Raw genomic sequence first — 60,948 nt, 5'->3', positions numbered from 1 at the left:
TTCTGTGGAAAGTAATAAATTGTTTGTAAATATAAAAAAGTCAATTTTGTTCAATCAAAAAATCATTTCAAGACTAACACAAATTCTTTTGATATTCAGAAAATATTAAATTACAATTCCAACATTTAGATTTATTTAACATCATAAAAGTTTCTAAATTTAAAAGCACGTCAAATTTTATTCTTTTATTTAAAAAGATTATTTGCATTCTCCTTTATAAAATGAAAATTTAAAGAAAAATGTTTTATTTGTAGTAATTTTTAATAATAATTAATTTAACTGCCTTTAAAATACTTTTTTAAAATGTTGGCCTCTTTAGATTTTCTCTTTTGCTTAAAGAATAGCTAAACGCTTTTGATCCCACACATGATCTTAGTAACTCAGTTTATTAAGCTACTAGTGTAATTTGGGTAGAATTGGCAAAAATATTATTGTGAGAACTTTTTCGTAACTTCAGTATGTATTAAGTTTTTCTGTATTGCTATATTTTGTTAATCTTTCGACCAAGAGCATAAAGGACTCTAAATATAAATACTCAATTACATTAAAAATGTACTAATAAGCACCTACATTTTTTATCAAAATTTTTCCAATGACTGTTAGTTAAAATTGCTTTATTTTAACGATGATCATAGAGATTGAAACCTTAACAAAATATAAATTTTACTAAATAACAAATTAAATTTTATTTCACCAAATAGCATTTTATTTTGATTTAAAATGAACAACATAAAAACTAAAAATATTGATGGAATGCAATAAATTAATTAAAAAAATACAGTTTTCAATAAACAGGGTGTTACAAAATTCGGTACAAATATTTTAAGAGCGTATTATTGGAGTTAAAATAAGACTTATTTTCTTGAAGAAAAACGATTATTTGAAACACTGACTGTACTGACGTCAAATCTTTTGGAAAGTCCTAATTGTTTTGGGTTCTCTTAATATTTTCCGTCCCAAAAATGGTGTAAACGCAATTTTAGGAAAGGATTTAGGAAGGCTGATTGATGGCTCATATCTTATGTTTCCAATAAAAAATATAAAAATGTAAAAAAATCTTAAATTATTGTTTTTTGCATTTTTGGATAAAATTCACTTGATTTGACAAAAAATAAAACAGTCACAGCCCACTTAATTTTTTTTCTAATTAAATAGATTAATCGGGTTTAATAATACTCCCTTTCGTTTATCAGCGATTTTCTCGAAAACGCTTAATTATATCGAAAAAATGCAAAAGATAAAAAAAATATATTTTTTAGGGCCAAATAGATAGTGTTGCTAGATTTTTAAATTTTTCATAGGAAACATAAGATATGGGCTATCCTTAAATTAGATTTACACCATTTTTGGGAAGAAAAATAAAAAGAGCAACCAAAAATCGAAGACGTCTAAATTTTCAGAAATGAATTGATAAATAATTGTAGTTACGATTCCAAATAATCGATTTCCTTCACGCAATTTGTGTGGGCTGTTCTGAGGGAATATATTTTAGAACACCATGTTTATAGGAAAAAAAAGTCTTATTTTAACTCCAACGATATGCTCTTAAAATATTTGCACCAAATTTTGTAACAGCCTGTATAAGAATTCCAAAAAACTCGGGAGTGCTTTTCAAAATGAAAAAACTGTATACACCAGAACAGCTACTGACTCTTTATAAGGCTCAAATACGCCCTTCTCTCGAGTATTGCTCGCATGTCTGGAGCTCTGCACCCAAGCATAGTTTAAACCTGCTGGATTCTATACAGAAGAAAGCTATTCGTCTTATCGACAAACCAGAACTGACAAAGAGTCTGGATAGTCTGGAGCACAGGAGAAAGGTGGCTGTTCATTCTACCGTTATTATCACGGTAAGTACTCCTCTGAGCTAGCAGGCCTGATTTCGGCAAGAAGGACGCGTCTAGCAGTTGCGGCTCATCAACATCGAGTCCACCTGCCTACCCCAAGGACGTCGCTATATCGGGACTCATTCATCTGAAGAACATCTTCTTTGTGGAACGGGCTTCCACCTCACATATTTCTCGACGCATTAAAAAAAAATTCGATTAGATCTGCATATTGAAAATAATGTTTAATACAAGGTATTCCATTTTTTTTATTTGATTACTATAGAATACTCATCTTCTGTTAAAACTACAAATATTATTTCTTTAATTATTTTTTTCATTTTTCTGCAATAATATAATATATAATTTCCTGCGAGTCAATACAATATAAATTAAACAACAATAAGATAAATAAAAGTATTATTTTTTTTCGTACAATTTATTTAAGTAAACGTTAAGAACAGTGTTGTTTGGTAGTTTATAATAGAATATTCTTTTATGGTCTTTAACACTACTAGTATCTTAAACACTATGCCAAAATTCATTTAGGGTTTCTATATGCAGGGCAGGTCTTTATAGTCTTCAGTGAATTTTCAATATCTTTTGAGTAGGATTTTGTTCATCTTTCGGGTTTTTCAGCTCTAAAATTAAGTTTAAATAATTATTTTCTAAAAATATTTACTCACTAAAAAAGATATAGACTTTCCTAGATGGTAGCCTTGTAGCCTTCAAGTGTGAAAGTGAAATGGAAAAACTATAAAAAAAAAAGCAGAAGAGGAAGAAGTAGAACAAAACGAAAAAGATAAATAAATAAAATAAGAAGGATTAATCTGGATACATCTTAACAAAACTCACTTTTTTACATAGTAATTAAATCCTAACTTCTACTATAAATACTGCCTGATTCCTATCTATATTATTATTTAACCTTTTTCGAATTTCAATGATTTGATTTTTTTTCTTGAATATTTTTTAAATATAATTTGCTTTTTTATATGTTTAAGATAATATTTTTAGATCCCTTAAAATATTAGTTGGGCAGTGAAGATATATTTTTTTAAATTTCAATTCTTTTAAAAAGAGATAAGTAATATAGAAGTTTTATTTTTTTTATATTTTAAATATAGTCGTAGTCATATTTTTCGATGCTTCAGAAATTCAAACAGTAAATGTTAAATACCTTCTCTTACACCTTGTATTTTTTTGACATTAAAATAATAAAACCTATCGGTCTACAATACCCATCTATACTGAAATATTTTTTTTAATTAACACAAAATAACAGACATGAGGCGCTTAACCCACAAACGACAAAACCGTAGTAGAATTTTTATTTATTATTTTTAAATAATGTCTGCATACACTCATTCGTATTAAAAACATGTTCATGAAAATAATGACCCGACATTTGACCCAATACAGTAATACATCAACTCCTAGCCCAGTAATTGGCAATTAAGGTCGCATTTTTTTATTCAAATTTTTGACAGCGAGATATGACTAATTAAACCCATTAAATTGCCATCAATTAATCAAATAAACTATTTTTTTGTGATGTCAAATGTCGATTTATTGATTATATTTGGTGTTTATTATTAGCGATATTATTTACAAGCTATCATGCAATAAAAAATTGCTCTTAAATAAGCTTTTTAAAGTTTGGCTTTAGCACTTTACCGTACAATAAAGTTTTAAATAAAATTAAGAACATGGCTAACTAAAAATGGTATAATAATATATAACTAGTTTAGTGGAAATAAGACACATAAATAACAAATAATAATGGTCATTACATAATATAAAATATATTATATTTCAGTAGGTGAAGGTTAAATTATTATATTTTCATATCTATATTATATAAAGTGAAAACGTGCAAGTTGGAACAAATTTATTTAAAATTCAGGGGTGTGTTCGAAAAAAAAAACGCTCGGAGACGTCGATTTTTATTTTTTGTCGCCATTTTTTTAATAATGAATTCATGAATACAGGGTGAACCAAAAATGAGCTACGACTATCAATTTAATTAAAAATATTTAAAAAAAACACCTATTTTTTATTTTATTTTTTAATTCTTTATAAAATTTAAAGTAAATTTTATATACCATGTTCTATACCTAACCTCAATATTTATTAAGAAAAATGCGATTAAATTTTGTATAAATAACCATGAATTTTTGGACCAGTTAATACAAAAAAAACAAAACAAAAAATTAAAATAAATGTTCAAATTGTTGACCATTTACTTCCTTACAGTAACCAAGTCGATATTCAAAATCTTGTAATGCTTTACTTATTGTTTGTGGTCGGATTTGTTATATTACGGCTTTAATTCTATTTTTTAATTCTTCTAAACTTTCAGGCTTATCAAATTAAACTCTAGATTTTAGATAACCCCCTAGATAAAAATCCAAAGGAGTTAAATCTGGCGACCTTGCTGGCCATTCAATAAAACCCCCCGTTCCAATCCATCTATTTGGGGAAATGTTGGTAACCAAAATACACCAAAATAAAACTGCTAAGGCCAATTCAGCCAACTAAATATCACAAAATAAACTGAGGCAAATTTAAGAAGGAAATAATTGAGAATCTAACAATAAATAGAGAACTAAACAACGAAGACGAAATTAAAAAGGCAGACAAAAATTTCACTAAAATAATTACAAAAGCAGAAATATATCCTAGGATACAAAAATAGGAAGGAGAACTCCAAAATATTATCAAACAAAGAAGAAAATACCAGAGAAATAAAGCCCTAGAAGACCTAACTCTACTTAACAACCTAAACGAAGAAATTAAACTAAGATTTATATAACGATATAATATTTAACTTCTTCATAAGTGATATACCAACAAACCAGAATTTACAGATTGCCATATTTTCAGATGACATAGCGATCTTTTCAAGCTTTAAAAACCAAGATATAACAACACTAAGAATACAGCAATATGTAGAAAAAATAAACCAATATTGCCGGAAGTGAAAATTAAAACTCAATATAAAGAAAATGCAACTAGTTATCCCGTTATGGCAATCAAGACTGGAGCAAAAAATATAAGTAAGGGTAGCAAAAGCATACATCAGACTCCTACTAGGATATATCTTTCCAGTATGAGCATATAAGAATAAAATTTATAGGATTAATAGAAAACATTAAGAATAGTACCAAAAATCACAGGAAGTACACATTAAAACACAAACAAGGTCACTAAAAGAAATACTGGTAGAAAGGACTACAACATTTTATAGAGATAAAATTAGAAGTAGGTCTTTCACGGAAGAAATTCGAGAACTAAAGAGAGATGACATCAACTTCAGGAAAATAAATAGAAATATTAATCAAACCTTATGGAATTAAAACCAGAAAAGTTAATAGTCGAAGTGATGAATTAAGTACCCCCAAATACCATTAACTTCCTAAAAAGTAACACAAGAAAAATCAAAAACAGGTAAAAGGGCCTAAATATTTTTACAAAAGAAAACAAAATAACTACGACCAAACAAAAGCAATTACAATCTTTCGGATATAAGATGGGGCCGGATAGAAATTCAAGATTAGTTATAGGTTATTAAATGCTAATTATTATTAAATGTAATTAAAGAAATCTAAAGGCTGTTTGCATAAAAAGTGCATTCATTTATAGGTAGTTTTATTTTCCAAAATTTTGCAACCTTTTTATGATTTGCTTGCTAACCGCCAAGTAAATCGACAATCTATATAACAGTTTAAGCGTGATAACTCGCTTATAGAGAAGCATTTTGTTGTCTAAGGGCTTTATTTTTTTATTTAAAACTATATGATAAAGTATACTATATCTTCATATCTTAACTACTTTATTAAAAAATGGAATAGTTAAAACTTTTCTTAAATATGCTAAATATAAGGATGTTTTTAGAAATTCACATATAGACAGGGATGTAAATAATAAGTTTTAATTATCACATCTATTCCAATTTAGTTGGCACAATTAGTAAAAAGTGAATTTAGTAACCTTTCACAGTACCAAAAAGTAACTCGTATTAATATGTTATAAACATTACCTAAGTATTACCTCTAAGACAGATCTTAAATGTTAACAGTTCGAATAATAATTGATATGGTGGCAAAAACATCTTGATAATAAAAAAAACTATTTACGCATGAACAAGGGTTTTATTCATTAGGACTTAAATTAAATTACAGATGCATGTTTGGAGCATTAACATTAGTGTAATCTGTAAAAATGAGTAGAGGTAAAGTTATTGATGGAAAGTTTGATTAATCAAAATTAAGCTATTCAACAATTATTATTATTGTTAAAAGTATAAGTTTAAAAGCATAATTTTATATGCTCATTATTTATGAATAAAATATAATAATTTTACATTTTAAGATTATATATAATAATTTGTCTATTTTTGGTGATTACAGCTATTATTAAGGATTTTCTCTACTGTGCTAACTGAAATGGGTAGATGAAATAAAGACATCTGTCACTATCTTCTAGTTTATCAAAATTTAAACACGACAGTTTTTTATTTAAAACTTAAAGAAAATAGGAACTATTATTTATTACATTCATATTAGTTTACATGACGTATATGAAACCTCACTTGGGGTATGAATCCTGTTCCATATAAATATTTAAAAAAATAATATGCTCTAGATACAAAACAAAATTAATTGCCAAAAACAGCTAATCAGAGACCATACAAATAGCAGCGCCCTGTGTTTTCGCCTAAAATTGGATGCGCAGTATTCTATGCGCATTCTACATTTATTATATTTAAATGGATGCGACCTAAAAAGATAGACCGTAAAATCTCGACAGAACAACATTTAGAAAAGTGCTGTTGTTGCTAGCCAGGAAGAAACCAGTGTAACATAAGTAAAACCTAAATTTTTGAACTTTTGTGCGATCGTGTTAGGAACTACTGTATGGTATCGATTAGCAGTTCGACGTGTAAATCGCTAACATGAAAATAAAAAGTGCCTGAGTAATTTATATTGGAAAATTTGCAGCCCTTTTAGGCTCTCCTTGTTAGTCGCCTCAAAGTAGATTCACAATCTATTCAACAGTTTGGCCTTAATAACTTGCTTATAGAGAAGCATTTTGATGTTTAACAGTTTCCATTTTTATTAAAAAACAGATATAGGGAGCAAGTAGTAAAAAATAACGTTTCATATTTATAATTTTATTTTTATATTAAGGATTCTCTTACCCGTCCCCAAAAGCTTCTCTTTGGTACTTTTTCAGTACTAGGTGGCTAAAAATGTAAATAGAATTTTAGAAAATATTGACTGCAATGGTCGACTGACTTACTGATTGCGTATTGACTTCTTTAGTGCTTGGCTTGGAGCTCGTACTTTCTGGCGCCTAGAAAAACAATTGTGTAAATTCAAATTTTATCCTTACATGCAAATATTCATTATCATCTAAGCGATATATCTATTATAAATTAACTAATAGGTAGAAGTTTTATTAAAAATAATGTCGAACTTAAAAAGTTTGGATTTTTTTATTTGTTTTTAAGACTTGGGTGAAGTGTATTTCTTATTTTTCTAGTCTGTTTTTGTCGCATTTACGAAGCTATTACGATTTTTTTTAACTTTCCGTACCGTAGGGTACGGGTAGGGTATCAATTAACCATAGAAAAAAAGACAGATCTTAAATGTTAACACTTCGAATAATAATTGATATGGTGGCAAAAACATCTTGATAATAAAAAAAACTATTTACGCATGAACAAGGGTTTTATTCATTAGGACTTAAATTAAATTACAGATGCATGTTTGGAGCATTAACATTAGTGTAATCTGTAAAAATGAGTAGAGGTAAAGTTATTGATGGAAAGTTTGATTAATCAAAATTAAGCTATTCAACAATTATTATTATTGTTAAAAGTATAAGTTTAAAAGCATAATTTTATATGCTCATTATTTATGAATTAAATATAATAATTTTACATTTTAAGATTATATATAATAATTTGTCTATTTTTGGTGATTACAGCTATTATTAAGGATTTTCTCTACTGTGCTAACTGAAATGGGTAGATGAAATAAAGACATCTGTCACTATCTTCTAGTTTATCAAAATTTAAACACGACAGTTTTTTATTTAAAACTTAAAGAAAATAGGAACTATTATTTATTACATTCATATTAGTTTACATGACGTATATGAAACCTCACTTGGGGTATGAATCCTGTTCCATATAAATATTTAAAAAAATAATATGCTCTAGATACAAAACAAAATTAATTGCCAAAAACAGCTAATCAGAGACCATACAAATAGCAGCGCCCTGTGTTTTCGCCTAAAATTGGATGCGCAGTATTCTATGCGCATTCTACATTTATTATATTTAAATGGATGCGACCTAAAAAGATAGACCGTAAAATCTCGACAGAACAACATTTAGAAAACCAGTGCTGTTGTTGCTAGCCAGGAAGAAACCAGTGTAACATAAGTAAAACCAAAATTTTTGAACTTTTGTGCAATCATGTTAGGAACTACTATATGGTATCGATTGTCAGTTCAACGTGTAAATCGCTAATATGAAAATAAAAAGTGCCTGAGTAATGTATATTGGAAAATTTGCAACCCTTTTATGCTCTCCTTGTTAGTCGCCTCAAAGTAGATTCATAATCTATTCAACAGTTTGACCTTAATAACTTACTTATAGAGAAGCATTTTGATGTTTAACCGTTTCCATTTTTATTAAAAAATAGATATAGGGAGCAAGTAGTAAAAAATAACGTTTCATATTTATAATATTATTTTCTTATTAAGGATTCTCTTACCCGTCCCCAAAAGCTTCTCTTTGGTACTTTTTCAGTACTAGGTGGCTAAAAATGTAAATAGAATTTTAGAAAATATTGACTAAAATAGTCGACTGACTTACTGATTGCGTATTAACTTCTTTAGTGCTTGGCTTGGAGCTCGTACTTTCTGGCGCCTAGAAAAACAATTGTGTAAATTCAAATTTTATCCTTACATGCAAATATTCATTATCATCTAAGCGATATATCTATTATAAATTAACTAATAGGTAGAAGTTTTATTAAAAATAATGTCGAACTTAAAAAGTTTGGATTTTTTTATTTGTTTTTAAGACTTGGGTGAAGTGTATTTCTTATTTTTCTAGTCTGTTTTTGTCGCATTTACGAAGCTATTACGATTTTTTTTTAACTTTCCGTACCGTAGGGTACGGGTAGGGTATCAATTAACCATAGAAAAAAAAGACTTTTTGGAAATAACTACAAATTTTGTGATTATTTGGAGCTATCCAAGGCACTATTTCAATTAGTTTTGAAGTATGTGCGAGTAGCAGATCATATTACCAATCATACTTACTACAGGCGTCAAGTCCAAAAGAAAAACCTAGCCTGGCTTTAAGGTAAATAATGAATTTAATATAAAGCACCATTATTTTATCAACCTAAAAATCCAACACATTTATATGTATACACAACTTGAAATTTCTGGTTTTAATAAAAAAACATTTACTGTCTCTCCGAATGTCGCAGTCTGACAGTGAAAATGGGGTTCTGATGAATTTAAAATTGATTGGAAATCGTATCTCTATCTGGAATAATTATTTGGTCATTGGTTGTGATATGCCGCTAAAATTTTTTGCTCTATAATTTTCTCAATTTCATACTTTGAAACCAGAAATATATATTCGGCTTTAGCTGTTACACACATACTTTTACTGTCTAATACAATATATAGAATAGCGATTTACTTTCTTGCTGAATTTTAGTATTATTAGTATTAATTTTTTTTGTAAAGAGTCAAATTTACAATCGGGTTTTTTAATGGTAGTCGGCCCAATGGCAAGACTGTTGTTGGTGTTATTAATACAAAAATGATCTAACGATGATGTCTGAGACTTTTGCATTATTCACTAATTTCTTTGCAAAATATCTATATCTTTCAATAAATCTTGTAATTTTTTTGGAATTAATCACGGGGCTACCGCTTCATGTGCGCATACACGGTATGGTTCGCTGGTATATTTCGGTGATATATTTCGCTCTTAGGTTGTTATTATTAGGAATAGCTACATCAATAAGGGTTGTATTCCTAGATATTGTAGCGAATATTGTTAGGTCAGGCCTATTCTTACTTACTCGTTGGTCTGTAAGGTCAGTGCGATTCCAACAATGACAACAAATTATTGTTATCATTATTATTACTATTATTATTGCATTATATGTGCAATATAACTATTATCTTTTATTATTGATAGCGTAGAATAGAAGCGTGCTCTTGTCCTAAATCCATCAACTTTTCGATCACTTACAACCCTTAATTTTTTAACACCCGAAATATTTAGACTTATATTTTTTACGATCTCGATTATTGCCTAGCTATTAATGTTATAGAAACTTTCTTATTAGAATACGGTCTCCCCTATGACTCCCTTGGGTCTCTAGCTTATGAGACATCTTGTTAACTTACCCTATCGGCTTCATCTTTTTGAACCCCTTTACTTTTTTGAGAAGGATTATCTTCAGATTCTTCTTCGGTCGATCCTCTTTTCTTATATACACTAAACTGATCAGCTAGCTTCAAATTCCACCATTGACATGTTGTAGTTCCAAAAAAAAGGTATATAATGCCAGTTCCCGCAACACATCCACCACCCAAAAGAAAAATTATGGACCATCCGAGCACACCCCGATTAAACATAAAGACATAATTCATAAATCTGGGAACTATTAGTCCTAAAAAACGATAATGTGAATAACTAATGTAAATAACTAGCATTTTCCAGAAAGTAACATGCATTTTCTTATTCTGTTATATTATTAAATGCTAAAAATATAAGTATATACTAGCCAAGTTTACTCAGATACAAAATTATTTCTTCTTTAGATTAATTTAAGAAATTCTCCATTTATTTATTTTATAGCATTTCAATATGTAGTGCTATAGACCTTTTGTTTAATATTACAAAGTAAAAAAAGTGTATATGCAATCTCGTAGAAAATAAAATGACGCACTCTATGCTAAATTTTTAGTAATATTCTAGGAAAAAAGCACTTATCAAAAAATGAAGTTGATTGTTTGAGAAACGTACTATTGTTGTGGTCGAAATAGTTAATCATTATAGTAAAATACTTGTCTCCTACTTTTTAAGCTGTTCTTCTAAATTTAAACGACTGGCCATTTTAAAATTTTTTTTTTCAAATTTCGAATTCTGTTACCTAAAAAATATTGCATCACGAATATATATTCGAAAATAAGAAACGAAAAACTATGTCACTTTCGGAAAAAAACTAAAAGTGCTAATAAAAATAATTATTAAGTACTTGCTTGTGGTAACACCAAAAAAGTGCATAATTCCATACATAAATCCTGCGAAATTCGGAGCAATATCCAGATAATTTCGATAGCAGCTGACCACTGAAGCACCGGTACAGGCATAGCCAATAGTTATCAAGGCAATAATATATATAACATTACAATATGCCACTCCAATTATAATAATAATAACTCCACTCAGTATGTGTGATACAACAGTAAATATTTGACCTATAATTTTTTCGCTTGTGATGTTTCTGGATCTTAGGAATCTATCTAAGCCGGCCGATATAATATTTCCAAATACGCAACCTATAATATGATCTAGATAAAAATCGTTTATAAGCTGATTTGTAAAACTTACTAGCATATGGAAGAAGGTTAACCAAGTCCAAAGTTTCTTTATTAATTCCAACAAATTCGTATAAGAATTGATAAAATACACGCGAAAAAAAGTACATGTTAGCAACCATCATTCCAAAGTATAAAATGTTAAGAGACCAAAATGCCGCTGAAGTTAAAATATGTTTAAATGGTGGATAACATTTAGTGCGCGTCACTTTTTGCCTTTGGGAAAGTTTAATTAAGTGTAATTCTTCATTGCTTATCCATCTATGAGTTTCTGGGTCATCCCCTCCTAAAATAAAAAATACCCATAGCCATTATTTTATTTATTTAAACAACTTCTTGTCTTTTAAAAACAAAAAAACAAAATAGGAAGGTTTCAAAAGATTTACCTACGAGAAAACATAATATAGCAAGAATAAGCGTTAATCCTGAATTGTAATAATAAAGTCCTCGATATCCGATATGTGGTCCTAGATAATGTGACATTTTTTTCATCATGGTAGAGCCAATAGCATTACCCAGATGAGTCGCTTCGAAAATCGCACGTTCATTTGTGGGAGCCCATCTGCGGTATAATTTTAATTTAATAAAAAAGTCTTAAAAAGTTATATTTTGTACAAGTAAACTAGAATCGGTAGATAAACTACTGATATATGTTATAATCAGGCTAGTACTCTGCCAGTAAGAGGAGTAGGGAGTCGAATTAATAGCCATTAATATGAAGGTATGAGGGTATGAAGGTTGAATGTGGCGGGGCGGAATAGTCTGCCACCCAAGATGGCCGATTGATTTTGATTGTCTAATTTTTGACGTACATCAAATATGACAATAGTGACGTTAATCACATTTTAACTGTCGTATTTGATAATTGTCTTTTTTAAGTTCTCTTTGGGTAAAAAACAAGCCAAGCATCATGATTTTCTTCCAATTTAAAGTTTTTAAGTAATTTTAAAGATTTTTGTAGTATTGAACAAACAACATACACAACACAAACGTGTCAACATCGTGCAACTACATAGAGCAGGAGACAGGTAAATTTCAATTATGAAATACCTAAGTGTTTTCTAATAATGTTTAGGTGCATCTTGGATGTATTATCATTTTCCAGGATATAATTATAGATTTAATTCTATTTTGGACATATCTATGTCACTGTTCTCAATTTAACTTTTTTTTTACAATTCAGTTATAATCTTGTACCTTCACTGGGAAAATATCAAGTATTTCCTTTTCCTTGTCTTCATCTAGATTAACCTATTTATGGCCAGTGATGCGTATACGCAACAAAGCATTATTTTTACAAAAAAATAATCGTTTTTTTGTTTTTTTTGTCTAAAATATGGGCTGGTACCATTGACGCAAGATTGAACAAAAGTGACAGAATTAAATTTAAACCATTTTTTTCATCTGCTTTTATGTACGAATTTTTTAACAAACTGGATTTTTTCTTATATATGGCCACACATTTTTAAAAATCATATACTCCTATTTAATGTTTTTATTTTCAAAGTTTCGTATTTTCTTAACACTAACTACATTCCAAACTACACCATAAAATTGAAAACCCGAACCTAGTTGAACCAGGGTTTTCCTAATTAGGTCATAAATTATGCTGTTGCGTTCTCGCAGCACCGGCCGAATAACTGAAATTGCCTGTCACAAGTGTGTCTAGACAAGTCTAGCAATTAGTACCCATTATCATGTAGAACCTCTTACTTCTGCTAAAAGATATAATAGAAAATCGAAGAAAGAAGTGTCAATCCCACAACCAACTGTAATTTCAAGATATAATAAATACATGGGAGGAGTAGATTTGCATGATAATGGCGTGGCAAATTATAGAATCGGTGTGATGGGTAAGAAATGGTAGTGGCCACTATTTAAAAATATAATAGACAGTACTCTTGTCAATTCCTGGAAACTCTACAACACACAATAAAATGTCACAACTGAATTTTAAATCATTTATCGCCGTACGCTTATTAAAAACAAAGAACTCTGTCGCTAGACCACTTCCATTAGAACTACCCAGTGAAATAAGGGTTGATCACTCTGGACATGTAATCAGTAGGACTGACTCCCGAAGCAGATGTCATGTATGTAGAAGTCAAACAATTTATATTTGTGAGCGTTGCACTATTTATTTACACGCTAACTGTTTTCGGCAATATCACTTAACACTATAGGCAGATTTATTTCTTTTTTGATTTCACATATGTGTTTCTGTAATGTGTTTTCATAATTAAAATATATAATTTAAAAATTTTAAGTTTTATTTTTATCCTTGGTCGTAAATCGGTTAAGATATTCATGCAAATATCTTTTATGCACTAGTTTGTATAATAGGAATTGCCCAGACAGTCACAGAAACCATCGACTTTTTTAATTTCCATTGAATCCATCATTACAAAAATCTTGTCTGTCACGTAAGTCCGACTAAAAATGTCACCAATTATTGACTTTGCTCCAAACACTTTTCTGGTTCTTGAGTAGAAATGATATTCACATGGAGTAGAAACATATCTTATTTTCTTCGTATTCTTCGTATCTTATTTTTTAAAATATCTTAATTACCTGAGACATTTTGATAGTAAATGCTATGCTTTTTATAGTCGTATTTTATTTACTGACCCATAATTGCAGCGGCAGGAGTTTGTTCTTCGAATGCAAATGCTTTTGGAAGACAATAAGAATACAGTCATTATTATGAAAGACGAGGCGCATTTTCATTTGGATGGGGATGTTAATAGGCAGAATTTACGGTACTGGGCCGCTGAGAATCTCCGTATCGTGCACGAAAAGCCTCTACATTCAGAGCGTGTAACGGTTTGGTGCGCAACTACTCCATTCGGCATCGTTGGTCCTTATTTTTTCGAGAACGAGAATGGTTTAACTGTTACAGTGAATGCCGAATGTTACTCCCACATGCTGAACACTTTCTTACGTCCCGAACTGCGCAGGCTACAACTTGATTTGAAAAATATATTTTTCCAAGCGGACGGTGCCACCATACACATTGTTCGTGTTTTCATGCAAGTGCTTCGAAGCATCTTCCCAGAAAGTTTAATTTTCCGTTTTGGCAATATCTCGTGGCCTCCGAGGTTACCTGACATGAGCACTTGTGACTTTTTTCTGTGGTGGTATCTCAAATCACGTGTATATTCTCACAGACCCCGCACATTGGCAGAGCTGAAAGAGGCAATCAGGGAAGAAGTAGCTAAAATTGATGACTCGTGTCATGGCCGATTTTTGGCAAAGGTTGGAAAACTGCATTTAGGAGGATGGACACCACTTATCTGACGTAATTTTTCACAAGTGATATTTATCTTCAAATGGCATGTCATTACAAACAATTTTGTGTATTAAAATAAAATATTCCGGGCAAAATACCTGTGTACTGTTCATTTCAAAAACGTCAGATTCCCGTCGGTCACCCTGTATTAATGTAGGCTTAGTTGTCACTGAGATATCAGATATTGCAAAATATTGCTAATCTTTAGCATTTGAATGGTCTTGGGCAACATGAGAGGAGATAGTTAATAAAGAGTGATCAATGATATTAATTAATAAATCAACTAGTGGTAATCTATCAATAATCAATTTAGTAGTACTTACTTACTTCATTAGTATTTACTAGTATAATTCATCGTGCAAGTTAATATTTTATCGAAAGGCTTGGTTCTGGATATCGGAGAATTGATTATATTATTACAAACTTGATTTTATTATATCAACAAGTTCTTAAGCTACTCCAATAATTATAACTAAAGTTTCATAATTAAGATTTTTTTTGTAATTTTTTCCATAGCTATTTTGTTTTTTAATTGATCTTTGATTCTTCAATAAAGGCTAAAGGATTATCAAAAACTTCACTTATATTGACAGGATGTTAAATAATTCATCTTTCAGTTTCTCAGTAGGCAGTATTCCGTTAGTGGTTTTTTATCTGTGTTAATTTCTTTCAATATAATAATATAATATTCGTCTTCGTAGCTGCATGCTCTGCATATTATTTCTAGCCTAATACTATCAACAAATATCTTACTGCTAAATTTACCAAGAGACTAGAAAAAATTTACAGTTGTAGTGACATCTATATAATTGTCTATTATTTAATACAGTCTAGATGATGAAGTGTCGATTTTATTATTGATATATTAGGTGTAGGAAATATATGTTAACATATTTTTTAGTCGAAAATATTTTTAATAAAACAAATATAAAGCACACAAAGAGTATATAATGTGATAAGTATAATCAGTAGTTACTCTTAGTGCAGGCAATCTTAGTAATTATTGCCTTTTACCTATTGCCTACATAAGAATGCAAGTATTCAGTAAGATCGAGATATCTAGACAGAAGAATAATCGGTTTTTGAGTATCATTAACGTGATTTTTGTTAATAAGCTATAATAAGGACTATACTATTGCTGAATTAACAAAGTTTCAGTACTCTTGCTAAATGAAATTGTTATGATTTTCTTAGAGTAAGTGCCTATCAATAGAGTTCATAATAAAAATGATTAATATTGACGTAAGGAAAATTGATTTACCTCATTCCTTATTACATATTAATACTGCTATTATAAATAACTACAAGGTAATAAAATTTCAGGAGTCGCTTGAAAGCAATAGACTTTTCTACTTTCGTTTTTTTAAAATATAAATAGCGCACTATCTAATTCATAAAGAGACTGAAAAATATAAAAATCCACTAAGACTATAATTTACTAGACTAATCATTAGAAGAGTGCTAACTGTGCATCCAAAGGTTTTCTCAGGTTGAGCTGCTATATGTTATCCATCAATGTTTTTATCATTTTTACTTTCTTCTAGGTCCAGAATATTGCAAAATTAAATATCGTTATTAATATCCAGTATTAACTCGGTCTATTTGCTGGTTTTCATGTGTTTTTTTGAAAAGTTGTATTAGTTATACCTAACTTCTTTCTTCTCTCGTACATAACTCTTCATTGTATTTCACACAAATATATGTTTAGAAATATGATAAGACATTTGTCAGAAGTATGTTTTTAAATCTTGTTAAGAATAACTATAATTAGAAGACACTGCAATCCAATTTTTAAAACCTTTTGATTGAATGTTTTGAATACCAATTGACCCTCCAGTGTGATTCCTTTATTCCTTGCTCAGTATAACTATTAATCCAGAATTCAATTAGTAAGATGGTTTGTTTCCAATGATGTACAAAAAGCTCATTGCAAAATAGGAGTTTCGAAGTTGCTTGCTTCGAAGTGCAACTCACCCCTATTCCATTTACATTGTAGCCCCTATGTGAAAATACTAAAATGGCTATACTAAAATGATAAGTATACTGAGATTTAAGACGAAATAAAAGTATGTGTTTTATCAGTGATCGCATCAGTTGCAATACGAAGTCTTAATGATTTTTACTTGGTACATAATGATATAGTTTTCGACAACTTAGTAGTGCCAAAATACAAAAACTTAATATTTATTTTCTGGATAATGTCTCACGTTATAGGTACCAAATATCAGCGTTAAAAATCGTAACCACCCCCTAGTATATATAATTGAAAATATTATTTTACCTTGCTGTCCATTGACCTATAGCGGGATAACTTGCTCCTAAATGCACCCCTAAAAAAAATTCATTTACAAGCAGTAATTCCCACTGCAGTGCAACAAATGTTCCTCTTAAAGCATTTAGTATCGATAATACTATGCTGCAGTATATCAATAAGTAAAGCGGGTAACCGACGCTGCTAACAAAAATACCACTAGGTATAGATCCTACCATTTGGCCAAATAACTGTACGTTATCAATGATTGCTTTGTGGGATCCTTTCCATTTATATCTAGGTCCTATAAATAGATAATGGAAAGTATACATCGGTGATATTTTACAAAAACGACAACAAATACGTACCACAATCTGGATTCGTAATATTAAACCAAATACCAAAAGACTTTAAGTCAGTTTTAAATTGCCTCTCCTCCTCTGATAACTTGCAAAATGGCCAATATCTTATGGTAATTTTTTCTTCGGTAAACATAGTCCAGCTTGCTTGGAAACCGAGTGTCATAGACATAAATGAAAATCTAGCTAGGGCCAATAAAGCTATTACCCAGAAACGAACAGGAACTCTTTTACAAGAAAAACGCATTATTATTTAGAAGAAAATTAAGTTATAAAATTAGTAAAAACAATTTTCCGTGCATTCAATTACTTAGAATATTTATTAAAATGTCAATATTGGCATTTGGCACTTACTGCACCGCGTTCATGGATTTAACTCGGGCATATTTTTCTTCAATGTTTATGTAAAAGCGAATGAATTTAATTGATTTAAGTTAGCGAAAATATTGTATAAATGATTTTATAATCTTTCCAAGAGGGAGTCCTTAAAAGTTGAGGCAATATTTTTCCCTCAAATATTAAGAAAATCCTGAAAATACCATTACTTTAAAAATATGTCTGATGTAAATATTTACAAATTTGTGACAGTCACATCTATTTTTTCGAAAATATTTAAGCTGGTTTCCTATGTTTCAGCTACTGACACAGCCTAATTTTCTTAATAATTAATCCAAAAAAAGTACTTTATTTAGAAATTTATATATGAAGCCTTTGGCAAATACATACTAGCAATATACATTGACTTCAGCTCGGTTTTATCCATGTCCTCCAATTAGCAGGAATTTAATAAGAATATCAGATGCCTCAAATAATTTTTAGGTGACAGACTAAATGACAGGATATATTAGATAGAACGTAAAGAGAGAACGCCAAAAAATTATATTGTCGCTACTTCTGTATCTGTCTTTTTGAAACGAATTCAGTATTATCCCTAAAGATACTACTGATATGTTGTCATAGTTATCTAATAATAAATATGTTGTGGTAAATAAGGATGGAAAAGTCGCTTTAATTTTTGCAAATTCTTTAAAAATAATTTAAACATTTTTAATAAAAGTGTTTGTACATTTTTAAGGGACACATATTAATAAAATATTGTTTATTTTGAGTAACTAACAATATGCTTTGTAAGATTCTTTACTTTTCAATAACTAGCCAAGTGCTAAATAAAGATTATTTATTTATTTATTACTTATATTTTATGATAATAAACGAACACACACCAACACTTTTGGAGAAAGTTCTCGTAGCACAGAGGCAGATTATGTATTTTATGCATGATGGTGCACCAGCTCATTTTCCGCTAGCAGTAAGAATTAATTTGAACCTTTTCACCTATCAAAGTTTTTGAGAGACGTTGGATAGGACGTGGTTATCTAGAAGTTTGGCGTGCAAGATCTTATTCCACTTCCGTGAAAACTTTTTACTCAGTGCCAATTAATACTTAAGAGCAACTTCGGAAACGCATTATTAACTTGTTCCAATCAATTTCGGACAATACCAGGGATATTCCACAAGGTACGCAGATCGTGGAGAAGAAGAACAGATGTTTGCATTTAAATGAATGGTGCTCACTCCAAACATTTACTATGAATGAATTATTTTTACAGGAATTTTGGTAACTGAAATGAAAAAAATACCTTTTTGTTTGGGAAAAAGCATCAAATTTAAAAAAAATAAATCCGTGGTGCAACAAATTGGCTTAGGGTCAAAATTTTTTTCTGAAATCTCAATTTTTAAGCCTACAATTAAAAAAAAAACGTTTTTTAAATTTACCGATTCAGTGCCTCTAACTCTTTTATGCATTTTCCGTCCTATACTTTTTTTACTATTTCTAAGAGTACTATCACCTCAAATTTTTTTACACCAGTTCAGTGATACTCGATTTTACCTACGTATTTATGCAAATAATTCGTGGCTAAAATACAATGTGTAAAGCTAATGAGACTACAGAAAAAATATATATAGTTAAAAAAACATCGATAACTAACATACATCTACTATTTCTGAATTGAATTAGTTACGCACGAGCTGTCACACTTTAAGCTCGCTCTCGCGATCGCCGGAAAGGGCCCAGACCGAAACCAGGAAACGTTAAAAATGCGACCGGCAAAACCGAAAAGTGCAATTTGTCAACCCCAGAAATCTGATCAGGATGCCGCCCTCCCGCAGGCACACATTTACTGCTTTATTGTGAAGCTAATAGCTTAACAAATAAGGCTGTGTAACTCTGTAAGACAGGGTTACACCCTCGAGTAGTCGTAAATGTAAATTATTAGCCCTCTAGAGGGAATGCAACTGGAATCTTGATTAATTTTTTAGTCCTGCAGATGAAATTCGAGCATCTGCATCGGGTTTATACTTAGGGTGCAGCTTTAGTATTTTAAATTGTTAATTTGCTCTATTATTACTTAAAGCTCGGTTTTTTAAAAGTTATGATAATTTATAACGAAAGTACTATTTGAAAGCTAGCTATATTTCTAAATTTTTCTTAATGCTAATTTGGTAACTCTTTCACTACTATTTAAGTAGTACCCTTTTTTAATTAATTTAATATTGCAGCGTCTCTATCTTTCTCTTATTATACTTTATGTCTCCTCTTATGGTATCTGTAATTTTTTTTTAATTCTACATATGAAATTCGAGCATTTGCATGGGGTTTATAATTAGGATGCAGCTCGGGTATTTAAAATTGTTAAATTAGCCCTATTATGATCTAAAATTTTAAAGTTTAGAATAGCCGCTGATAATTCCTAACGAAAGATAAATATTATTTGAAATTCGCAATATTTCTGTCGCATAGAAGAGTTGACTAATCCGGATTGCATTTCTCCAAATTAGAGCTCGTTTTATACTTTGAAAACCTTTAAGCCTGTCATATTTTTCTTCACGCTTAAAAGAGCATTAAAGCCGTGCAAAATTAAAAAATGTACATAGCCTATGCAATCTGTTACTTTAATCCAAATCCTTTTTTGTTCTGTGATTTATTAAACTGGATTACGCTTGGTAAAGTTCCTTTTATATAAGGAAAATATGTATATGGTATAGAAGATTTTTTTTAATATTGAATGAAACCACACTTTTAAATGATGTTTCTTTTTTTAGAGTTTTCTTTTTCAGAACTTTTAGTTTCAAATGAGATGCATCTATCAGCGACTCTTTACAAGACATCCAAAAGCGATTTTATCAAATGGTAAAATATATTATCATATTTTAGGATTTGACAGACGACTTAATTCTTCTATACAATGTTAACTTTTAAACTCAAATTCAAAACGTTTATTTCCCAATATCAACAAGTACAAAATAAATGTATGTATGATGTAAGTGAAATTAGCAAATACTAATGCATTTCGATTATAAAAACCGTTTCTTAAAAGTACCGCTGCTTTTTTTAGTAATGCATCTTAAAAAAAAAATAAATACAAATTTTAATGCATCAATTTTTTTGTCTTTTAAGTAGTACTGCCTTGCTCTTTATACAGGGTGCCTCCGATTAAGTCGGCACTATTGGTATCTTTGTTAATATTTTAGATACAGGGTCGGTTAAATTAGCAAACTAGTAGGATTTTTTGTGTTGATAAAAATGGTGAAAACAGAAAAAAAATTGAACATCGCGTTTTCGAGAAAATATGAAAAATGTACTTTTGTTAAATGGAATCCCCTGTATATATTTACATAAGTCAAGGGATAATAATTTTCTTAATAAAAAAGTTTATTTACACTAATAGCCTAAACCTTAAAATAACAAAGTTGTAGCGATATTAATAATTTTGTCAAATTTAGGCAAGTTGGCCTTGAACTTTTTGGGAGCAAAACAAATAAATCAATAAAATGACAGTAGCCGTAGAGATTTTATTAAATAAAGAAATACTGACAGTTACATGTTAGCAAAGTTTGTGATTTCTGTAAAATCTAAATTAGTAAAATGCCTTTTACTTTTATTGTATGTCGAAAAAATAGTGACAGAGTGCTAGAAGAGTACCGCCAGAGATTCCAGACTCGTAACTTGCCAAACCGTAGATACTTTTTAATTCTCTACAGAAAATTTAGAAGTAACAATAACGTGTTTAAAAGAACTAGAAGGAACCAATTTATAGTAAGCGAGGATGTTGAAATTTCTATTTTGGCATATTTTGTGAAGCTCATATGGAAAACTCAACTAGAGATTTAGCAAGAGCTTACGGTGTGAGCTTAGTAGCAATTTGGCGGGTCTTAAAGAAATACAAATTTGTGCCATGTAAGTATCGACCAGTACAAACATTGTTGCCTGGCGATAATGAAAGAAGACTTGCTTTTTGCAACTGGTTACGTAATGCATATGAAGCTAATGATAACATTTTAAACCGTATAATTTGGAGCGACGAAGCTAATTTTTCAAACAAAGGTATGTTTAATCGTAAAAATGTACACTATTGGTCCCAAGAAAATCTTTTCCTTACTGATCCCAGAAATCCTCAAAATCAATTTAGTATAAACGTTTGGTGCCGCTTAATAAGAAGCCAAGTAATAGGACCTGTGTTTTATGATGGCACTTTGACTGGAAGGAGATATGTTGATCTCATATTATCTGGAGCGCTGGAAGATTATTTGGATAATGTTAACTTGGAGAGACGGCAACAAATCTATTTTCAACAGGATGGACCACCTCCTCATCAACTAAATGATGTAAGAATATTACTTAATAGACTGTTTGACGATAAATGGATTGCGACACGTGGCCCGATTCGTTGGCCACCTAGGTCACCAGACCTAACCCCTCTAGATTTTTATTTTTGGGGTTACATAAAAAATGAAGTGTATAAAAAAAATACAGAACCGTTGATGAACTTCAAACACATATTAGGCAAATAATTTGATCAATAGATAGAAGATCAATCTTGAAAGCTACAAGACGTGTGCTTAAGTGTGCTCAGAAATGTATTGAATAAAATGACGATGTTTTTGCTCATTTATTGTAAATTAGTAGTTTTACTTGATGTTATTTATCTCAAAGCCAACTTGCCTAAATTTGACAAAATTATTAATATAGCTATAACTTTGTTATTTTTAGGTTTAGGCTATTAGCGTAAATAAACTTTTTTATTAAGAAAATTATTATTTTTTTTAGTGATTTTTCCGTTTTCACCATTTTAACCAACAGAAAAAATCCTACTAGTTTGCTAATTTAACTGACCCTGTATCTTAAATATTAATAAAGATACCAATAGTGCCGACTTAATCGGAGGCACCCTGTATAGTGGTGATGATTGATTCCGTAACTGTAAATGGGGTTTAGTCGTAGGGAACTATTTTATATAAAAATATTACAAATATTTAGTACTTAATTCATAAAGAGAACCTGATAAGTAACATTGGAAATTTACTTATTGGATCTATCAATGCTTTAGTAAAACCATGAATGCTAATGTACGACTTTACTACGGCTAATTTTTGTTTGTTGATATGCCAAGTCTCTTTGGCTATAAGAGTAGAAAGTATACAATACAAATAAATACATCACCCACAATTATTACTAATTGAAAAAACTCACTTATTTTAAAATTAGTTCATTCCGTCTAGAGTAAATTATATCCTATAAGTGCATGACACATATAATAATTATGTCTATTAATATAAATAATACAAATTAAAAAAATCTTAATCATTAACATTACAATTGGTTTATTAGTTCATAATTTAATAACAAACCGCGCTCTACTTCTCACCCTCGAATAAATAGGGGTAGTCAAATGTTAACATGTGCCCGAGATATTAATCAACTGTATCTGACTCAAGGCGTTTAAACATGCACCCTTTAACCAGTTACATGAGTAGAGAATCCCTTTTGAATGCCACATCTGTCCTATTTAGTTTAAATATCTAACTTCGGGGCGATCTGCATACCACAACGAATCAATATTAATAGGATGTTCGCCCTAAAGGGACAAATAAGCTAAGAATTTACGACATTGGTATGTAAACGTTTTAGGTTCTTTTTTGCTTTAGGGGATGTTTGATCGTGTTTTTTGTTGGAGCATATTTCAAATCTTGGAATATATAGTTCTTTTTAAATAATTCTCTAAATACATAAAATAAAAAATGCCTCTAATACTGTGTTTGATATTCTATTCAGAAGATTAACCGAACTTTTGATTTGTTTGATCTTGATTATAGGAAGGTCTCGTCGAAGTAAATAATTGTCATGTAGTATCTGCGCGAAGCACCGATATCCACCACTTAATTCAAAGCAAACAAAAAACTCCCCCTCTTCCCGCATGCTATATGCATCTCTACCTATCGATCAGTTCCTCAGTCATTTTGAAAGCTTCTTACGTGTTGCAAATCCCCGGGAAAAACACCTACTGGGTAGGGTGGAACTTATTTACTTCGACGAGACCTTCCTATAATCAAGATCAAACATCACTTAGGTAAGTTCGTTTAATCTTCTGATTATAGTCGGTCTCGTCTCATAAATAATTGTCATGTTGATATTTAAAGAAGTTTGCAACAATCGTTTACAAAACATAAATATTTATTTCTTGAACATTAAATAATAATCCACTAAAGGAATGGATAAACCGAAACAAAGCCAAAGAACTAAACGTATATAACAAAAACAACATGTAATCTTAAGATAACGAAAAACTTATGAGCTCAAAACCGCCCTAGCAAACGAGCCCTCAGGAGCTAATGATCTGCTATAAAACATAGCGAATGCTCTTGACTGTTCAGACCATCCCGCGGCTAATCTTATGGTATCGAAACTAACACCCTTTCTAGCTGCGGCTAAAGTAGCCGCATGACGGGTGCTATGCGCGGAAAAGGTGTTAGTATCTATACCACTAGATTTCATAATACATTTTAACCACCTTCCTAATGTCTGTCTTGTAGCCCTATGGTAGGGTTTTTTAAAAGTGATGAATAACTGTTGACACGATCTTCTCAAAACGCGGGTTCTTTCCAGATAAGAAATCATTGTTTTTGCCACACAAACATTAGGATCACTGTCAAAAAATTGAATAATCAGAATAGGCTGGTGCCTGTTATAAGAAAAGGTTTTTAAACGAGACAGAATTTTATTATTAATTTGATTGATAGAAATTTCAATATTAGAAAGTTCTATACTAAATAAGGTCTGAATACGCTGGCCCGTAGCTAACGCTAAAAGAATGCAACATTTTTTCGAAAGATCCTCCAAAGAAATTAAATCTATATCCAAATTACGGACATAACTCAAAACTTGCGAAGGATCCCAAGAAAACTGATATTTTGGAAGGGCTGGTCTAAGACCAAAAACCCCTTTAAAAAATCGTTTCAAACAAAAATCCTGACCTAAACCAGGATCAGCAATTTGTGCAATGGCTGATCTATACGTATTTAAGAGGCTAAAGGACGCTCCTTTATCAAACTGTTCAGACAAAAAAACTAAAACGTTCGCTACCGTTACCACGTATGGATCCCATCCCTTTAACTGGCAGAACTCCCACCAAGTTTTTAATGCGGACGAATATTATTTTAGTGTTGCCCCCGTAACAGAAGAAACACAAATATCCATGGACTGATGTGGAACCATCCTCATCCTAAGCGCTTCCACGACAACCTCCCGACCACCAGGGAAAGGTCTTTGGATAATGGGTGGGGAATTCTGTTAAAAGACATCAACTTGTTAGAAGGTGTGAAAACTAAGGTTTTTCCAACTAGCAAGAATAAAAATAGAGGATTCCATGGCTGAGAGATCCAGAGGGGTGCGACAACAATACCTTCCGCCTTATCACAAACAATCTTTTGCAAGACATTTGGCAGCAATGAAAAAGGCGGGAACGCATAAAAATTATGGTCATGCCAACAATTTGTGAAGGCATCTACAATGATAGCCTCTGGATCTCTCAACCAAGAAACGAACCTTTTGCACTTTCTATTTATCCTACTAGCGAAAAGGTCGATTGATGGAAAACCAAAAGTTTTTTCGAAAAGCGATATCAGACAGGCTCCATTCAGTTTCTATTTTTAATTGTCGAGAGGCCATATCGGCCTCGACATTATCACGTGAAGGGATGTATGCCGCACGAATAAAAATATTCCTCTGCTCACATCATTGCCATATTTGCCTAGCCAGAGCATTTAACTTAGGGTGCTGAACACTTCCCATACGATTAACATAAGCCAAGGCCATAACATTATCCACCCTACATAAAATATTACAATTTTTAAGATGTTTTGCGTAACATCTTAATCCAAAAAATAACGCCAACAACTCTAAATAGTTTATGTGGAAGTGGACTACAGACTCCGACCAAAGACCATAGCTGCTTAAAACATCCTTTTGATAAATGCCCCAACCTGTCAAGGATGCGTCAGAGAAAATTTCTAAACAAAATGAATTGACTCGGATAGAGTTAGACGCCTTTAGTAAGTGATTTAACCACCAATCTAACTCTTTTATCCCAGAACCAGGAATAATCATATAAGAGTTATAATTACCCCTTGATTTTTTAAGGGCCAAAAACTTAACACGTTCTAACACCTTTGTATAAAGAAACCCGTATTTAACCCCCGGACAAACTGCGACTAGTTTTCCTATTAGTTGGGAAAACTGCCTTATCTTACAAGACTTTTTCTGCATAAACTTCTGAATATATTTCATTAAAATTTGTCGTTTTTTATTTATAGGGCACAAAGACATAGAACAGGAATTATAATAAAAACCCAAATAACTACATTGTTGGGATGGCGTTAACGAGCATTTTTTATAATTTATAATAAAACCGAGATGCTCCAATAATTTAATAGTAGCTCGAACATTATTAACACATTCCTCAAAGGTATTACCCAACAATAAAAAATCATCCAAATAGATTACAGAGCTATATCCATTTGCTCTTAAAACTGATAAAATCGGTTTCATTAACTTGGTAAACACGAAAGGCCAAGGCATTATACTGGTATAGACAACCATCAAAGAAAAATCTTAACTATTTTCTATGGCCTTCTTTTATCGGCACAAGTAAGTATGCGTCCTTAAGGTCTACCGTAGCTAAAAAACAATTAGGCTGGATCATACTAGCGACAGTTTTCCTGTCCTCAATTTTAAAATGTTTTGTTTTTAGAAAAGAATTAAATTTCTTCAAATTTAACACAAGCCTATAAGACCCATCCGGCTTTGGAACCAGAACAATTTTTGATACATATTGACCCACACATGGGGATACGCAACTTATTGCTCCCGATAACAAAAGGTCATTAACAGATTTTTTAATTAAGAGCTTTTCAGAACTAGACCACTGATCTTCAGTACCAGAAAAAACTTGTTTGGGTACACTAAGAAATAGGATTGAATAACCCTTCAACCATGATAAAATCACTTTATCATTAGTAATAATATGCCGCCATCTATTTATGAAAAATTTCAAACGGCTAGCATATTTATTTACCTCTATAGGCGCCTGTCCCTGCTCTGCCACTGATCTGGTTTCCTCCTGAACTGGGATTGGACTTTTTGACGGGGAGCTTATCGAGGCTGCTGTCCACTCCGATATTTTTTTTTTTATGGTAAACACAAGCACAAGAGGAAAGTCCTCTGTCACTCTTGGAGTGGTGCTTGCGCGAAGATATTTGTGGGCATTTATCTTGAATCGCTGCAGGTTGTATGCGTCGGGAAATATGTGAGGTGGAAGCCCGTTCCATATGATATGTTCCCCTGATCGACGATCTGAGTGGACGGACAGAGTTTAAATGCTGGGTCCTCAAAGGTTGAAGAGGTTTCCTAACCACTTTCTTCGATTTTAGCTGTTGACTCGAAACATCAATTGCCTTTTTTGTCTTAATGACCTCCTCTAGGTTACCCCCAAAAAGCCACTCGTCTGGCGGGGAGTTGGAAAGAGTATCTTTTAAATCTTTGTTAATATTTAATAAAACCAAATCTCGACGGGACATGGTTTCTTGAAAATGGACATCAGCTAGGAGACGTCCTACATCGCCAAGGACTAGGATATTCTCCTTATCCGCCTCCTCACCTCTCTCGTAAAGGATTGAAAGAACTTTGCCCACAGCAGCAATACCCGCCTCCACCTGCTTTTGTAGACTGACAAGGCGAGCGCCTCTCCTTACATTTGATTCAGATAAAGCTGCTTTAACATGTGGGTTAAGATTGGGAGGAAGAATATTTTGGCATTTTTGCGGCGGAGCATATTTTGCTATTAATGTTTTGCGATTTTCTAAATCCATTCCTTTTCACAGGATCACATCCCAGCGACTAGCAATATCACCATGCAACGAGGGCGCGAACAGCGTTGAAGAAACATCTTCATCTCCTCGCAAGGCTTGAAACTCTTTGTCAATGGACACCTGGACCTCACTGTTCTGTTCTATATCTTCAGCAATAGGCTGCAAATCGCGCGCCGATACAAAGTCTACATCTGAAAAGAAATATAGACCTCACTAAGGCTATATTTTTTTAAATAAAAAAGGCGTTAAAGGATCTCCCTCAAACTCCAAATGACTCACTATCATAAAAACAACTCTGCCCCGTCACTGAGGCTTGCATTCATAAATGCAACTGCCTAGGTGATATTCATGATGATGAAGGTTCTCCAGATTTCACAACCCTTTGACTTCGTGACACAGCGGTAAATATTTATTAACTTTTTCTGTAGCTCTTATGTCTAAATTGTTATTATTCGGTACTGCTATATCTTTAAAGTAGGATATTTTGTTTTTTTTGTAATGCTTACTATCGTACTAACTATAGTAATGCCTAGTATTTTAAGTTGCTAACAGTTCTATCTATTTGCAATGCTTTGTCTTAATATATACTTTGACCTCATCATTTTCTACTAGTGTAGCAGGTTGGATTTTCTAGTATGGCGTCTTATTTTCTTGTGCAACATTGTATAGTTCAACTAGTTTCTTGTATAATATGACTGCAACTACACTATGTCTCTCCAGGTTTGTTGGCTAAGCCTTGGTAGGCAGCGATAATATGTTATATTATTTTAGAGTTTTTATTGCACTTTCTGCGTTTCTCCGTGTTTATGTTTTTTTTTTCATTATAAATTTTCGATGGTCTCTAGTACCGACACCATTATTTTGGATGCTTATCGTAAATTCTTCTATTTCAGGGATGATTACACTATGCTTCATTCATTGCAGTGATGCAGCTCTGTCAACAGCATCTCTCTGAAAATTGGTCTAAAATCTTATAAGAAGTACCATGTTGAAGGGATCTTTTTTCCCTTCATCTTTCAATATATTTGGAAAATGTAAGTCACTTACACTTACAGTCACAGGTTTAAAGGTATAAGTGCGAAGTACTTTCGTAGAGATTTGGTTTATTGGACACATAGTGGAATTAAGTCAAAAATTCCTCTTCCCCTTTCTTCTCGTAATAGCACTACTCCATGCATGCTTGGATGATTGAGGTTGGTGCTCCCTGTAAGCTGTAATTTTTGATCTTATGTGTCTATTAATATTTTACAGCTTTGCTTGAGACCATTTATTAATTCTAAAGGAGTATGTAAGAGTGAGAGTTGCATACCTGTTCATTACTTTCGTTAGTCGCGCTGAGTTTAATTCTATTTGTTTAAATTGAACTATGAATCTATTACAAATAAATAATTTAATATTTAGCATATAGTAAAATAGAACGTTAGGTCCATATTTCATTAGTTACTACTAACAACTACCTACATTTTCTTCTCGACCTGCGTTTGTATTCCATTACCTATTTTACTTTCTTCTCATCAATCCTCAACCGTATTAATTCTTATTCGAAAATATTCAAACAACATACTTTACCTGTGCGAGAGAGAAGAAAAGACAGATTAAGAAAAAACACCGCCAAAAATATGTGTGGACAGTACGACCACAGTCTAACGTTGAAATCTATAGACTTTGGTACGACTACGGGCGAGAAGCGAATTAGCAGTGCAACTAAACGCACGTATATATATTGTTGATAAAGCTGCAGAACCTCTCTTACCTTCCTTTTATGCCTTACTGGGTATATGTACATTTACAATTTATTAATTTGATATACTTTCTCTATTTACGATTTAAAATAATTTACTATTACAATTTTACGTAATCTTTCTATAGACAAAAGAGTTCGGATCAGGGGATGACGGGGTGAGCGGGCTTAGCCTAATAAATTACATCCATCACGTATGAATGGAAAATTAAAGTATTGTGGAACTTTATTAACCATCATATTTTTAATACACATAATAGCAATTTTATGTAACAAGGGTCAAGATCAATATCTCAGTTTCAATATGTTCTCTGCTGTCTCAATGAATAGTAAAATTTTAGATAGCCATGCGCAACTTCTAATATTATCTTTTGTAATATAGGTCTTTTATAAAAATATTGCTTGACGAGAAAAAAAAAGAAAGAAAAGAAGAATATATTAAGCAAATTACTCTTTTAATGCAAAGAGACACCTATATACAGCTACAGCCTATTCAAATGTAGTCATTTAGCATTTTATATGGAGCCTCATATATATATATATAGGTCTAAATATGTAATACTAATATCTATATAAATAAATAAACTTTTCTCTTATCAATCCTGACAGAAGTTGACTTATAAATTACCCCAAAAAATTTTCCACTTTGGGTCGCTAAATTAATTTTTTTTCTGCGAATTTTATTTACTGTAAAAGCTTCCACGAATTTAAATCGCTGGGTAAAGTTTCGGCCCTAAAACCCGTAAACTATTTATCACGGCGAACGGGGTGAATGAGGGGATCATTACTCTAAAACATTGATACGGGTCCCGGGTCAAACCCGAAGTGGTAAGTGGTAACAGCTGCATTTTATTTTATACCTTTAGGCCGCATTTAACACGGAAAGGCTGGTGTAAAAAGTTTATTCATGTATATGATTTTTAGCACCACTACTTACCTAAATGATAAATATATTCAAATATAAGCATATTTTAATAAATAAGGCTCAGAATTATTTGACCTAGTTCTTTATACACAGCTATTTACGAAAACATGCACTAGCATCACATTGGCGTATTGAGCAAACCCAGACTCTCTCAACGCTTATTTCATTTATACAAATTGCAATTTTGAAAATACTTTATGCTGATCATTTGGTTATTTTTTTATTCGTTATATACAGGGTGTTCCGTTGATCATGTTACAAACTTCTAGGGCAGATAGAAAACGTCAAAAGAAAAACAAAAGTTTATATAAACATGGGTCCGGAAAAGCTTCCACAGGGAGCTAGAGCTCTTTGAAAATAACCTTTAAAAACTAGTTTTTTTAATAGCTTCGGAACTACTTTAGCTACCGCAACCAATTTTGGGAGGTAAATTATTGTTAGTACGTTTATTCTTTTTAACCTATTAAATTAAAAAAAAAAATTACCAGGGGCTTTAGAATCAGGGGGATATTTGGTAAATTTAGGCCCATTTCTTTAAGACTTTAATTTCTGCCCGTTTGGGCATTAGATTATGATGTTCTTATGCTTTTTACATAAAAAAAGTTGCTCTTAGTAAAAGTCGGTAAATATCACCGTTTTTGTGGAAATTGACTAAGACCAAACTAAGATACAGCATCTGAATTAATTATTTTAATAATAATAATAATGCTGTCAGTATTTTTTAAATTTATCACTGTCAGTATTTTTTACATGATATTAATTCCCTTTTTATTATGGTTAAGTAATAAAATACTACACTTTTGCTGAATACGCCGATATGCTTTTAATTTATGGAGAAGTTCGATGTAATGGTAGAGCTGCTTCTCGACTGAAGAATTCGACGACATATTCTCGACTCGAATATGAAGAGCGGTTTCCCGAAAGGCGAATCCCAGCTCACACACTTTTTGAAAGGGTCAATCAACGGCTCAGGGAGACTGGCTCCGTTAAAATAAAACGCCAAGATAATGGCGCGCAAAGGAGCATCCGAATCACGGATTTTGAGGAAGAAGTGCTTCAGCGATTTGAAGATAAACCTTCAGTAAGTACTCGAGCAGTAGCTGATGCGATGCATGTAAGTCATGTTAGGGTATGGAAAGTTGTTAAGGAACAGCTTCTTCGGCCCTACCACCTGCAAAAGGTGCAATCCTTAGGACCCAATGATTTTATGCCCCGCGTGAATTTTTGCTAGTGGTTTCTTGACCGGTGTACAAAAGAACCTCAGTTTCCAAAATATGTTTTTTTTACTGACGAGGCTTTATTTACAAAAGAATGCATTTTTAATTCTAAGAATAATCATGTGTGGAGTGAGAAAAACCCTTATGGTATTCATTTTAGGAGCTATCAACATAAGTTTTCGGTCAATGTGTGGACCGGCATTGTTGGAGAACGCTTAAATGGTCCAATTATGTTGCCTCATCGTATAACGGGAAATATTTATTTAAATTTTTTAAGAAATGTACTGCCAGAACTATTAGATGATCTGCCCCTAAATATACGACAGAACTTATGGCTACAACACGATGGAGCGCCAGCTCATTTTTCACTTATTGTCCGCGAGTTTATAAATGAAAATTTTCGAAGGCGCTGGATTGGCCGTCACCTGGCCAGCGCGCTCACCAGATTTGACACCCTTAGATTTTTTCTTTGGAAGCATATGAAAAGTCTCGTATATGAAACTCCAGTCGAGTCAGAAGAAGACCTGGTGACCAGAATTTCCGCAGCTGCTCAAGTAATCCAAACCACGCCTGATATTTTTAACCACGTCAACCTTAATATGGTACGTAGGTAGATACCACAGATGTAAATAGCTCCGCACGGAGCTATTTACATCTATGGTAGATACAATAAATGTATCGATCGTGGCGGCCGGCATTTTGAACAATTAATATTTTAAGTTTATTTTTGTAATACCAATCTTTAATAAAATTTGTTTACGTTTCTAAAATTGTTAATTTGTTGGTTTTTTATTACACTTAGAATCATTTAAACATTTTATGCCTCAAGGTAATTAAAGCGACAGTTAATTAATTTGAGTACCAATTTAATAAAGTGGCTACCTTAACTTTTTTTAAACATTTATTTTTTATTTACGCCAGATTTTTTTTTAATTGTTTATTAATAATAATAGGTAATTCATTTTTGTATCTCATAACTTGCTTTTCGTCAATTTTCACAAAAACGGTGATATTTATCATTTACCGACTTTTACTAAGAGCATCTTTTTATGTAAAAAGCATAAGAACATCATAATCTAATGCCCAAACGGGCAGAAATTAAAGTCTTTAAGAAATGGGCCTAAATTTACCAGCAATTTCAGAATCAGGGGTACCCCCCTTGTAAATATTTTTTTTATTTAGTAGGTTCAAAAGAATAAACGTACCAACAATAATTTACCTCCCAAAATTGGTTGCGCTAGCTAAAGTAGTTCCGGAGCATTCAAAAAAACTAGTATTTAAAGGTTATTTTCAAAGAGCTTCAGCTCCCTGAGGAAGCTTTTCCGGACCCATGTTTATATGAATTTTTGTTTTTCTTTTGACGTTTTCTATCTGCCCTAGAAGTTTGTAACATGGTCAACGGAACACCCTGTATATTAACCATTACAAGTATTAAGAAAAAATAAATATAGCATTTAATAGCTCCAAGTAATATAATCCTAATCATAAACTCATTATATAGACATTACTTAGACTGTGAGTCCTAAATTGGTGACCGATCAGTTATATTACATTTATTTGTGATTGACGCAATAGAGTTAAAAGTTAAAGTTAAAAAAGCTTAATATTCTTAGATTAGGAATATGTTAGCATATGTCCTTTTGTGATTTTGAAGTTATCGAGTTGTAACATACCATCTGGGATTTCAATTTACCAGAGCATACATGAAAGCATACCAAATATTAGGATTTGTGTTATAATACAGAAGATCGGTAGAGTTTGCAAAAAGTTATCGATTTATTGATTGTTAGTACTTTAAATAAATTAATACATAAATAATCGACGTACGATTTCCACACACTGACCACTTCAGAACTTTCAGAATTAAAATTAATTTATTAAAAAAGAGAAATATTTAATCAGAGATAAAACATCAAGACCTACTAGTAGTCGAAACTGTGCTAAAGTAGCAGAAATCATTTAATAAATTTAACAAGTAATTTTCCACCATACTACAAATATAAATATACAGCACTATTCTCTTTGCAGATAATAATAAAGTAAGCCCCCTATTTATTATTACAAGTGTGGAATAATAATTTATTGTGCCGTGTCATTGAATAATTTAAAAAGCAGTGCCTTATAATTTCGGGTCAAAAAACAGGTTTAGAAGAAATGACGCAGCACGAAAATTTCGTAGTAGTTCCAAAATCGCGTAGCACTTAACAAAAGTCATTACATAACTATTAGTACTCTCAGCTGAAGAAATAGCATCCTGGATTGAGTAATATCTAAGGAAATTTGATTAGTACAGAAGATTGCGGGATGTGCACAGTAGGCTGTTACTCTACCGACCTGCCATATTGTGCGGAAACTTTCAAACAAATAAGAGGCCTGAATAGGTTTTTACTTGCTTAAAAACAATATTAATAACTTTAATAATAATGCCACAAAAATCTAAATAAATTAAAACATTACTTAATAAATGCAAAGTGGCATAGATGCAGAATAGTAGTGAATTCTGGCTACAAATGGTATTGGAAAGAGACCTAAATTAAATAGAAAATATTCTACATTCTGATTTAAAGAATAGATCTTTCATTGTATTCGAGATTTTATCATACAATTGAATTCCGTTGTCTACAAAACTTAAAAACTTTCAAATAAAGATGTACAAGGAAGAAGCATAAAAAAATAACTGACAACGCAGAAATGTTAATCGGACCACTAATGTTACATCCACAGTTTGTCCTTTAGGATGATTCCAAAGTCACCCTGTATATTACTGACAAATATCAATGACTTTTAGCAATCGTCAAAATTAAATAATTATTGTTTATTTAATTGCCTTTTTTTTCGTGAATTATGAAGCCATCTTCCCGTTGTTCTTGCGATAAGGCGACTTATTATTCAAATGGAGTCCTCGTAGGCAACTGGTTGGAAGAACGTGTGGGGAGCTACAAAAAGAATCGATACAATCATGTGAGCATCTACAACTACGATTTTACTCCTAAAAAAGCTATAGATAAAGCAGAAAACGAGGATTTAAGAAATAGGATTCAAATTAAGTCAGAGCATGGGGATAATATAGACTCGGGCGGGAAAAGTGATGAAGGACCAAACTATTTTGATAATTTTGTCACCACTTATGATTTGGCTTATCAGTATTTTCCAAGGTGGATACCTGGGACTATTAATAGAGTTATGAGGTAAAAAGATTGATTTTTAGTTGTTTTAATAATTACTAATTAATTACTAAAATAAATAGCTCCTTATAAGTCGTACGTCTAATTAATAACTAATGTGTAGAAGGCCGATACTTGTATTTATATTGGCCTTACCTGGTGAGGAATAAGGGTTCATCAATGCTTGAGACTGTAATGATATGTAAAATCTTTGGTTAGAATACTGTCTATGTAGTTGTCTTTGTTTCAATTTAAAAATACTATTATTGCTTCTTATCGTCGTTTGGTGCCTTCTGATTGGTGTGCAACATGAATCGCATTTTAAAGAAAAATGGGTTCAATTATTCAGATTTTAAAAGTATTTAGCTTTTAGTTCTTTCTAGATGAGTTATTATATTGTTGTTCAATTATTATGTGGAATTGTAAGTTTTTCAGGTACTTGCAGGCAAAAATGCAAGTCTTTGAGAGATATACGATGATATGAAGGTCTTATTCGCTTTATCAAGACACAAATTTAGAGAATAAATAAAATTATGAAACACAAATTTTTATTTATCTAAAAACTTTTAAAAAACTTTTTTCTATTTTTCACTTCCAGGCATAAACAGTAGGTGTAGTCCTATGTCCAGCCCTATATTCATTCTATTTATATATGGGTTGGCCCAAAGCTCCAAGGTTTACTTGTTTAAGGGTCCAGTATTTTGGTCATCGGTCATGGTTTTTGAAATTCGGTTTAAATCATTGGCAATCTTTACGTAAATTTTAGTATGACCTTCAATAAGTTCAATGGATGGGATTTCAGAAAACTATAATTCTCTTTTAATATACTTTAAGAAGATCTATAGAAATTGCAATGTATTGAGTTAAAAGCTTGAAGAGATACGAACTTCTTAACATTTTTATTTGCCTTCTGATGATAAAAAAATAAATGTCTATATTACAATTATATAGAATGACCCCTTAGTGTTATAAAAATCGCCTTTCAAAAGTGGTATTTTTGCTATTTCTTCACCAAAATTTGCTGGACATTTTTTTAAAAATTTAACAAAGTTTTTTTAAAATTTTAATGTAACCACTAAACGTTATAGAAGCATCGCTAGTGGTGTGCTCTTAGGGCGTTGGCGCGCAACATCTTTAGTCAGTATGGTTGTTACTGCTATCTTTGATACACAAATTTCTGCTTTTTATTTTTCTAAGTAGAGATTTTAAAGACGAATGTATTAAAAGTTTTTGTTTTTATCAAACACGACTTTTAAGCCATAAAACTTCCTTGTTTCAATAAAAGCCTATTAAAAATGTATTTGAAGCTATTGGCCAATTAATTGCCAGCAACTAAAATTGACAACGCCGTACAGTGCGTTTTATATAAAAAATATAATATATTAGTTGATTTATAAACGTCTTAAATCTATACGACTGCTCAGGATAAATAAATTGGTTCCAAGCAACGGCTTCCATTTTACTGCTGGTACTGATGGGATGACATCTGTACACATATTTTTTAATAGACAACCATTGGAACTAATCACGTTATATGTTATCAAATTATGTATCAAAGATAGCATTAACAATACAACTGCTTAAAGATGTTGCGTGTCAACGACGTGATGGTGCACGCGAACGTCTTGACATGAAAATATTTCAATAGGGTATGAAAGACTGACCAGACTGACCTTATTGTGCCGCTGTAATTTTTTGTCTGTCTGATACTAAGAGAACATTTTTAAGGGTTGCACAAAAATGAACTTAATCAGGTCTCTATTAAAATCTTTTTATCCTTATCACTTTCTCGTTAATTTTTTTCATTTTCATCATTTCTTTATTCACTATCATTCTATTTAATTGAATTTGAGGCACTTACATATATGCCGAGCATTGATAGTAATTACTAAGTCACTTACCTAATGTATTTTTCTATTCTAAGATTTCGCTTACTTAAATACGAACCAACCGAAGAATACTTAAACCCTTTTGGCAACTTAACAACAAGAAACCACCTCACTGATGAGAAGCAAGAAGAATGGGTGTGCGATGTATTGGATCCAAGAAGACCGACAACGTCAATCGCCAAAGCTGATTATATTAAATACGACACCCAAGCTTATAAAGTGCAAAAGTGGCCTTTAATAAAACCTGTGAAAATAAAATGCGGGATTGCCACAGAGACTGTTTACCGACCGTGGCCTCCGGATCATCCGCGAAGTTTAGAAAATAGGGTTAACCCTATAACTTGGGAGGGAGGAGCTGAACCTGATAATGAAAACAATTGTGTTTGTAAGCCTTAATAAATATTATCTGATGTACATAAACGAAATAAAAAAAAAGTCATCATATTTGATAAAAGCCTCGAATGTTTCAGTAATACGTGCATCGCGCAGCTTAATAAATATACCTGCATATATATTGTGTACTCTTTTATCTATTTACCTTTTGGCTTTTCTTGGATTTTATTCGTTATTTTATTATTAAAGCGAGTTATTTCGTTCGAGATCATTAATCACAGGCACATATTGAATTTTATGTTTACTTTTCAATAAGGAAACAAAATTGTTTTGAGAATATTGAAGCTCAATATTTGTTGTGCTTTATTAATATCGAAACAGTATACAATTTTATATCAAATTGTTTTTTTAATCTATTTATTTAATTCATTTAATAACATTTTTACAAAATATAAAAGCCATTAGTTTTTGATAATTATACTAACGTTAAAAATAGGACTTTAAGTTAGAGTAAATTGGAACAATAAAAGCTGGATGCATCTATCGACAGGTTCTTGTAGTTACTAGGAATATTAAAGAAATATACACTTAAAATATTTAGAAAATTCTAGGAATGCTAAGTTGGAAAGAATTTTAAGAAACTTTGTGGAATCCAAAGTCTATTTAAATATTTCTAGAATATCGTTAAAAAACTTTTATATAAAATATAAACATTTCAAAATTGAAGAAGTAGTCTATTCTTACAGTGGAGTTAATAGGTAAATAACATATCATAACAACATATCTATAACAACAAATAACATATCCATCATCAGGGATAAAAAATTAAGGGGTTCCGTCAATATATCTTATAGATCTAGTGCCTCAGACAAGGTTAAAAGATTAAAATGAATTAAGATACATGAGAATGGGACCAAACATGGATTTGCAAAAACTGTCAAATTACATCATTACGACAATACGATAATTGAATTATCGTATTATCGTGCAATTGAATTATTGCATTAATAAATAATTCTTCATTCGGTATTTGTGTATTTCAGCAACACTTAAATAATGCTGTTTATTTGGACTCTTTATAAAATTTTTGCCTGGTTTTCTGCTAGATCACCATGTAAATTTACGAGGAATGTATGTCCCGAAAGATAGTGATCCAGCACATTTTGGTATCAATGATGTAAATCTGGATAATGTATTTAATATAAAATATATATATAACAAAAGGTCTATAGTACTTCATAAAAAAAGAGGTAGCTTTTAATTGTAAATAAAATTAATTTAATTACTTTCAATTGGAAATAGTAGCATTAGCAGTCTTATAAAATTAGGCAATTTTTTTATATTTTAACGATTTAATTTATTCCAAGCATCACTTGTATGCATGTATAACATATTTTTACATGTATACATAAAAAGTATATACAGTATGAATAAAATGCAAAAAAAGTTATAAAAAAGGCAGATTTTTTATTTATCTAAAAATAACAAAACCACCCTGCATATTCGCAATGAAGTCGTATTAATTAATTTAAGTGCTCAATTCTAAAAAACATAAGAGTCATTTATCACCACCTTAAGTATGTACATTGAGTTTTAAAACACCCTGTATACAATATTACGTTTTAAACTACTTGTGCAGAAAATTATATTATAATTTGTTTTGAAAACATCTTGTCGGACTTGCATTGTCTTATTTATTTAATGTAACACGACGTTTCGGTTGGTAAGTATCTCCAACCGTTATCAAGTGTAACCAGTTTACCGTTCGATTGTGAACTCAATTTAAGAGTGAAGAGAGTTGACATAATTATGGACATTTGTAAGCTCTACCTCACTTCCATTCCAAATCAAACATATATCATCCACATACCGTTTATAAAAGATGATGTTATTTTTAAAATTACTGCTCATTATTTTTGTTTCTAAGTTACTAAGAAATACTTCACTAAGAAATGGCGATAAACCAGAGCCCATTGCAAGTCCTTCTTTTTGTTTGAAAAAACGGTGAAGTGGTTAGTGAACACAAGGCCCAATACAATAAATTTAAAAATACCGAAATCACAGTGACCAGATCAGCTTTTGCTAATCACCTTCTCGACTCCAAACATGTTTTTACTGACAGCCAAAATATAAAAATACTGCATGAATGCAACAAAAGTAAAAAACTAGACTTGTTGGAGACAATGGAGATTAGTAAAGCTTTTAAAAGCCCAGATCTGTCCTGTGTTAATGAAAGGTTTGATTTTGATGGCCACCTAGTTTTTAATAACCTCAAGTAGTTCTAGACTCTTAAATGATGGTTAGTTTTCTAAAATGTATAAAGTGATTTAATTGTTTAGTTGAGTTCTTTGTACATAGATAGTGCCACTTTATTGTAATCTTTGTTTACTTAAATATTAGGTGTTTTGTATATGTTATGGTAAGTTTTTGTTGAATTCTCCTTTTTTCGGGTTACATAATTTTAATTATTGTTTAGGTCTGATGATGCTCTAGTCGAGCGAAACATGTAACCTTCGTTATTTTATTAAATGTAGTTGTGATGCTGTAGATTTCGTGTTTTTTACCTTTTATAAAAGTGTATGACCAGCATCTTTGGGATAATGGATGAATTTTTCGATTTAAGTTTTAATTCTGCTTAATAGAATTGAACCCCTGAAAATTATTTATTAACTGCCACTAATAGTTAATAACGGTTATAACTTTAATTATATGCTATACTTAATTTTTTAAGATAAGCTGAATATACAGGGTGGCCATTTGAAAATGAAACAGAGCCTATTTTGGGTCCCTCAGAACATTTGCGAAAAAATCCTCGGACCCGTCAATTTTTGATTCAAGGGGGAAACATTTTTTTGCTAGTTTCGTCCCCTTGAGGGCAAAGCCCTAGCGGAGGTGACAAGGGCCCCCAAAATTTTAAATGGAACAGGGGGTCGAGTGATACCTCATTTTGAAGGCATTTTTATGCAGATTATAACCCTAAGGTTTTAAATCGTTACTATTTGCCTAGTCGATACAGGGGCTAATAAAAGTTAAAAAAAAATTTAAAAAGTATAATTTTAAATAAAGGGCTTAAGGATAAAATCAATCAAGTAAAAGTTCAAAATGTTGGCCTTTGACTTCCATACAATAATACAGGTTTTGTTCAAATGATGAATGAATAATTGATGATTTGACGACATTCATCAATTATTCTAAATCGCAAATGGTCTAGCGATGTTGGCTGATTAGCATAAATTTTAGTTTTTAAATGGCCCCATAAAAAAAAATCTAACGGGCTTAAGTCCGGGGAACGAGGAGGCCATTCAATAGCTCCTCTTCTTCCAATCCATTGTCCTGAAAACATTTGGTCCAAATATTGACGAACCCTTGCAGCATAGTGGGGTGGCGCCCCATCTTGCTGAAATACTAGACGATTTTCCAAGTACTCGTTGTTATTTTCTAGTATCTCCACTAATGCTGGATGAACTGTATTTTCTAATAACTCCAGGTACATCTCTCCTGCTAAATTGCCAGGTAAAAAAAAGAGGACTACGATATGTTTACCAAAAATGCCAGCCCAAACATTTAATTTTTCAGGATGTTGTGTATGCACCTCACGAAATATTCTGGGATTTGAATCAGCCCAATAGCGACAGTTGTGACGATTCACAGTACCGTTTAGGAAAAAGGAGCAATCGTCAGAAAAACATACATTAAACAGAAAGTGTGGATCATTGACGGCTTGTTCAGATATAGTTTCACAAAATTGTACTCGCCTATCAAAATCGTCTTTGTTTAGTTCTTGTACGAGATGCATTTTGTACGGATGAAACTTGTTTTTTTTTTAATATCTTCTTAATGCTGCTTCTCTTAATACCAGACACGGTTAATAACTTCCTTGTGCTCAGTGTAGGATCTTGCACAATATGGCCTAAAATAGCTACTTCTGAAGCTTCATTCACCACTGGATTATCCATTTCGCGCTTTTTATTAGCCACAGACCCAGTTTCCCTAAATTTTTGAACTAATTCCAAAATGTACTTGCGATGGACCTGTCGATTAGGGTGTTGCAGTGTGTTAAAGAGCTGGGCAGTTCTATTAGCATTTTCATTGTTCGCAAAGAAAAGAGAAATTATTTCAACTCTTTCAGCAAGTGAATAAACCATTATCACACTCAATGTTGTAACTAACTAACTTTAAAGAGCTATTTGTTTGACACACTATGATCTGACAGCAGCAATTGACAACCACTATTAAACTTCAAAATGTTGCTATAATAACAGTCTCAACAATAACCAAGAGTTCGCTTGCAGAATTTGCATAGATACCTACGGGTATTAAAAAAAAACAACAGAAAGTACGGTTCACAATGTAGGAGAACAAAATTTTTTGTATTTATTTAACTGCTAAATTTACAAGCATTTTTTTTCATAGAAAATTTTGACATGTTTTTGTAACTTTTATTAGCCCCTCTATCGACTAGGCAAATAGTAACGATTTAAAACTTTAGGGTTATAATCCACATAAAAATACCTTCAAAATAAGGTATGAAGGTATGAGGATCACTCGACCCCCCGTTCCATTTAAAATTTTGGGGGCCCTTGTCACCCCCGCTAGGGCTTTGCCCTCGGGGGGCGAAACTAGAAAAAAAATGGTTCCCCCTTGAATCAAAAATTGACGGGTCCGAGGATTTTTTCGCAAATGTTCTGAGGGACCCAAAATAGGCTCTGTTTCGTTTTCAAATGGCCACCCTGTATACTAGGTTTGGTAAACCCAATTAAGAATTGATTTAAAAAAAATACCACAGTAACCAACTAAAGCAATATTATTACTAAATAATATTAACATTAAATCTGCTTATTTGTAAACTACTTTTAAATTTTTAAATATAAACTTTTTAAAATTAATATAAATTTATCACTTTTTTATGGGCCTCTAAATAAATTTGTCACTCAAATGTCTCCAATTTTATGAAAACTCTCGTCGAAGCTGACAGGAAATTGCTCAAGTTATAAAGTAAGAGTTATCCCACATTTTATATAGTAAAACTAGCTCACTCGGATAGGTCAGACAAGTTACATTCTCTAGAGAGATCTCGTAGAAATTTGCTGATATTGCATTCGGTTGTAATAAAAATATGAGTACGATATGTGTCAGATGCATATCTCTATGGTAATAGATTGCATATCACTACAGGTATATACGATCATGTATCAAAGCTGTTTTTTACTATTATAGAAATTTTGTACATTATACGTGACATTTCTTATATGTAATAAAATATTGATATACATGTAAATGTGGGGCATGAAGTTCCTTTAAAACTTATTAATAAATATTCCATTTTGAAATAGTAGCTCTAAATGGGATGTTTTTATTTTATATATCAAATACCATATCGTATAATAATTACAATAATATTAATAAAAAATTATTATTTTGCATTTCAAGTAATACGTGGATAATAATTAACAATATAAAATGTATGGATAATAAAAGGCCATATTAAATAATTATCATAAATTTAAAATTAACTTTATAAAAATCGATATGTAATTTTATTCTAAAAAAAAACTAAATAAAGTACAACGAGAGAAACATATGTGTTGCATAAAAAATAAAAGATCGTTAATAAAATATTATATACCTTAAGGCTTGCACAAGATTAAAAGAGTATGTGAAATTAAAAACAATACCTACATTAGAGGTTTCTCTAATAATAAAAAATATTTTTAAACTCATTATTTTTTATTTATTTTTTATAGCGTATTGAGCCTCTTGATCCATTATTGTTCAATGCAAGATTTTCGTATAAAAAAATAAAAACAATTTTTGCGGATAGTCATAACACCTGAATTTGATTATATTCACAGCCAAGTATTATTTTTTAAAAAGCGCGCATATGTGCTAATGGCGAATATAAAAATTTAAATTGTGTATCGAAATATAGCTCGTGGTGCATAGAAACCGCGTATAAATTTTTTTTAAATATCTAGAGACGCATCAAATTCATTGGTTATATTTTTTCATAAACTTTACCACATAAAACTCTAAATAATAATAATAAAACTATCTATAAGTTAAATAAATAAAATCCATTATAAATGAAAAGAAAGTAAAATTTTTTATTAATATTATTTATATAAAATATTTTACCATAAAATAATCAATTCGTGAAAAATTAAAAATTAAAGATATGAATTAAATAAGATATAATTTAAAATTTACATCAAATTAATAAACAAATTATTTTAATAAATAAATTTCCTAAAAATAATAAAAAAACATGAAAAAAAATCGGTATGAATGAAACAAGTAAGTTTTAAAAATACTAAAAACAATTGGTAATGGGTATTTAAATTATTAATATAAGGAAAATTTCCTAAAAACTGCAAAAAAAATAGTTAAATTAAAAATGAATTTTATACTACTGGAATTATTAAAAAATGAAAAATAATTATTTTCTGTTAAATTGCTACCATTTTGGTAAAGCAAAGTAAAAAATTTTCTATTACCGAAGAAAACATAAAAAAAATTAAAAATATTGAATTACTTTACGCACTTAAACGACTTTACGGCAAAAAACGTCAAAACATTTGTTACCAAACAATAAATTAAATGTGAAATAAATGTCAAATTATGCACTAGTGCCTAAAAAGTAATATGTTAAAAGTTTTTTGCATCAAAAATGTCGAATTTCATACCAAGTACCAAAGAACCAAGATGTTTTCTAATAAAGGCGTTGAAACATTACCTTATTACATTCTTTCATTTAAATAAAACGGCTGTTGAGAGGTATTGATTGTTGGCTAAAGCTTATGGTAAATATGCTCCAACCCCAAAAACTTGCAAATGGTGGTTTTAACGCTTTAAAGTGATGATTTGGATGTAATAGACAAAGATCGCCCTAAGAAAAATTAAAGATGCCTATTAACTAGCATTATTCGATGACACAACTCAAGATTATTTCCGAACATTGCACGCATTGTACAAGACTCAAAAAGAAGGAAACTGTGATCCTTTTGAATTAAATGAGAGGGTCGAAAAAAATATGTGAAATTCTGTTTTTTTTGCGAAGTTGTGACAGGTGATAAAGAGTGGATTTATTTCAATAATCCAAAGTACAGATGTATCATGGGTAGATCCAGGTCAGCCCTCAACTTCACAACCTATACGCAATATACGCGGAAAAAATGTTATGCTTTGTATTTGGTGGGATAGTAAGCTTGTGCTGTTTATCATAAATTGCCAAAATTTGGTAAAACAGTTACTGGTAAATGATACCAACAGTTGATCAAATTGAATCAATCATTAAAGAAAAAACGCCCAGAGTACATCAACGATACAATAAAGTTACATTTAAACATGATAATGCATGATAACATGGGGTATGTTTGAAAGTGTGTTAAAAAATATTTGAAAAACATCAAATGGGACGACTTTTGACTTGGCTCATGCAGTACTGACTTTCACAATATCATTTCCAATATTTTGAACAGGAAAAATTTGGATTGATAGATGGTTGGCTTTCAAAAACGAACACTTCCTTTGGCAAGAAATTCATTCTTTGGCAGAAGGGTGGGAAAAGGTTATTTCTAACGATGGCTAATACTTTGATTATTAAAATATCTAGTTTCTGTATGAAAATAAATGTTTAAATCAGACAAAGAAATCGACATAATTAATCGAAACACCTATTAAAATATTGCGTATTTATTAATTCAGTTATATAATTTCTATACAGATCAAACTTCTTATTTTTTGTGCTAATTAAGCTATGACATGGTAAATTTTAGCATACCTTTTTATATTAGATTTTAAAATGATTGACCAAATTCTATTTGCATACTGAGGAAGCATAAACATTAATAGGTCAACAAATATTTTTTAATTGAAGGTTAAAACTAAACACATAAAAATGGTTTAGGGGACAAGGAAAAAAGCCCTTTCATTTATGATCGAGAAAATTTGTTTCGAAAATAAATTGCTTTTATTATTCGTTGAATATTCTTCTGAACATATTTGTTGATTTTAAATAAATAGTTTAACTTATTTAAGGCTGATTTAGTAAACTGCTAGTGTAGTTGCTGCCAGTGTTGTGATAATTTATTTTAATCGTGCGTGCAACGTGCAACATAGTCAATATTCAAAACCAATTACCTAATTGTGAAATACAACGTTTAGCTTATATATGATACCAGCTGTAAATTTGTCAAGCATCAAGAAGGTTGTGGCAGAGATTTAAGGAGATTGGTAATGTAAGAGAAAGACTTACTTGATCTAACAAGACCTATGCATGATAGGTTTATTCGCCTTTGAGCATTACAAAACTTTAATAATTCTACCAATCAGCTAAGAAGTGATCTTTAAAATGTTTAGGGCGTGGTTCATGGTTAGTGTCATTGCCCAAACAATAAGAAACAGGTTACATAAAAACATTCTTTACGCCAGACGTCCCGTTAGAACTTCAGTACTATCCTGTGAAAATTGCGCAAGGAGATTAAGATGGGCTGAAGAACATCAGAAGTCGCAAAATTCTGAATAGGTATAGATTCTTTTTACCGATGAATCTAGGTATAATTTACGTCCTATTTGAAGAAGGGGCGTGGCGGAAACCCCAACTTGGTAACGCGTCTTATTTGCAAACCATTTTTAAGGCGGCACTTTATTGGTTTGGTATGGAGTTTTTGATAAGACTTTAGACTAATCTGGTTCCGATTGAATATTTTTTACCTGTAAATGACTGTTAGGCTCAATTTCTGAAATTTATTGTTCACCACATGCTTGAATGCTTTTAATTTCTTCGTTGTGGCTTCAGTGATTATCCATGCTTCGTAACGGCGCAGGAGTTTTATCTTGGTGTAGAGTGTTATGTGATGGCTTGTGAACACATGTCTCATCTTGTTAAAAGCATTCCTGGGATTTCAATTTTGTTTCGTGTTTCTTGAAAATGATCCTATTACTTGTTAACCAGAGTTTCGAGTTCGTTTTTTGGATAAATATAAGCTGAGAGATATTAAAGTTGTCTTTTCTTATAATCATTAATTTTGTCTTTTTTATATCGATCTGGGCCATATGGTTGATTGCACTCTGTTATTTTATTAATGAGACTTTATAACCTCTCTATGCTGTCGGCAAAAACGATCGTCTGCATAACAAATATTGGTCACTTTTTCTCTATTCAGGTATATTTCTGAACCTGCGTGATTTAAGGCCTCTATAAATATTAATTCTGAATAAATATTGAACAATATTGGGGAGAGAATGCAGCCCGCCTTACACCCCTCGCAGTGAGTCTGCGTCTGGCCTCTCACATTCTTACTGCATCTTTGAAATCAAACTATGTAGGTGCTATTTGCTTTTTATAGATCCAGGTACTTTAGGAGCTTCAGGTCTTGTGTCATAAAAAAGGTATTCCGCTAACTATTTTGCGATATGGAAAAGAAATTTTTTTTAAAAGAAGTTTTTCATATAATCCCTTAATGCATTAAATATGTGTATATGTGCTTGCTTCATGCTGCTTGCACTTTTAAATTATATTATATAACATTTTTATATAAGTTTTTTTTTTCACTTTAAAGCGTCATTCTTATATTTTGTTATATTTGTTAATAGGTATTTACTTGGGCCTAAACAGTTTCTGCATCGCCTGAAGGCTGCATTGACATGGCCTTTTATTTTTCAGGTTCTATTACTTTTTTCCATATATATTATTGTAAATCTGCTATGAAAAATAATAAATTTTATTTATTATTATTATATGTTTATACTTACATCTTTACAGTCTGCAACATTAGTTATAGATTTTTCCTTATTGTTGGTTGAGGTGGTCACATGTTTAAAAGTTCCAGTTAACTCTTTAACCTTTCGGTGTTCGTTAAAAGTATCGTGCTTGCTTGCAGTGTTTCAATTTCACTAAGCTTTTCTTTAAGATCTCTCTCTTTGACAGACAGACTTTTGTTTTAATGATTTTGTTTATGCTATTATATTCGCTATTATTGTATTTCTTTATTCTCTTTGTTCCATTAACTGCAGAATATCCTCCAAAATTTAGGGCTTTCTTTTTTATTTTATCAGATTGTAATAAGTCCTCTTTGAGGTTGATTGTCATGCTGAGTTTATTCAATTGGTCTTTATAATTATATTCAATTTGTTTAAAGAAAAAAATCCTGAAAATAAACCAAGCAAGCCTCCTCTATAGTTTCTTTCATCATATGGTCCTAATTTATATCCTAGCTATCCCTTTCCAATTTTTGCATTAACATCACCAATAATTATTTTTTATTCTTGTTTGGACAATTCCTGCAGTAGGTTTCTAATTTGAGAATAGAATTCTTGAACTTTTCCAACATAATGTGTTGATTTTAACTATAATAACATAGTTCTTTCAGATATTAGAGCAAAGTTTGTGACAGATCCAACAACTGACTTGTTTATTAAAATGCCCACTCCATGTTCATACTCTTCATTTCTACTTCCTGATGAATCTATTTAGTGGCCTTGGTTTATCTTATGAATGTCACAGAAACTGATGCCTGGCCTATTCCTAGGATTTCCATCTAGTCTTTCTATTTACTTCATGCCTTTATTATAAACTTTTCCAGCTTGCGACAAAGTTCAAACATTTCAAGTACGTATCTTTATTTCCGGTCTGAAAATGGTTTTCTTTCTATCATAATTATTCAAAACCGTGCATTCCGTAGATCTGATCGGGTTAACGACCTAATGATATTAAAAAGTGTTCATTTTTTTAAACAAATTATAAAATATTATATTGCATTTATCCAAATCTATCATTGTTGATTTTGCACAAAAAATTCCTACAACAAAAAAATATGTTTATAATAACAAATATGTTTAAAAATATTTTGAATGTAAGGTAACAAATTGAAACGAAATCTGTCTTTAATATAAATATTAGTTTTTTTTTAACTCTATATTTAAAAACAATAAAAAGATACTACTAATATATTTTTTCAATTCATATTCGCGAATCAAGTTGAAAAAAAGCCCATTACTCCTAATACAACATTTTACAGCTAAATTCAGTAAAAGCAGCTTCGTTACTTCATATGCATGCCTTGAATAAGGTTGCAATATATTTTTATTAGACTTCCATTCCGAACTGATATTCACAATTTAAATTTAAGGCATAGGATATTTTATCTATTCTAAGGTATAAAAAAGAATTAATGATGAGTCTGTAAATTAAGTACAATACCATATTTTATGCTAAAATGTTTATTTTAGATAGGTTAATTTGCTTCATGAACTATTGCGGAATACTCGGCAACCTATTATAATTAACTTATTCTTTAAACTGCTAATTGGTAAGTTGTCTTGTAATTAAATATTGACAAATAGTATGCTGGTCAGTTAGGTTTACTAAAGCCATAAAACATACACACACGAAATTACTAATATTATTAAAAATTCCAATAATTAAAATTATATAAAAAAATATTACATAAATTTTAAAAATATATACAGAAATTTAGCCAATAAAAATTGCTGTAAGAGTTATACCTCAGAATGTTTAAGACAAATTCACACTAAAATTGCTTATTTAAAATAATTATTTAGCTAGTTTAAAATATATTGCCCAATTACGAGGGTTAATATTTAAATCTATCATGAGTTATTCAAGTTTCCTGATAAAAATGAGTTTGCAGAAAAAAGAAATATAACAAAAAAATATTTACTAATACAACATTATATCTAAAAATATTAACAAGAGCAGAGAAGCTTAAAATATAAATTTATTAAAATATTTTACAGATAAATTAGTGCTTATTAAATGTTTAATTAAATCCACAGAAAAATACTGAATATTGTTGCGTTTTATTTATTTTTGGTTGCTTTTATAATGTAATAATTTCATATTATATGAAAATGTACTGATCGCCATAATATATAATGTAAGGTCGGTTAATGACCTTTTATAAAATAACAACTCCTAGAGAGCATTAGCAGTTCTTCGTTTTGACTTCTTAAGCCGTTTATTGGTAGCAGGTTGTTTTTCTATCTGTCTGTCCTTTGCCATTGGTCACGTACACCATGCTTAAGGACCAACTTTTTAGGTATTGTCATTTTTCACTGTTTGTGTTGTTGCCACTGTTTTTCCTGTAATTTGAATACTTTGCCTTTTGAGATTAGATTGATTTCCATACTCGCTGAACTTAAACCTAAATGGGGCAACGGTGTACTCTTAACTTTTGTAAAACTGGGCCTGCGTAAGATTATTCACGGAAGAGATACTCAAAAATTACATTTTGACTTTTTTTCCAAATGGTGGGGTTTTCAGTTTAACAAGTTTAATTGCTCGAGGTTGGGACTTGACCTCATGGTTACCTTATGGCAATACTAGCCATGTAATATAAAATATTACTTTAATACATTATATGAAAGACGTTCCAACATCTTGAGGTAAGCTTGATTCCTATTCATTGCAAAACGTTTTCTCATGGTTCTTGAGGCCGCCTTTTTTAAAGTTTTACGTGTTAATTTTAGGGTCATATGCGGGATCTTAAGCCAGGTCTTAAAGGCCATTTCAAGACCATCTCAAGCCATCTCAGTTGCTGTTCCCATTTCCAATAATAAATACAGCCTTATCAGGATTGATTGCCTCTTCATAACGTTATTGATTGGACCTTAGTCACCTGATGTCCTTGAATCTGCACAGTGGGTTACCAGGTCAAACCAGATAAAAGGAATGTGTAAGCAATGTTATGATTTCCAATTTGCTATTGTTATTTGGATTTTGGGACTAGTTATATTGGCTAATTTAAATTATTTAATGGCTCCTTAATTTAATAACTATTGCCTAGTGATTAAAGATCTTTCTTGGCAATTTACAATGTTATGTAATTTGCATCTTTACCTACATAATAATTTATTTAATACTTTTATTTTCACTGTCCTGATTTTCACACAGTATTATATGTAAGCAACCGCACTAAAATGTATATTTATTTTTATTTGATTTAGTACATTTGGTGTTGTACTTTTAACAAAACTATTTTATAATTTTTGCAATAGCGATTTATTTAATTGAAAGATTAAACAACGAACATTGACCAGTATTTGCTTATTATGTGTTTTACTATGTGTTATTATTCTTTACATCCTTTTTTTCTTAAGTGAGAACCAATTTACCAGTTAAAGGTTCTTTCAACTGCACTTTAAATAAATACACAAACTGGATGGCGCCCAATTTAGGCAACCCTAGAATAATTCATGCCAACCCACCACCAATTAATGTTCTCCAGACTGAGAGACTGCCGTTAGCATATATGCTACTCTATAAACATTTTTTTCAATACTTATTAAAAACAAAACTCTAATAAAAAGTGGTTTCAATATTTTTTTTTTCAATTATAATATTTTTTAATAAATCTTATTAGAATTTCTGGAAATTGTAAACGAAATTTGTTTTACATATAGTTACTCCCATAATGGCATTTTCGAAAACAATTAGAAAATATCAATATAACTAATACATTTCTTTCATATTCAAGTTGCTATCTGGGAATAAATCGACCAAATCATCTTGACAAAAAAAATGTTAAGTCTAAATCAGTTTCGTTACCTGACTTGCATGTCCCGATGCAAGCAGGCAAAAGTTGCATACGCCGCTATAAAACATAGTTTTTGAGTATTGTCTCGTATCCCTAAGAGAATTCTGGTATGAATATTTACGTTACAGGAGAAAGAGGACGTCCTCAAAGTTGAAAATTGAAACACGTACACCTGACATCTTATTGCATTCCTACACATAGAATTTTGAGCTGAGGCACGGCATCTTCAATGGCAAAGTGGGATTTCTACAACATTAATATTTATGATGTCAGCGGTTCTTTGTAGATATATTAGATTAATATGGAAAAGCTGAATTTGTTTTGGGGGTATAGCATGTTGTTATGCATATAACAGACACGAAATTTTGTACATGCAAGACCTTCATGTTTTTTTATGATTAGATGTCGCTCATATCGCAAAAATTTAAGAAAAAAAAATTAAATAACTTAATTTAGTGTGATATATTTAAAAATTTAATACTGAATTAAAACCGTGGAAATTATTTATTAATTTTTATTATATTTATCAAGAGACGATATGAATTAAATTCAAAATATATTTGCTATAAAGTATCCTTTCCTTTTTAACATTAGGAAAATTACGTAACAGAAATAATTTCCAGAAGGTACAGTGGTACAGAATTAAAATGAAAATATAATTTCCAAAATATCTAGTGAATAGTATATACACTGGGCAGCAAAATTAACGCACTACTACCATATTTTGAAAAATATTTTTTTATTTCATAACGTTGATCAATTATTTGTATAGCTTCATTAAGTACATTCTTCTTACAACTTAATAAGCTCATTAACAAAATATAATATTTTAAAATAACGTAAAAAAAATAACTTAGGTTAAAACAATTAATAACGCGTATTTCCTCTTCTATTTTAGACAATAGCATGACAGCGAATATTCAAACTTAAAATTAGGGGTCTTCTTTCGTTTTGATCCAACTTATCATACCGTGCCAACAGTCTTAATTGCGTCAAGATCGGGACTATTTGGTGACTAATTCAAAGTAAATAAGTTTTAAAGGAAATAGTCCAAAAAGGTTGCTTATGAGTTTCACTTCCAATCTTATTGAAATAAATTTGCATAATCTAAGCAAGTATTATCGTGCTAAAACAAAAAATTATCATCAATGTAGGAGCTAAATGGTAACATATTTTCTTGCAGAATCTCCCTGATGTACCTATCTACTGGTAAAATACCATTATTAATAACCATCAAGTCAGTACGAGCAGTTAATGATATTTCTTCTAGGGTCTTTGATAACCTTTTACAACGTGCCCAAGACAAGGAGGGCCAGTACAGGGATCTCCGTAGCCATAAGAAGAAAGTTGATTAAATAAAAAGAATTTAGCGGCCTTGGGTGCATAATAACATCCCGCTTTGAAAATCCGAGTAGTTCTGGACCTATCCGAAAAAAACGAATTTTTGAAAAAAAAAATATTTTCTGATAAAAATATTTCTATGAGTTTGTTACAAAAGATTTTTGAAAATAAATGAAACCTTCTCATAGTCACTTTCTTTCCCTTTTTGAGATTCCGTTAATAAATTTTAGATTCGACTTTTCGTATTTGGGCCACTATCATCACCTTTTTTTTGAAATACAGTTCCGTAATTTTCGATATCAAATAATTAAAGTGCTTTTAATTGCAATTTTAATGGTGCATTCCTATCACAAATTGAGCTTTAATCATGCTTATTAAATTTCTTCGATCCTTAGAAGAAAGTAGGATTTGGAAACAAAATGGTCGTCATAGATACATGCTTTTTCATGTTTTCGTGTCTAAAATCACTACAAGGCCTGCTTACTTAATACAACTTATTGATTGCTGGCTACAAAATTAATTTAACAAAGTTATCAAATAATAATTATGAAAAGCTAATAAAAAAGTACGAAGTAAAAGAAACCACGTCGCCGTCGGTAGTAGATATTCAAAAAGATTTTCTTCATTTTCTATGTATAAATAGCATCTTCTTTTCGTGGATTTTAAAACATTATTGAGCATCATTGGTGGCACACTTTCAAAAGCCTCGAATACCAATTTTCAAACGTAATTTTCAACATACCCTTTAAAGAAGCCATGGCGTTCTTGAATATGTCTTCTTGAAAATCTAGTTGATAGATATTCCCTAACTACTTTGGCATTATGAATTCAAAACGCACTTGGTGTCATAGCTCTCTGCATCACCCTTGTCCTTGACAAAGTCTGTATTTATACAGAAGAAACTTTTTTTAAATGAATTGTGGAATCACATTTAATTTTTGGTAGCAGCTAATAATACGTTCGTTACTAATGATGTTTTCGACTGGCTGCATTAAGCCGCACTCACTGGGAAGCAAGAAAAAGCAGTGTTTAGTGCGTGTTCGACTCTGACTTTTGCACTGACCCGGTACGGATTGGTTTTTTTGTTCGACTGCATCAGAAAAAATTTGTAAACTAGCACTCAGTGCAATTATTTTGGAACTATCTTATGGTTTCGGTTCTGTGTAACCTAACCTTAATTCCACACAATTGAACAGCTCTCACAATGGACACTTGTTGGAGCAAATTGAACCAGCTTTGGTTTTTCGAATACCCCTTTCGATAACCCCTTTCGCTTGCTCTAGCACCGTGCAAATGCAGCTCTGTATAGCTGTTACTCGAGAGCATTCGAAGAGAAACCGTGCAGCCCGGTTGAAAACGTTATTAGTTTTTGTCGGGAATGTACTGGTTTTTTAAATGCACTTTATTCTTTTAGATTGCTTTCTAACTTACTGAACAATTCTCTATTTGGTTGTCGTCTTTCGGGATATTTATTCAAATACATCTGCTCGGCGTTATAACAATTTTGATATCTTAAAATGTAACAACCTAGCATATCAAATTCATTCGGAAATATTTTTACTAAATAAATATGGAAACTGTATAGTAAAATAATTCATAGGTTAATGTCAAACTTCAAGCATCTTTATATCTGCCATTTTGTCTCCAAAGTTTACTTTTTTCTAAAGCATTGAAAACACTAAATATTTCTTAAAAAAGGTCTTGAACAACGAATGAAAACATGATTGAACTACAACTTGTGATATACCGTTGAATTTGGAATCAAATCGTATTAAAAAAAAAGGTGGTGGTAGTAGCCCGAAGACCAAATATCGGATCTAAAATTTAATAACGGCATCTTGAAGAGGGAAAAAAGTGGCTGTGAGAAGTGTGGAGTGTAATTTATTTTTATAAATCTTTTATAATAAACACAGCAGAGTACTGATTTTTTTTTTGGAAATTTGGTTTTTTCAGATCTCCGGAACTAGTTAAATTTTTTTAGATTTCAAAGCGGTATATTATTGAGGACCCAAAGGTGCTAAATTTTTCCCGATTAACCAACTTTCTGTCTCTCAAGGTTATGGATATCCATGTACTGGACCTCCTTATCTTGGGCACGTGGTATATCTTTTGGTCTTATATCTATTATATATATTTAAGCTCTTTATCTGCTTCAGTTGTAGAGACTAAATCTGGTTTCATTAGGTCAAACCTTTTTCCCAGTCTTGTATCAAAATTTAAGCTTCCTCTACAATGCTCTGTACACAAAGCTCAGATTTAGCTAGGCATCGATGAATAGTATGAGTTGAACTTCTGAGTCCATCTGTTTCCTTTAGCTATATCTATTATTTGCACCAAATCGTTGTCTTAAGGCAGCGGGTCTTATACCCAAACAGCATACGTTCTAGGTACTTAATTTTCATGTCATATTTATATCCATACGCTCATTGTTATAAAAATAAAGTATTTAGTACGTACTTTTGGGTACGTAGTTCGTACGTACATTAGTTACGTCTCGTGGACGTACATGTACGTATAAATACTTAGAAAATATTTTAGCTCCTATGGAATATACAAGAATAAAAATAAAAACATATAAATTTTTGGCATGATTTTTTTTTTTGAACCATACGTATTTTTAAATACTTCTAAGTTTTATTTTCAATATTCAGTAAGGTAAAAAGAAAAAAAAAACTATTCGCATGCTTCTTTGTTATAATAGAAAAAGTCAACGAATTCGATATAAGTGAGAAAACAACTGTCAAATTGAGATTCCCTCTTTTCAAAAATCTTACATACTTTATAAATTTAGTCAATTTACATGTTGATTTGGTTAAAAAGTAACTAGGTATTTTCAAAACATCTAAGAACCATAGATAATGAAGTATTTGTCATAATAATATATCAAAATTATCAAGATCGATCGCAAAAGCAACCCAGTGCTTTTGTTGCACCCACTGTCGATCAAATAAGTAATTGGCAATATGAGGGAGTTGACACTGGTGACAGTATTTAAGACTAGCGACAGATGCGAGACCGAACGCCTTTTCAGTCGGCGTGGCAGTATTGACGTCATGACGTGGGTTGTCCCTTTGTAAGGTTTAAACTTATAAATTTAGGATTTATCAAAATTCGGCTTATATTTTATAATATTTTCTTATTACATTTAAATTTAGTTTTACTGTTCTCTCAGTGATAGGAAGGATCTACTACGATCTAGCCCAATTCATGGTAAGAGCATATTTATTAATTTTAATATTATTGAATTACTTATTTGATAATCTGCTTATTTTAAAATATAATTTAAAGGTGCATCACTATAAGCAGGGATTGGCAGCAAAGAAAATTGAAGACTGTATTTCACAATAGTTGCAACGAACAAATGATTTTTTTTTGTATTTTCTTAAACGTACGGCAATATATTTTCAGTTTTGATAAGTATTGAGTTATTTTTACTCTCAAATACATTTTACCACACAAAAAAAGAAGTCGTGTAAACATCCTAGATATGTCATATTATGTCTAATATATGACGTAAAACGTGTTAAAAGTACGTACATATGACGTAAAATCCTGCGGAAAAAAATCTGTGCTGCCTAATAAAACGTTGTTGAACTTACAAAGTCATGCGTCAATGTTTGTCTTCCAGACCAGATCTTCTTAAGTAATGAAATGTATCCATGTAACGTTCAATCAGATGAGAAACGGTTCAATCATATGCGATACACCAAATCTCGGTCCAATTCTTCGAAAGCTCCATCGCACTTGACTGCCACAATGACTGCCTGAGTACACTCTCCGGTAGCAAAATTTCTTGATTGGCGTTAAACACTAAACTTTACTGTATCTCACAAATGTAAATTTGCAAATGATATATTTTTAAAATAAATCTTTCAAGCCAACAGAGTTACTCAAAGTTCGAATCAAAATATCTCTTAGCTGGGCAGCTTAGTAAATCCGAATTTATTCTTAAATTCAGTAGTAACTCCATGAACCAAAAAAAGGTCTCCGATTGCGTTGGCTACTTACTTACGGAATCAAAATAATCTCCCTTACATTTAAAGTTAGTAACAGACTTTAAATTATATAATGAACAACGACAAAAGAACCTTGCTGAGTTTCCGAGACAATGTTCTCAATGAAAAATCAGAAAAAAAAATGAAACTAACAGATAGGAGCAAACGAATAGCGCAACTAAAACGAAGATGGAGATTATTGCAAGACATAAAAATATGGCTGCCAAGAGAGAGAAAAACGAGTTCTAGCAGTCCTCAGAACAGATAACCTCTGCATTTAGGAGTGGTGGAAAACAGGCGGACAAGAAGAATAATCGCCATCTCAGTCTGATGATGTATAGTAACAAAATAATAATCTTTTTCTATTTAATTGAATTAACTGCATGATAACAAACTAGTTCCTAGATGATAAAGATAATATTGTAGGTGTGAAACAGTGATATAAAAAAACTGAAAAAGTTTAATTTTCCTTCTTATACCTCCATGTCAGTCTGAGGTATCGTACAGAGAAGTAATAAAATTACATTTTTTCCGATTCCGTATAATTAAGTAAAGTATTTGATTTTAAGATATCTAGGGTCAACCACTCAGTTATTGGCACCTTAAGGACTTCTCAGATTTCACATATCCACTAGTTTTCAGAAAATTGATATTATAGTCAGCTTATGACTAGTTTATGTTCTTTGATGAATCTACTTTGTTCTCAATTAAAAAAAAGAAAGATTTTTTTGAAAAGTTATAATAGCAAAATAATAAAAAGTAAAAAAAAGTTTAGAGCTTAATTGTTGGCACGCTTTTCTAGTCATTGGCACCCGAAATTATCCCAGTTATTGGCACCCCCCAGTAGTTGTCTTACCAGTTATTGGCACATTGTCCACTACGCACCTCAAATATTAATGACTAAAAATTTAATGATATTATTAATATAATATCAGTTTCTTAAAAAAACAATAATTGATATTGATTATAACCTATAATAGCACTAAAAGTAATATCAAAATATTATTGTTTATAAATAAAACGAGCTAATATTCAAAGGTTTACAAAACGAATAGTCAAACTTAAAAGTAGCATTAATAATATAATGTCTTATAAGAATATTTGCAAAAAGCAGCCTAAGACTTATACAAACAAGAGGCATAAAGAAATTCTTTTTTATATAGACCTTTCTTTTCCAAACATTCTACATGATATGTTCTTGTACAATTTTTACACCTAAGTCCTGGTTTCGACCGGTTTATATTTTTCACGCAAACATAGCAAACTTCATTTTGTAACAAATTTTTCCTTGATGAAGTGGATGCCGTCAAAGGTGTGCAGAGGGAAATACGCTTTTTTGGCGGAGAACTGAAAACTTTTCTAACATGGCTTTGCTGATCATCCTTCCTTGCATTTATTGTGAGTCTTGCCTTTGTTTTCCTTTTCTGTCTTTTTGCAGCCTGTCGCTTGAGTCTCTCTTCTTTTCTTTGATTCTTCTGCTCTTCCTCTTCCTCTGAAGTTGTTTTTTTTCCTCAACAATCTTTTTGAAACCCGACGCCAAAATAACATAAGGCATTTTGGTTACTGCTCTTTTTTCCTTCCTCTAAGGTGTTTGTGGTTTAGGTAAAAATAATTTTATGAACGACAAATTATCAACTGGTATCAGAATTTCGCTATCACTATTCATCTTTTCATTAGCGTTAATCTTCCACTTTTTTTCTATATTTGTGTCGATTACCTCAATAACTGTGGATTCAATGGTGAACTGTTCTTTATTTAGGTATAAAAGTCTTAGGATATTATAATTTTTCCCTTCTAAAACAAGATATGCTATTTCCTCTTCTGAATAATTTGTTTCAAAATTGTTTTCTGCTATTTGCCTAAAGGATGTTAAAAAAAGATCTTCTTTACTTATTTCATTAAGGTAGTTAAATAATCTTTTTAAGGCTGCAAAATTCTCGTCGTCCGATGTCATTCCCGCCTGTCCCAGTTCCATAAATTATCACCTATTAGCTTTTTGAACAAAGTCAAACTTATTTGTTTTTCTGATTGGCCTTCACTAATATTTGCTTCTGGAAAACTATCAATAATATAGGTACTTTTTCCTAGGCACTTGGTATTAAGTCTATTGCATTGGAGTCCCAAGAAAATAATCCACATGCTTTAAAGCCGTTTGATATAGTTGCTGCATCAAGTTTTTCCACTACCGTGTACAAAATAGGAGCAAATTCTTCCTTTAGTAGTTTCATGAATGGATGATTTCTTCTCCAGTGCAAAACCCCATAACGCCAAAGATTTTTTAAGGGTCTGAAACTGGCAACATCGGCGGGTTGAAGAATTCGAGTGGAGATGGGATATAGGGTATATAACATGTGTTTTGTATCCATCAACAAATACTATTACTGTTAACACAACTCCAGATTTAATAAGGCTGAGATGCAAGACAAATTCAATGTAAAATAAAAAAGTTTCGGATTTCATCCAGCTATTATCAGTTAACGCATATGTTCATCCTTCTGGAACACTGTCCTTCACCGATTATGGAAGTCTCTTGTTTGGGCAGATGATCATCGGCGGTGTTTTTGTACCCGATGCTGAGAAGGTGAACATCACAGTGAGGTTCTGTTTCGCATCTCCCATATCTACTTTGTAAACGTTCTTTTAGAGCAACGACTTGTCCAAGTTTTGGCACATAATAAAAGTTTGTTTCATCGCCATCAAAAATTCTGCTGGGATCCTTCAAATAGGTCCTTCTTTTTTAAATAAAATTCGATATCTGTGAACCACTTTTTAATATCGCTTTCCGCTACATTTGCTGAAGCTGATGTAACCGCCTCTGCAGTTCGATTTGCTAATTCAGGATGCCGCTTTAAAAAATGGTTGAACCATTTGTCGCCTGGTAAATTATTTTTGTATGGTGTTCTTCTATCAGTTTAATTTAGAAATGTTTGAGCAGATGTTTGAATGTCAATTTTACGCCTTGGGAAACCTTTGCACTGACTATCAATGATCCATTCTTTTAAGTGAATCTCGTCCACGTCTGTCAAGTATGTAGACGGATCTTTTTTATTTTTTTGAATTTTTTACTAAGTCTGAAGTGTTGAAATTCTTCAAGAGCTTTTTGAACAATTTCCTCGGTATATCTGGTGGAGCCATTGGGGCGATTCTGTTTTCGTTTTGGAGCCATCTTAAAAAAGAAAGGAATCTATAAAACCTCTATACTTAGGTATGTAAGTTTTTTCTTGATGAAACACCCTATATTTTATATGCTATATTTTTTTAATTATAAACACCGCAGATGTAACATGGAACAAGTTCCCTTGTTACATCTGTTTAGATACATAAAAGTTTAGGATTTTTTTTTGTGGGTATAACAAATGCCATTATTTTATTCATGATTTTTTTAAAATGTCAATAAAAACCTGTATGAAAATACAGTCAAATAATTCTTGGTTTAAAAAATATGGGTGTTTAATAATTGAGAGCCCATAATACAGGGAGTGTTTGATTTGAGAATAAAAGTTAATAGAAACATATATCGTAAGCCTTAAATTTAAATGTTTTAAAAATTTCAAAAATGATACCTGGTGAATTTACCAAAAAAACATTTAAAGTTTTAACACAAAACTCATTGCTTGAGATGAGCAAATAAAAAAATAGAATAGGGTGCCAATGATTGGGAGAATATTATTAGCAGCAATAATCCAATAATATGGCATAGGTGCCAACCACTGGCAATATAACATTTTTTTTCTCTGCCTATCATTGGCACCCTACAAATTTTAATTTATATTGAAAAATATGTATTTTTTTAAACGAAAAATTATTTTAAAGATAGTTAACAATATCACCAACAAGAAAAATAACTATTTGATTATGAAGTCATAAAGTTTTCACGTTAGTTATGAGTACCAAACCTTTAACAAAATCATAAATTTTTACCTTATTTCGGTTTCACGCACAACACGTCAAATTCGATTCGCAATTTTACTTAAACTTAAGGAATAATAATACCGCGTTGGCGGTTCACTAGTCTCGGCGATATTGCCAAAATTACCTTAATTAATAAGTTGACGGTAATATTATCAGATTTATTTCATTTCTGCAAAAAATTAGATGCGGTGCCAACAATAGGTTGAGTGCCAACGATTGGGTGCTTTACCCTAGTTATAATCTCTCTTATGTACCAAGAAAATAATTTTTAACTTAATGCTATATTAAAACATTGGGGAATATATTATTTTCAATTAAAAACTATTCTCTTATTATATCTCGGTAGGATTTATCATCTTAAAACAAAATTAATTATTTAGAAAACTCAATATTATTAAACTATAATTAACGTACTGTAGGTACTAAATATTTTAAATTCATTTTCATTTACTTTGCTTTATTCAACAATACATTTTAATTTATTTATTTTGATAAGAGGATTTTTTTTTTGTCTTATTACACATTTTTAATAGTAGTTCAAATAACAACAAACTAAAAAAAACGCTTTTTAAAATTAATAATTGAAATTTTATATTTTAAAAGATGCAATAGTATAAACTTAAGCTTTCCCAATTATTAATTTAATTTTTTTTTGCTGCAAATTTGTAAAAATTCTTTAATCTATTCTAAGTGAAATCTTACAAAACATATTTCCAACATAAAACTCTAAAAATAGAAACGAAAAGCTTAGTCCGGCAATTTTCCCAACTCGCGTAAAACTTTTTACCCAAAAAGAAAGGATTTATTCAGATTAACATCAGCATTATAAAAGCAATATCGGATTCAGGTTTGCAAAAGAGGAAAGTAACAAGCTAGAATGTGAAAAGACAAACTTAATTGTCTTAAAGCCGTTGAGTCAGTAACGGTTTCGAGTTGAAACTTCTTGTTTAACTAAAGGTTCTCTACTGAAAGTTTTCGAGTCAGTTTTACGTTTATTAGTTGAAACTTTACTGTGTTTCTTTATAGTTATTATTTTGGTTGGTGGAGAACTCAAGATTTATAAGAAAAATGTAGTGTGAACACAAAAATGTCAATTTTTGAAATTTATTGAAGAACAGAATCTTTTAACATTAAAACTTCTTATATTGAATCTTATTATTATTTTCTTTTTTCTTTGGTTCGACCTTATTCTCGACTTTTTCTTCCTTGGATGGACCGTTATTTCCACCTGAGGCTGCTAAGCTCAAGTCAGAGTCTAAAATTATTTTAAAATTATTTTTCTGTAAGTACCATGTA

General features: G+C 31.2%; 3 protein-coding genes across 7 annotated transcripts in view; 1 reads left to right on the top strand and 2 right to left on the bottom strand.

The window, feature by feature from the left end:
* Positions 1-2,234: 2,234 nt before the first annotated feature.
* On the bottom strand, positions 2,235-17,708 carry LOC126743257 (sialin-like). 5 transcript variants are annotated; one of them, XM_050450256.1, is made up of 11 exons: positions 17,383-17,708; positions 17,045-17,318; positions 11,861-12,036; positions 11,488-11,760; positions 11,136-11,435; positions 10,278-10,543; positions 8,716-8,769; positions 8,615-8,659; positions 7,131-7,184; positions 7,030-7,074; positions 2,235-2,467 (listed from the first exon to the last, which is right to left on the bottom strand). In XM_050450256.1, exons 1-11 carry the CDS (start codon positions 17,618-17,620, stop codon positions 2,462-2,464), a joined length of 1,731 nt encoding a protein of 576 aa, XP_050306213.1. In that variant the 5' UTR covers positions 17,621-17,708; the 3' UTR covers positions 2,235-2,461. The 5 variants fall into 5 exon arrangements, with proteins under 5 accessions (XP_050306213.1, XP_050306216.1, XP_050306215.1 ...); XM_050450254.1 differs by lacking the exon at positions 2,235-2,467 and adding an exon at positions 6,503-6,608; XM_050450259.1 differs by lacking the exons at positions 7,030-7,074; positions 7,131-7,184.
* A 16,533-nt stretch (positions 17,709-34,241) lies between these two features.
* Positions 34,242-36,971, top strand: LOC126743109 (uncharacterized). Its single transcript, XM_050450070.1, has 2 exons — positions 34,242-34,650; positions 36,551-36,971. Exons 1-2 carry the CDS (start codon positions 34,307-34,309, stop codon positions 36,909-36,911), a joined length of 705 nt encoding a protein of 234 aa, XP_050306027.1. The 5' UTR covers positions 34,242-34,306; the 3' UTR covers positions 36,912-36,971.
* A 23,771-nt stretch (positions 36,972-60,742) lies between these two features.
* Positions 60,743-60,948, bottom strand: part of LOC126743007 (U-scoloptoxin(01)-Cw1a-like) — an 8,372-nt gene continuing 8,166 nt past the window's right edge. Inside the window, exon 4 of the mRNA XM_050449924.1 lies at positions 60,743-60,907. Coding sequence (XP_050305881.1) covers positions 60,783-60,907 — 125 coding nt within the window. The 3' untranslated portion in view covers positions 60,743-60,782. The remainder of the gene's footprint in view (positions 60,908-60,948) is intronic.

This window comes from Anthonomus grandis, chromosome 12 (assembly GCF_022605725.1).
Source record: "Anthonomus grandis grandis chromosome 12, icAntGran1.3, whole genome shotgun sequence".
Taxonomy (NCBI): Eukaryota; Metazoa; Arthropoda; class Insecta; order Coleoptera; family Curculionidae; genus Anthonomus; species Anthonomus grandis.
Note: the sequence above shows the minus strand (reverse complement) of the source record. Positions and strands in the feature narration are given on the sequence as shown.

Excerpts from the sequence above, each read along its gene's own strand:
- LOC126743257 (XM_050450254.1), bottom strand. The coding sequence starts at position 17,620 with ATGCGTTTTTCTTGTAAAAGAGTTCCTGTTCGTTTCTGGGTAATAGCT. Across the intron at positions 11,761-11,860 it reads TATATTATGTTTTCTCGTAG|GAGGGGATGACCCAGAAACT; the intron begins GTAAATCTTTTG and ends TTTTTATTTTAG. Across the intron at positions 8,770-10,277 it reads AAAAAGATGAAGCCGATAGG|GCGCCAGAAAGTACGAGCTC; the intron begins GTAAGTTAACAA and ends TTGTTTTTCTAG.
- LOC126743109 (XM_050450070.1), top strand. The coding sequence starts at position 34,307 with ATGAAGCCATCTTCCCGTTGTTCTTGCGATAAGGCGACTTATTATTCA. Across the intron at positions 34,651-36,550 it reads ACTATTAATAGAGTTATGAG|ATTTCGCTTACTTAAATACG; the intron begins GTAAAAAGATTG and ends TTCTATTCTAAG.